Source organism: Hemicordylus capensis, chromosome 3 (assembly GCF_027244095.1).
Source record: "Hemicordylus capensis ecotype Gifberg chromosome 3, rHemCap1.1.pri, whole genome shotgun sequence".
In the NCBI taxonomy this organism is placed as follows: domain Eukaryota; kingdom Metazoa; phylum Chordata; class Lepidosauria; order Squamata; family Cordylidae; genus Hemicordylus; species Hemicordylus capensis.
The window spans coordinates 29,544,954-29,616,815 of NC_069659.1; the positions used below are offsets into that span (position 1 = coordinate 29,544,954).

The window sequence follows — 71,862 nt, forward strand, 5'->3', positions numbered from 1 at the left end:
CAAATAGCAACTGAGAAGGGTTCTTCTTGGGACAGACAACGGGGTTAGCTATCATCAGCCTGTTCTGCTTGTGAGTTTTCTAGAAACATCCCTTTGGCCACAGTGGACAAGCTGGACATTTGGTATCATCCAACAGATGTATGAATAACAGTTCTGAGTCCCAACAAACCAGGCCAGAGCTCTTTATGAAGTGATGGCGCATCCTAGAACACCACCCTAAAGCCTTCCTCAGAATATTCTTCAATGCACAGGGATTCAGAGACAAGTCAATGTGAAAAGGTTTCCCTGAAGGTCAAAATCTTGAAAAGGCACTGCTGCACAGCATAACTCAGGGCATGACAGACTGCAAAAGCAGATGACTGAGGCTACATTCACATGTAACAAGGACCATTGGCCACACGGTTCTGTGCCCCCCCTCCTGCTCTCCTGTCTAGATTTGGACACACAGGAGAGCTCCCTTTCTGCAGTCAGTGAGACTGCAGAGAGGAGGGGGAACTGGCTGTGCAGGTTTCCTTCTTGACTGAACGACAGCCACCACAGCCAATCACGAGGAGGGAGCTCAGCTCCGGTTCTAGATGATGCAGCCTGTGGTTCCTCATTCAGACATACTGCAGGCTATGTGGAACCTTGGGTTGTGGTGACAAAACTCACTACAACCGGAGGGTTCAGGTTGGAGTTCCAAATCTGAACCCTCAGTTTCATCGCTGTGTCAAACCCCATTTGTCTGCATCCAGATGTAATGCCCACAGAAACACTGGCCCATTCAACTGTGGTTCCATGCTATGTGTGAATGCGGCCAATATGTCAGGAGCTGCCTGGGTCAAACCTCTGAGCCATAGTCCCTACATACAGCTGCCCCTTGTGACAGGCTATGAACTGTAATATAACATTAAGCTTCCAGGTCCTAGATTGGTCTGCCCAGTTGGGCTGACCATTGGATACTTCCAGAACAGAACAGATATAGAGGCTTCCTGTTTGGAGTAAGGCTTTGGCTCTGTATCAAGGGCTTCTTGGTTCTTTTCACTCTTGGCCTGCTCCCATTTCTGCTACCTGGTTTGTCTGATCAGCTTCAGCCCCTGTAGCGGCTATGGCTTTGACTCTCAGCTGCTTCCTGATGCTGGTTCCTGCTCTTCTGCTGCCTCTCCCACTCCTGGTTCCCTGTTTGTTCCCCCCAGTGCTGACTTCGGACTCCAGGACTTCAGCAACTTCCACTAACCTGGAAGCTGCCAACAGTTCAGCCATGATATTCAGGAGAGATTTAAAAAAAGGTTTATTAAATTATGCAGAGTATTGAGAAAGTGGGTCGAGAGAAGTATTCTTGTTCTCATAATGAATGCCCTCATAATGAAAAGTGTAACCAAACTGTAAAGAGGTTAAAGTACCTTCTCTCTGAGGAAAGGCTAAAGAGTCTTTATTATATATTTTTCTATGTAAACCACTATGAGAAGTTTTGTTCCATGACTATTCATAGTAATCATAGTATCATTGGGCTTTTCAGTTTAAAAATGGATTGTCAGCAAATTCAAGACTGACAAAAGAAAGTACTTGTTCATGCAATGCATCATTAATGTATGGAATTTGCTGTCACAAGATATCATGATGGCCACTGACGTGCCTTTAAAGGGGAATCAGACAAATTTGAGGAGGGTACTAGATCTATCAATCTCTATTAATCACAGTGGCTATATGAAACCTACAGCTTCATGGGCAACCTGTGTGCTTCTGAATACCAGTTGTTGGCAAGCAACAGCAGGAAATAGTCATTGCCTTTACATTCTGCTTGTGAGCTTTCTGGAAGTATCCGGTTGGCCACCTTGGGAAACAGAATCAGGGGTGGCTATTCCATGAGGCAGAGTAAGGTGGTTGCCTCAGGTGCAGGCATGAGGAGGAATACAGGAGTCGGCAAGTGCTGCCCACCCCACCTCACCACGGATGGGTATATCTGCAGATGGGGTGTGTGTCATATTGGCCTTTGCCTCAGGCAGCAAAATTATTTGGACTTAGGGATGTGCACAAAACTGGTTTGCCCAGTTCAGTTTGAATCCGAACTGGATTCAAACCGGACTGGACATGCTCGGTTCCCTCCTGCCCCCTGCCCCCAAACCCCCCGGTTCGGTTTGAATTTGAACCAGTTCAGGCCCGGTTTGGAGGTGCTGGATGCCATTAAATTTTTTTTTAAAGAAGTTTGACTTACCACTGCTGAGGTTTCTGCGGTCTCAGGGGGTGCTGTTGCAGCTGTGGGGTGATTTCTGGTGTCTCCCCCTTCCCCTGCTGGCCTCCCCCAAGTCTCCACAGGCTGGTTTGTCCCATTATGGGGGCATTTCAGACCATTTGCCCATGTGGTGGCCATTTTTTGGGCCGTTGCGCATGCATGCAGGCAATTTGCTTGACTGGGTCAGGCCACCCTGCATGCAATGGCCACCATGCGTGCAAAATGGCCAAACCAGCCTGTGGAGAAGAAGGGGGAAGTTTGCAGGGGAGGGGGAACTGCTGGAGGTCCGCCCCATAGCCACAGCAGCACCCCCTGAGGCCACCGAAGCCCTCAGTGGCAGTAAGTCAAACCTTTCTTTTTTAAACAAAATTTAATGGCATCTGGAACTGGGCCTGAACCAGCCCGGGGGGTTCAGCTCGACCTCGAGTCCTCAAACCACCTTGAGATCAAACCGGTATGCACATCCCTACTTGGACTACCTCTGAACAGAATTCTGGAATAGGTTGGGCACAACAGCCAGTCCACAGCTTGATCTGAAGTGGGTCACACAAATGGCACTACCATCAAACACATATAGGGTAAAATAATAAAAACTGGGATCCATACTGCACCTCTGAATTAAAAGTGAGTCTGGGGTTTGAAATTTTTGAAGACTAAGTCCTCAATACAGAATCCACCCTAAATATATTATTTGAGAGGGCTTTCTCTTAATAATAAAGAGAGATCTTGTAAAAGAAAACCTCCCAAGTGCCTCAGAAAGGTTGAACATAAAAACGGTGGGAAGAGTAAAAACAAATAAGCATGTTTATTTTTATGCCAGATATTTTGAGAAGTCATTTCGTTTATAAAGCCCCAAGGCTATAAATGGGGGAAAAAAATCCTCTGGAAAGCTGAGGTTTTTATTTGCAACTTGTAAAGCAGTGAAGCAAAACACCAGAGCAATAATAATCTGTGGACACTTCTAATATAGAGCTATTACAATCAGTGATTGCACACAGCAGGAAAGGTTGGCACTTGGTTACACCTGGGAAATTCTAGGTTATTCAATGGTGCATCTGGGATATTAGAGATTTGAGAAAAATCAAGCAGACAGTAATTCTACTTGTTCAAAGTTTAACTCCATGGAACCTGCATTTGTTCAACTGGAGAGTTTGTGCTGAGGTGGAAGGTGGACCTCACTTCAAGAATATGGAAGTTGGGCTAGAGTTAACTAAACTCTCTCTTTCTCTTTTTCATTTCTTTGGAGAATGTGAATGAAATGTTTATAAATCACTAAGTAGAAATAAAAGGTTATTCAAAAACTCTCCATTCCAGAGCTAAGGATTTAAAACGCATAAATATCAGCTCTTCCTGCACATGCAGAGCCACAGAGAGGCCAATTGCACAGGTGCGGCGGCCTCCAAAATGGCCACCGTGCCGGAGGGGGAAGGCCCGAATGGGCTGAAGAGCAGGCTGGCCGGCCGGTATGGACATCAGGGGAGTCCGGCAGGGGGAGGGGAAACCTCCACGGACCCCACTGCCACCTACAACAGCTCCCCCAGTGGGGGTAACTTCATTTTTTTTAATTTAATAAAAAAAAGGTTTGTGAAACGCCCCCCCCCCCCACTGAACCGGGGGGAGGGTTTGAGGGGGTGCTGGACTGAACTGATCCAGTCCAGTTCAGGTCCAGTTGGGACTCAAACTGGACCAGCCAGTTCCGTGCACACCCCTAGGAGAAATCAGGCTAGGCTCCCTTAGCCCAATTTCTCCTGGTCTTGAGAATAGCCCCATTGTGTGTCAGTTTAACCCTCTTTAAGTGTTAAATCAGTGTCAGGTTTTTTAGATTATGCCTTAACTATTTCTCCCCATCTTATTATATCTGCTGTTTGGTTTATGTATTGTCCTTTGTTTATCTGTCTCTTTTCATTTTCTTATGTAGTCCCCTGATGAAGAACACGTAGCTCGAAACACACTGGGATTCTGCAATAAACACATATTTTTTCTTTTTTGGCTTTGTTTTTTGGTAATGCCCTCCCTCCTGCTTTACTTGTCCAGTCGTATTTGGTCTAAGTGTGATTTCATATTTATATAGTATTATCAAAGTTCTAGCACTTAATAAAAAAAGGTAAGCAAAAAAAGCAGGCCTAGTTCTTCCCATTCACTACACTGTCTTCCAATGTGGCATTGCAAGAATGGAGTTGACATCTTGTGCTTCGACATCCCAAAGACAGCGAAAGAGGCTAGGAAAGCTCAGCCTGGCTTAGGCTGTGCATATGAATTGCTGGGATCGGGCCTGAATCTGGTGGGGCAGCACCGCCTAGGCCAGCTTTGAAACCAGCTCTTAGCCAGCGTAAAGGGCTCGAGTGAGCCCTTAACACAGGATCATGTGTTCGCTAGGGCTACTTTCAGCCCCAGCGGACACAGAGACGGACACCTAGAACACCCGTCTCCTGCGGGAATCACTCAATGTATTGTGCCTGTTGCATAGTGCATTGTAGGATATCTGGAGGCAGGGATGCGTCGTCCTGGCCTCTGGAGCTCGGCACTGCGCCACACAGTGTGGATCATCTGGGAGTGTGGTCCATGCTCCCAGAAGTATATAGTTGCTCTTCTGGGTGGAAAGTGAGTTCAACCAGCCTTCTCCCTCGCCCACCCACCACCCCGCCCAACCAGTCATGTACATGACTCATGAGTAACAAGACTGCAGTTCCAATGACAGGCTACATAGTGAAGCTTCCAGTCTAGAGAGGGATTAGGTAAAGTGTGCCGTCAAGTCGATTTTGACTCCTGGCGCCCACAGAGCCCTGTGGTTTTCTTTTGGTAGAATACAGGAGGGGTTTACCATTGCCTCCTCCTGTGCAGTATGAGATGATGACTATCAGCATCTTGCTATATTGCTGCTGCCCGATATAGGTGTTTCCCATAGTCTGGGAAACGTACCCGTGGGGATTCGAAATGGCAACCTTCTGCTTGTTAGTCAAGCATTTCCCCTCTGCCCCACTTAAGGTGGCAGAGAGGGGTTGTTAGATTGCAAAAGCCCAAGAAGAAACCAGGGCCCTTTATCTGCATTGGAAATCAGCCAGGTTCCCTCATTAATCTAATGGGACACACAAATGAACACAGTAATTCACTGCATGTCTAGATGCCCTTTCATTGACCTGTTCTTTCCCAACCTGAGTAATGCTTGCTCTAGGATGTCACCCAATTGAGATTTATAGTGTTGGAGCTGTAATCTGTCTCTGCAGCAATCAATGGACTCCAGAGGCTACTGGGGCATGCTGCCTGCTTAGGTGCATGTGTTTGTCCATAGGAGAAGTTCATGAGAATGAAACAAGTAAATGACTTGTAAATGACTTGTCCTTTCTTGGCCTTGTCTTGGACCAAAGACCATAAGAAGCTCCCCCTAAATCAAACCAAAGGCCCATCCAGCATCTGGCTAGTCCAGCATCTTGTTTCTATGGTGGGCAACCAGATGCTTCTGGGAAGACCACAACCAAGGCATAAAAACAACAGCCTTTCCCCTTTCCTGCTGTTTCTGGCCATCGTGGCCACTCAGTGGCACAATGCTTCCAAATCTGGAGGAGGTTTCATCTGACTAATATCATGATGACTAGCAGTCATCATGACTAGTAGCCATTGATAAACCTCCCCTACATGAATTTGTCTAATCCCTTTTTAAAGCTACCTCAACTAGTGGCTTTCACTGCAACTTATGGCAGTAAGTGCCGTAAATAAATTATGTGCTGTACAAAGAAGTATCACCTGCCAGTCATTTTTCATTGGATGAGTCTTGGGTCTAGTGTGTGTGAGAGAATTTTCCTCCCTATCCACTTTCTCCACCCATGCAACTTATGTCTGTTTCCGAAAGAGCTGGAAATGTCATGAATCTTATGGATGCCTAATTGGAACATCTGCAGGCAGGAGGGAAGTACCAGCAGACTCAAGGTAACCTGCAGATACATCAGTTTCACAAAAATCTGAGGAAAAACCTAAGGCGGCCCCACACACACCCCTGAAACGGTCTTAAAGTCAATGCAGCAAAATGTTTATAGACTCAGAGGGCAATTAACAGACAGCCAGGTGGGTAGAACTAGTTGTACTCAGCTCCAAGGCGTTTTGGGCAAAAAGAGTGGGAAGTTTCTCTGCTTGAAGAATATGCCCTCAAGACAGTCACAATCCCTTCTGTTTCTGAGGAGGAAAGGGGACTTAAATTTTCACTATGCTCAGGCACAGGCTTAGGTAGCACATGAACACTAGGGATGTGCACAAATCTTGATTCATGTAGACTCAAAGCACAGCTTTGGCACCTCTAAAAATGAGGAGAGCTGGCCTGTACCTGCTCCTCTGCCACTCCACACAGCTTCCTGCTGCTGCAGGGCGCCCCCAAGCACCCCTTGCGTGATGGTGGTGCGGCGGCATGCACATGGCCTCCATGCATGCGCAGTGGCCATTTGCATGGTCAGCATAGTTGCTGACCACGCAAATGGCTGCTGCACATGCGCAGAGGCCATGTGCATGCTACTGCCACACGAGGGGTGCTTGGGGTTGTGCCACTGCAGCAGGCAGCTGCATGGAGAAGTGGAGGAGCAGGTACAGACCTGCTCGCCTCACTTTTAAATGTGCCAAAGCTGTGCTTTGAAATCTGTGCACGAATTGAGATTTGTGCACATCCTTAATGCACACCAGGAATATTCTGCAAGATTTTGTTGCAGGTCCATGTTACTAATCTATGCTATAAATCCATTGCTGGCCCATGCTATAAACCTCTATCATGCCTCTTCCCCTGTAGTTTGAAACTTTTTTCTAAACTAGGAAGTCCTCATAATTTGCTCTCATAGCCTTCCCTCCCCACTGATCATTTTAGTTGCATTTTGTTTGTTTGTTTGTTTTAAAAGGTTTATTTATTTTTATCCCATTTCCCTGCACATTGTGGTCTAGATGTATGTGGCTTCATAAAATTGTTGTGGCGAAGCAGCACTGAACATGTGTAAAAGTTGAGGTGCCATAACAAGACAAGACCTTTGGTTCATTACCTGGACCTTGACCTATAACAGTCTAAATAAAGTTGACCTTTCATGAAATATCTTACAGCATAGTCCTTTCTTTTCCTTAATTAGGCATAATACTTCAGTTTCAATGAAACTGGTGATTTGCTAGCAATTTTAATTGCAAATCATCAGATCTAAACTTAGAGTTTGAAAATCTCTGCTAATATCCACCCTATTCTGAATAATTCTTTAAGATTTAAATTAGTTTAAGTTCTGGGGGGACTGTATTTCCCCCCAATATAGTGCAATATAGAAATGGTTTGCACTCACATCTTTGCCTTGGAAGCAAAATGCTCTGGGATGCTACAAACATGTTCAACTCAGTGCTAGTTGAAAGAATTTGAGGAGTAAAGGGGGTGAATGTCCCCTCAAATCACCCTTTCCCCAGTTTCATCACTGCATGTTTCACAGCAACATTGCTCCTGAGAGCATTCCTGGTGGCTGACAGGAGCTCCATAGTTTTTTACCCACAATCCCTCACCATGACACTATATCGACTTGTGGGGAAACTTGTAGTTTAAACAGTGGAAGCTGTCAGCAGCCACCCATGGGCAACAAAGGAGCAGCTGCCAGCAACCACAAGAGGGAGTGTTGCCTGGAGTAGGCTGGTAAGAAGGGAGGCAATCCTCCCAATTTTTAAAAGGATCCTGCCCCCCCCCCCCCAGTTTCTCCATCTGCAAATGGAGAGCTGCAACTGAGGTGACCAATTTGATGTATTTATTCATTTGTCACAGTTATCTACTGCCCCATATAAAATCTCTGGGCAGTTTACAAATTAAAACATAAGAGTCCCAGAGATCCCAGAGTCATTCATTCATTCATTACATTTATATCCCGCTCTTCCTCCAAGGAGCCCAGAGCAGTGTACATGGTTATCTTTATCCTCGCAACAACAACCCTGTGAGGTAGGTTAGGCTGAGAGATACATGACTGGCCCAGAGTCACCCAGTGAGTTTCATGACTGGATGGAGATTCCAACACAGGTCTTCCTGGTCATACACCAACACTCTAACCACTACGCTATGCTGGCTCTCTAATAAATCCTTATTAGCAGCTAAGGATTTTATTAGAGCAAAGTGTTAAACTTTAGAAAATCAATGAGGCTGTTCTCACAAGCCTGCGCTTGGCTGCCCGTGAAAACCACCGGGATCTGCATGGATCACAGCACCGCAGTCCAGCTTTTATCCAAGGTTAAAGGTGTGGCTCCGAAGATTGTGTGTCAACATGAGCTGCTTGCAGCTCATGCTGACACAGAGACAGGCACCTAGAGCATCCGTCTCCTGGGAGAATCCCCCAGGGCACTGCACTCAGCGCATGATGCACTTCGGGATTCTCAGAGGCCGGGACAACAAGTGATCCACGCTGCTACATGATGCACGGAGCAGCAGGGATTGTGTGGGAGTGCACCCTGCACTTCTACCAGCTCAAAAATGATCATCTGGGGGGGAAGGCAAGGTTTGCCTGCCTGGTAGGTCATATAAATGGCCCCCACTGTTTTGCCATGCATGTTACTCGTGTGTACACCTGTCATGTGAGAATGCCCACTTACCCCTTGTTTTCAATTTCCCTTAATACAATTTTACTACTGGACTTTTGCTGTGTCGCTGATTGTCTCTAACACTCCTGCCAGCTTCTGATCCGGGGCTGCGGGGGGCGGGGGCTGGGGCTTGTAACTGCATAATAAAGGATTAGTCCTCCTACAGTAGAAGAGAAATTAGGGGCACAGAGAAACCCTTAGGTGCTCTTTCAGAAATTATGTATGGTATGGCAGGGCAAACTTTTCTAGTTCCACTAGATTATTAACTCTAATTCATCTGAATTTACAGGAAGACAACTGAATCATGCAGAGGAGCCCTCGGGAAATCTTACTGCACCAGCCAAGGCAGGACAAATGGTCCCTTCATACATGAGTTTCCAAGTCCCATATGGAATACTGAAAGTCTCCTTTCTCATTGCCCCCCTCGTAACTCAATTCCTCTCTTCTCTGCCCTCTTCTTCAAGCTTCCTTCTTCTCAATAACTCTTGCCTGACTCCTCTTTTACACTCCACTAATTATTCTGTACCCTTCAGTAACTTAGCATTGAGCCTTCCTGCCACTTAGCTTGCCACTTAGCTCTTCCTAGTTCCCAAATATTATTTCTAGGGCCTGGGTGTAATATCAATCTCAGCCAACTGACAACTTTCCTGTGGAGAAGTGGCACTATAAACATTCTACAATGGATTGAGTTCAATAACATTTGTGGATCCAAGGCTGGCAACGCCTAGTCTAGGCACATCGCCTCTGCCATTTTTTGTACCGTGCTGTGGAATTCCTTACCCAAGGATGTTTGCTTGGCCACCTCCCAGATGATATTCTACCAACACACTGTCAGTGTTCCTGGGGACAGGAATTCTCCAAGGCAAACTTCCAGCACTAAATTCTAGGTGAGGGCATGGCCTCAGAGCTGGAGAGAATTTCATTCACTCCCTTCTTCTCCTATCAGTGGAAGCAAAAAGGTCTGAGTTCCTCTCCGGGAGACAGTCAAACCAACAAGCCTCTCCCAACTGATCTCCTCATCCTCGGCAGCCCCTGGCTTAAATAGAGCCCTACATTTCAGACACTCCTCCCCCTCCCAACCTGCTCTGCCTTCCCTGGCTGGGCAAGTGTTGTGGCCAGCCAACCCCTGGCTCCCAAAAGGGACTTGTTCTCTAACTCCACCCCCTTCCTTAATATCCCGGCACCTGTTTGCTGCTGTGGAGTTAATATTGTTGCTATTCCCTCTCCACCAAGCTGCTGTCTCCTGGGCTGTCCTTGCCCATCCCCCAGCAGCTGTTGCACATCTCTCCAAGCCCTCCTTGACTCCTGAGAGGTAATTACTGGGGTGGCCTTGGTGTTTGGAGCCCCCGGCTTGCCTTGGCACCCTGCCGTTTGGTTGGGTACACACCCTGTCTCGACAGGAAGGGTAGGAACTCCTGACACACATAAAGACATTCTTGTTCTGAAAGGTCTTTGCCAGAGGTGAAAACAGCACTGAAGATAACCATTTTCACTCCGTATGTTGTAATTACCGGCTGACACGGTGCACAGTGCTGATGGGGCTGGAAGACATCCACACAGTGTTTCTGTCCTGTCTGTCAGCCCCACAGTTTTCCCCATTCTCCACAGTTGGAGAAATCATGGAGATGCCACTTGCAAAGCGGCTGGTTGGGTCAGTGGTGCTGTTGCTTCTGTGAATGAACCAGCAACAGCGCCGATGTCTTCTGGCCCCCTAAGCATTGTGCATCAGGTCAGCCAGTGCCTTCATGCTTCTGCTTTTATAGTGTGTCTCTTGAATGTTGTGCTTAAATCGCTTTATTTAGCTTGCTGTTTTGTCATTCTAGATTTTTTTTAAAAAAATTATGTGGGGTTGTACTGCTTGCTGATTATGCTGCTGCTTGTCTATGAATTATTTGTAGGGTGGCAAGGTGTACATCACCCAAATGGAGGACATACATATCCAAAAAAAGAGGTCAAAGGGGGACACAGATGTGCATAAAATGTGCATGTGCTCATTTTATATTAATTAGGTGCCAAAGTAGACAAACAGAACTACAATTCACCACTGCCTTCTTATGAAAAGGTTGGCTCACTTTTTTCACTAGTGCATAACATATAACCCTAATATGTTATACACATGACTAGTGCACAACACATCACCTTCCTTATTCAATCAATCTTCCTCTTTTCCTGACCCCAACGCATGCTAACATGCATGCCACTGAACTACAAACACCCTCTTCTGGACTCCTGCTGCTTATACAGGACCAATTCTTTGGCCAAATTCAGACATAACACAGTACTGAGGGCCCCACGGTTCTTCCCCCCCCCTTTATCTGTCTGAATTTGGACATAAGTGCTGCAAGACTGCAGAGGATAGTCTGCAAGACTGCAGAGAGGAGGGGAAACAGGCTGCTGGGCTTCCTCCTTTGACTGATGGACTGCCATGGCAGCCTATCAGGATGAAGAGAAGGCGGAGCTTCCTTCCCTCAACTCCAATCCCAGGGAAGGCTGCCTCCATTACTGAATTCAGACATAATGGAGGCAGCTGCGAACCGAAGGCCTGAGCAGTGAACCTCACATCAAATTGAAGGTTCAAATTGGAGTTTGGTGAGTGAACGGGTTGAGTTAGGGTCCAAACTGCAGTTTTTCACATTCAGACATTCAGGTTTGGGGAACTCTGGCTGTTCTGCCTCTCATTCCTCATTATCTCTGAATCCAGCCTTTGTTTAAGTGGATATACATTGAAATCAATCCGCTTAGCAGTAGCCAATAGCAAACCAAAACCCAGACAGTCATTCAAACAGAGACCCATGCAGCTCAGAAGAGGACACGTGGCTTCCCTAATTATTAGATTTTAAGGTTTTCCATTTAAGGTTTTCCATAATTCTTTTGAAGAATTATCTTTATTAACTACTATACCCAGATTCTTTGGGCTGAAAGATAACTCTCCCATATTACTATAATTTATTAATTAAAATACATGTTTGATGCTTAGGGAGGTTTTGAATTCAAACTGTTTAACAGGTGACTGTTAATTCACTACTTTTTCTTAATTAAAAAAAAATCTTTTAAAATATTTTAATTAGATTTATATTTTTATATTCTAGCTAATATTTCTAGTCAAGGAGCACAGTGAAAAAATGGGACTATGACTAAACATAAAGAAGACTAAACTAATGACAACAGGTACAGCAACCAGCCTCAGAATTGCTAATGAAGACATTGAAGTGGTGGATAGCTTCTGCGTTTTAGGATCGAACATCTGCAGTAAAGGATCCCGCAGTCAAGAAATACACTGCAGACTAGCACTTGGTAGGGTTGCAATGAAGGCCTTAGAAAGTATATTTAGATGCCATGACGTGTCTATACCTATAAAGATTAGAATCGTTTGGACAATGGTTTTTCCCATGAAACTCTATGGATGTGAAAGCTGGACTTTGAAGAAGCAAGACAGAAAAAGTATTGATGCTTTTGAACTTTGGTACTGGAGACGACTTTTGAGGATACCATGGACAGCCAGGAAAACGAACAAATGGATCATAGAACAAATCAATTCAGGATTTTCAATCGAGGCAAAAATGACCAGGCTCAAACCAACATACTTCGGACACATTATGCAAACACCCAGCTCCCTTGAGAAGTCCATAATGCTGGAAAAAGGAAAGAGAAGAAAAGGATGACCAGCGGCAAGGTGGATGGACTCGATTACGACAGCAATGAATGCACCACTGAGAGACCTTAAAGGCCAAGTTGAAGACAGATCATCCTGGAGAGAATCTATCTTCGTGGTCGCTAAGAGTAGACACCAACTTGACGGCACTTAATCAATCAATCAATCAGCTAATATTTTAATTGTGTAATTTTTGTAGTCTTGTTTTAAGTTTTGTTTGAACTGCCTTGAGATTGCTTTAATGAAGGGCAATATAGAAATTTAACAACAAAATAAACAAATAAATAAACGCACTCTTAATTCACTACTTTTTCTATATATGGGATTAGAGCCTGCTACCAGTAAGACTGATGAGTGTCTCCAAAGTAATAATAATTTTAAAAAACACCCTCTGACTGAAGCTTTAAAAATAATTTTAAAAAACACCCTCTGACTATTTCTGGCTGCAGATATTTTATTCCAATATTTTCCACAATATCAAGCCATTAATATCTCCAGAATGGCTTTCAATAGTCACCTGGAGATTGATGCCAATGGTCAGTCCTGGAGAGTCGGAAAAACTGCTCCAGAGTATAATGCCTGAACATGCCTTGTGAAATTACTGCCAATTTCAATATATTTCAGATCATGGAAGCAGATCCTCTGTGCTAAAACCATCCTTACTCCTGCTTTCCAGATGGCACATTTATACTACAAACTTCTATTGGTTAAATATCAAGGTATCCTGGGAAATAAAGTCTGGCTAGAGTACTATGGGTTATCTTATTGCTCTCTTGTTCCCTAACTAAACAACAATTTAGTCCCCTAACTAAACTACAATTTCCAGCATTCTCTGGGATGAGATAATCTCTTTTAATCTAGGTTACATCTGTAGTATAAAAAAGCTTCCATCAAACCCAGGAGAGTTTCCATAAGGCTGCAATTTTCTTTCTGTCTTCCACTTATTCTTAAACAACGATCGAGGCTATTCCTTTCTCTAAAAGTTCTCCATTCTTGCCGTGCTTTGTAGTACTATAGCAAGGTCTGTTAAAGAGCAAAATTGTGGGAAGTAGCACGGAGGGCTGTACAGTGAGAATGGAGGAACTCAGCAGTGATGCTGTTTTTTTTAAAAAAGCTCTGCTACTCACTGTGGGTCAGAAAGACTGCTGAGAAGGACCTCTTCAGGCATGACTTCTCACACTCTTAACAAATGCTCTCTGTATTTTTTGTATCAGGCAAACTTTTGCACCATTCATTTATGAAACCTTGTAATATCCATAGGTAATGGGGGAAAGAAATTCCTGGAGCTTTTAAAGCAGTGGCAGCCCATGAAAACCAGAGCTGCTGTTACTGCAGAGAGTTGCCATAATGGCATTTAGAATCCTTCCATCATAGGAACATAGGAAGCTGCTTTATACTGAGTCAGATCATTTGTCCATCTAGCTCAGTATTGTCTACACAGAAGGGCAGCAGCTTCTCCAAGGTTGCAGGCAGGATTCTCTCTCAGTCCTATCTGGAGATACCAGGGAGGGAACTTGGAACCTTCTGCATGCAAGCATGCAGGTGCTCTTCTCAGAGCAGCCTCATCCCCTAAGAGGAATATCTTACAGTGCTCACACATGTCTCCCATTCAACTCTTTAACCAGGATCACTGTGATTGTGAGAATGTCTCCTCTGTGAAATAATGTAGACCTCCTCAACCCTTCATCTTTCAACAGAACCTTCTATCATTTTAAAAAACCCACAATATTGTTTTTCTGTTGTCTGCTTTCTAGCAGTAACCTAAGACCTATTTAGACATTACGACCTGGTTCACATAATCATTGGAATCTAGGTTTAATGTGCATTACCAACATTTGCATGATTGTGTGAACCCATGCCAAAGTGCTTTATGGTCTGACATGAATCTGAGATTCCTGCCTTGTCATGGATTCACACAAACATGCTGATGTCAGTAACCCACATTATATTGAGATTCAAATGATTATGTGAACCAGGCCATGATGTTTGAACAGGTCTTAGGTTGTTGAACAATTGTGTGAACCAGGCCTATGCCTAAATATGTGGCCGGGGGCAACAGGATCACTCCTGCTAGTCATGCCCCCACCCTCCCTGGCCACAGCTCTGGGTCTCCACACATTCGGTCTTTGTCTGCAGAATGCACAGGGAGAGGCTCCTTCTTGCAATGTGGAATCCTGAAACCCTCAAGGCTCCATATCACATGCTGTAACTCTCCACATATGCATTGCACACAAGAACCAAAAGTGCAGAGGACCAGTGAGCATGATGGCATGGGGTGTGCAGTGATCTGGCACACTCCCATTTGTCCCCCACACTTTCAGATATAACATCTAAATAAGTGTTATTGAGGTTATTCACATGATGAGCCATACCCAGGCTTGGGCAAGGCTGCTTGTGTGAAGCACCAGGACTGAGGCTGATCCCAGCTCTGCCTCACCCGGTAGCCCAAGTTTTTTATCTGGGCGTTTACCTAGGTTAAAGGGCACAAACGCACCCTTTACTTCAGTTCTGGGGTTGTATGGATGCTCAGACTGCATGTAGCCTGAGCTCACAGAGAGTTCGGTGCCCAGGGGAATCCCCATTTTGGGATTCTTGGAGGCTGGGACTCACTTTCCTGGCCTCCAGTGATCCATGCTGCTCGGAGCCGTGTGGATCGTATGGGCACATGCTGACATGAACATAAGAACAGCCCTGCTGGATCAGGCCCAAGGCCCATCTAGTCCAGCATCCTGTTTCGCACAGTGGCCCACCAGATGCTGCTAGAAGCCACTGGCAGAAGTTGAGAGCATGCCCTCTCTCCTGCTGTTACTCCCCTGCAACTGACACTCCTGCAACTGTTACTCAGAGCCAAACTGCCTTTGAGGCTGGAGGTGGTCTATAGCCCTCCGACTATTAGCCATTGATAGACCTCTCCTCCATGAAGTTATCCAAACCCCTCTTAAAGCCATCCAGGTTGTTGGCTGTCACCACATCTCTGTGTGGCTGTCACCACATCTTGTGGCAGAGAATTCCACATGCCAAAGAGGAGATTGTCTATTGTCTATTGAATGTCTTCTTCATTATGAGCCCAACCGTCCATTGCGGTCATCTGTGGAGGTCCGTCTCCAGTTGCCGCCAGTTTGTCTGGTGGCCACATGGAGACGGGCCTTCTTGGTTGCTGCCCCAGGGCAATGGAAAGCACTCCCTATTGAGATATGATCCAACCCATCTCGGACAATTTTTTAAAAATATTTTAAAACCCATCTTTTTAATCAGGCTTTTTCAGTTTCTTGATAACTTATGGGTTCTAATTCTGTGATTGATTTTTAAACTGTTAGTTTTTATTTGTTTTCATCTGTTTTTATGTGTGTTTTTAACTGTTTTATATCATTGTGAACTGCCCAGAGACCCAAGTTTGGGGCAGTATACAAGTGTGATAAATAAATATCGTCTGGTGGGAAGGTACGTTCATCCTTGCCTTCTTCCCCACCCACCTTCCTTGCCCCTCTCATGGTCATGTTTACGACCTTATAATGTCAGATATATGCATGGACAAACATTTGGAATAAATTCATTTTTGGAGAAAAAGGACAGAGAGAGAGAGAGAGAGAGAGAGAGATGGAAATGAAAACCTTCACAGAAGTTAACCTTTCCAGGTGAGACTGGACATGAAAAGAAGCCTGAAGGAGAGAGTGGGAGTGGGAATAGGGGGTGAGAGAGACTATCTTCAATGAAAATCTGGAAGCGTAGCCATTAGCACAGAACCGTTTCTCTCCCCATTCACCCACTCTCCTCTATTGAACACTGTAAGGATAGAAATGACATCTTGAGCCATTGCATCCCACAGGCAGGAACACACCAGGGATATCTCGACCCAAATGAGGAGCTGCATGAAGAGGCTTCTGCTGCATCAAGAATCTAATTGCTGACAATGGCTCTAGAGATTTGGAGCCTTTATCTATATTAACACCTAGCTGGGTTCTTTCATTATTCCAGTGGCAGGCACACATGGATGGATGCAATCAGTCTCATTCATTGCAAAATCCATGTACCTCTGCACTGACCTGATCTTTACCAAACCAAATAGTCACTGAATGCAATGGAACTGTCACCATAAAGGGATTTGAATGAGTGAAACTCTCCCTGATGGTAATCAATCCAAAGACTGCTATTGCAGAGATGTGTGATTGCATTTATGGGAGGGATGTATAGGAATGCAGAAAAGGATTGAGAATTTGGAGGAAAGGATCATATCTTCTTGCTGCTTTTATTTCACCATTTTAACATGTGCTTTTATCTATTCATTTTGTATAATACTGTTGTGTTTATTGCAGTTCAAAGGCAGTGTGAAAATTTTTAAAATGAATAAAATCTCTTTGGACGTCCGCAGGGTTTCTTGCTGGTTCTCTAGCACTGAAAAAGGCCTTTTAGGATACATGGGAATAAAAATTGGCTTCCCCAATTCAACCTAATCCAGAAAGGTGAATGTCCCTTTCAATATGACAATATGGCATATACAAAGAATATTATTGTATATGAAAAATGACAGCACAGCACTGGAGAAAAGTAAAGAAAGGAGGAATCAAAATAATCAAAGGGTTCCGGCATCTTCTATATGAGGAAAGGTTGAAGCACGTGAGATGGGGCTGTACCTCAGTGGCAGAATATTTGCATGCAGAGGGTTCCAGGTTCAATTTCTGGCAGCATCTTCAGGTAGGGTTAGGAAACTCTCCTGCCTGAGACCCTGAAGAGTTGCTGCCAGTCATTGTAGACCAGGGATTCTCACTGTTGGGTCCCCAGATGTTTTTGGACTTCAACTCCCATAATCCCCAATCAAAGGCCATTGGGGCGGGGATTATGGGAATTGAAATCCAATAAATCTGGGGACCCAACAGTTGTTTTACTTTCCTTCTTCCCAAAGTGGATTGGATCAGTTGAACATTGGACTTTTTAAAGGCAAAAGGTGCATGTGTAGGGGCGCACCTAGGTAATTTTGGAGCCCAGACATGAAAGGCTTTGGAGGGTTCCCCACCCTCACATGAGGGCTGGGGGAGATGGTGGGGGGAAATTATAAAACTTTTTTTCAACCACTGCTGTGCAGCAGGGGCGGTGGCAGCTGGGTGTGTGTGTGGACACTCGAGGGGAGACCAAGGCAGGGGAAGCAGTGGCAAGAACTCCTTCCATGAGCCTATCTGCCTCCCAAATGACAGATCATGCCATTTTGGGCCCATTTCAGGCCTCTGCACATGTCTCTATTACCATCCCCACTGCGCAAGAGTGGTTGAAAAAAAGTTTTGAAAAAAAGATTTAACTAGAACGGCGGCAGACGTGGGATGAGTGCGGTGCAGCGGCAAGGCTCTAGGGAGCTTCCCCCAGAACATTTGGAGCCCTGCTCCCAGAGACAGGAGGCCGCGGACCAAATCCCCAAGGTCTGTGGCTTATGACTATCTGTGTGTGTGTGTGTGTGTGTGTGTGTGTGTGTGTGTGTGTGAGAGAGAGAGAGAGAGAGAGAGAGAGAGAGAGATTTGTGAGAGAACTGTTAAGTTGAATGCCTCTATTCATGAATATTCATATAAATATACTTATCACTTGTTTTACCTTTAATGCTCTGTTGCAAATCCCATTGCTGTTTGGGCCCTTCAGAACCCACAGATTACATTAGCACTGCTTACCTCCATAAATATATCAGTGTATAAGCAACTTCCTTGTACATTCATAGTGTACACAAGACGCTGGTTGATCACCTGTTTCAACACATGCCTTACTCATGAAACCACACACAGTGATCTTAATCAACCTTAAGAAATGTTACAAAGCATTTATAAGAAGTACAAGATGTGACTGTGTGATACCAAAAAAGTACAGCAGAGTGCAAAAGGTCTTGGGATGGCATCAGAATTGCACCAATCAAATGGCTGAAGTGCTCTGTGACATTCTCATCCATGCCAAAAAATTCACCCAGTCCATATTTATAGTAAAGCAAAACTTACCCTTTTGAAAAATGAGCTCTTTCTACCTGGCAAGACAAGCATCTGTTTTCTGTCACAAAGGTTCCAAAGGAACATAGGCTGACATGACTGAAGTCAAATTATGCAGTCCTATCCTGATTTATGCTGGAGGGATAGAGGATATTAACTAAATCCTTTGTGCCTAGTGCAAAGATACTTCAGCACTGGGGTCTATGATGGTGGGACCGTCATGTTACTCCAGTGTAACTCTTGTGGCAGCTCATCTTCACTCGCACAGGGACCCAAAATTGGCAGTTTTGAGGATGTGGAAGGGGAGGGACTTAGTCATCCAATCCTCCCTTAGTCCCACTCTGACAGTGGTGTAAAGTTATGCCAGCAAAACAGGTGGGCTAAAGCACTCCAATTGAACTCAGTTGTAGGGAAGTGCCAGAACCGGCTTGGCCAGACACAGGCAGGATGGGGATCGGGTCATTTAAAAACTAGGTAACAGGTCCTTCCTTGATCCCCACCACTTTTCCGGGCTTGGTGCTTACATTTCAAAAGTCCACACCTGGCGTCAGCGCTGCTTCGAGCAGCCTGTGTGCAGCATTGGCATGCTCATGGCCGCTGTGCCATCATTATATGGTACCATTAAGTATTTAATTTAATTCAGCACCATGTGAAATTTGAGAGCTTCCTGCCTAGCCATTGGGGTGTTATTAATCTTTTTCATTTTCCTGTTGATCCTTATGGGGAAATTATTCAATGGGGCCCAATGCAGCCCATGGGGCCCATTCTTGCATGCAGGTCCCTTCAAAGCTTCTTACGCCACGATCTTCTTTCATCCTGTTTGTGTTAACCAGCAAATATTTCACTACTTCTAAAGTTCAAATGCTTGTAAAGCCAAGCCAAGAGTAACTGCCAAGAGAGACAATCATGTAATAACCGAGAGAGGCAATAACTCCTGTTTCCCTGACCTCCTCTAACGGGAAGCTTATTCATTTTTTTTATTCCCATTGATCCAATTTCTCAATCACCTGAATTAGTTTAAAAAAACAACACCCTGTTTGTCCAGCCAACTGAAAGTTTTTTTATTTGGCCAGGTGGCAAACCCTCCCTCCTTCTTAGCTTTCTTCCCTCCACACACCCTTCTTGTCAAGCCCTGGCTTTTGAAATACCTTAGGGAAGAATGAAGCAGGAAATAAGCACTCAGAATTGGGCCAGTCCATCTGTCGTAAACGTGTCATAAGAAAATGTTCATAAGAACATAAGAACGCCCCTGCTGGATCAAGGCCCATCTAGTCCAGCATCCTGTTTCACACAGTGGCCCACCAGATGCCACTGGAAGCCCACAGGCAGGAACTGAGGGCATGCCCTCTCTCCTGCTCCTGCTCCCCTGCACGTGGTATTCAGAGACATCCAGCCTCTGAGGCTGGAGGTGGTCTATAGCCCTCAGACTAGTAGTGGTTGATGGACCTTTCCTCCATGAAATTATCCAAACCCTTCTTAAAGCCATCCAGGATGCTGGCTGTCACATCTTGTGGCAGAGAATTCCAAAAGCTGATAATGCATTGTATGAAAAAGTACTTTCATTTGTTGGTCCTAAATTTCTTGGCAATCAATTTCATGGAATGAAATTGTGGGAGTGTGAGGGTCTGCACCTTCAAACCTCTCTGCTCTAGGACAGTGGTTCCCAACTTATGGTCCACGTGGGCACTGCAGGTGGTTCATGGGTGGGGGAAAACAATGACAATGTATATAATAATATAACTCTATGTACCTCTTACATATCATATTCGAAGTTACATTATTATTCATAATGTAATTCGCTATGTTTGTGATAATAAATTAGAAATAGCATTTTTAATACCCCTTGATATAGAAGTTTGACTCCTGTCAACCAAAGGCTATGTTAAAGATGTTTAAAATGGCTTGCTTAAGTGGTGGTCCACATAAAGGGAAGGTTTGGGAACTGATGCTCTAGGAGAAGTTTTCTATTTCTGCTTTTCAGAGTGTATTGGAAATTGGAAATTGTTCTAGTTGCAATTGGAACTATGGTCCTACAGCCAAGAAGTAAAAACCTCCTAGCCAGACTGTTGAGGGTTATTATTATTATTTATTATTATTTATTTGATTTATATACCGCCCTTCCAAAATGGCTCAGGGCGGTTCACAATTAAAACAACTTATAAAACAGTAAAAAGCTAAAACAAATTAAAACAATAAAACAACAGCTAACAATTTAAAACATTTTAAAACAAAAATAAAACATTATCCCCAGACCCCAGCTCAAGAAAACGTAGACTCAGTATAGAGGAAAAGGGCCACAACTTTGTTAACTATTACACACAGCATGGCAGACTGGAACACCAGGTGATTAATCACCCTTAAAGAACAGTGCGGGCCAATAGAAGCAGGTCAGAACTCTGAAATCCTACCCAGCACCCTACTGGGGGGGACACACCCTGGCTCGGGAATGGGCAGGTACATCCCACCCAATTCCTTCAAAGCCAACCCCCCCTTCTGTAAGAGAGGGTCTGGATACTTCTAGGCATTTGTCCACCCCGGACCGCACAGCCCAAAGGTTAGAGAAGTCCTGAAGCAGGGTTCATGGCAATCATTCTCCCCGTGCCGCACAGGCTACAAAGGAGCGATTAACCAATCACCCCTTTTACATATCCAAGGGTGCTCACCGATGTTCTAACCCTCAAATTGCCACCCCGCCTGCACTGTTCCTGCCATTGTGGTTGACCTAACTCTAAATACGCACCCAGGACACAGAACGGAGTAGGCGAAAGAAACCCCGACAGTGGCCAATGCGTTGGGAGCAAAAAATTCCTACTCGGCCTCCTCAGGCGGCCAGTCGCTAGACCCGCTCTGCACCGGGGAGGGAGGGAGGGGAAAGCCGCTTCTCCTGTGATTGCCTGACCCCAACTGAAGAGAGAATGGAAAATGGAGGATGGGGCCGGGATCGGTCAATCCTGGCCGAAACCCCGCCCCTTGACCAAAGAGGTCAAACGGAACCCTTCCTGGGCTTCGCACAGGACAGGCTGTGACAAACTCCCTCCCATCTGCACAAGGCGGGGGGGGGGGGGTTATTAAGTCATTAAAACACTAAATCAAGTTAAAAATTAAAAAATTAAAAGATATATATATATATATATATATATATATATATATATATATATACACATACAAACACACATACACATATATATACATACACACACATATATATATACATATATATATACATATACACACATATATATTTTAAAAGCCCTGAAAGGCCAGGCCAAACAAATATGTTTTAAGGGCCCTCCTGAAGGCCAACAGAGAACTCGAATTACGGATTTCCGCAGGGAGCGCATTCCACAGCTCTGGAGCAGCCACAGAGAAGGCCCGCCTCCGAGTCGCCACCAGACGAGCCGGTGGCAACTGGAGACGAACCTCCCCAGATGACCTTAATGTGCGGTGGGAATCGTGCAGAAGAAGGTGCTCTCCAAGGTAACTTGGACCTAAGCCGTTCAGAGCTTTAAAGGTAATCACCAGCACTTTGTATTTTGCCCGGAAACATATCGGCAGCCAGTGTAATTGTTTCAAAATAGGCGTAATATGGTCTCTCCGGGTTACCCCAGAGACCAATCTGGCTGCCGCATTCTGAACTAACTGAAGTTTCCGAACAACGTACAAAGGCAGCCCCACGTAGAGCGCATTGCAATAGTCAAGCCGGGAGGTTACCAGCTGGTGCACCACTGTTTTGAGGTCACCCTCCTCAAGGAATGGACGCAGCTGTCGAATCAGCCGAAGCTGATAGAAAGCACTCCTGGCCACGGCCTCCACCTGAGAGACCAGGGTGAGGCCTGGGTCCAGGAGTACTCCCAAGCTGCGCACCTGCTCCCTCCGGGGGAGTGTAACCCCATCCAGCACAGGGAGATCTAACTCACTCCTCAGATTCTGAGCCCCCACAATGAGCACCTCCGTCTTGCTTGGATTCAGCTTCAATTTGTTCTCCCTCATCCAGCCCATTACTGCCTGTAGGCAGGCATTTAAAGACTGAGTGCCATTTCCTGAAGATGAAAAGGAGAAGTAGATTTGGGTGTCATCAGCATACTGATAACACCCAGCACCAAATCCCCTGATGACTTCACCCAGCGGTTTCATGTAGATATTAAAAAGCATTGGTGACAGAATGGAGCCCTGAGGGACTCCATATAACAGCTCCTGCTTTGAGGAGCGACTGTCACCAAGCTCCACCATCTGGGATCTGCCCGAGAGATAGGAACGGAACCACTGCAAAGCGGTGCCCCCTATTCCCAACCCCTCCAGGCGACCCAGAAGGATACCATGGTCGATGGTATCGAACGCCGCCGAAAGATCCAGGAGGACCAACAGAGTCACACTCCCTCTGTCGATTCCCCGGTAAAGGTCATCCATCAGGCCGACCAAGGCTGACTCAACCCCATAGCCCGTTCTAAAGCCAGTTTGAAATGGGTCCAGACAATCAGATTCCTCCAAAACCACCTGGAGCTGGTTAGCCACCACCCTCTCGATTACCTTGCCCAGCCAGGGGAGATTGGAGATTGGCCTATAACTATCCATCACTGAGGGATCCAGGGTAGGCTTCTTAAGAAGAGGTCTAACTATTGCCTCCTTCAAACAAGAAGGCACCCTACCCTCCCCCAGAGATGCATTTATGATATTAACCAGGCCATCTCCAACAATCTCTCCGCTAGATCGAAGCAGCCAGGTCGGGCAAGGATCCAGAGAACAAGTAGTAGGCCGCACCGCTCCAAGCAGTCTGTCCACGTCATCAAGAGTCACAGATTGAAACTGATCCATCCTAACACTGCAAGAGGGATTGCTAGATACCTCCCTCCCGGACCCTGCAGAAATAGTGGAGTCCAAGTCGGCCCGAATACAGGAGATTTTATTTGCAAAGAACCCACTAAAGGCGTCACAGCAGAGTGTCTCCGGGAACTGATTTGAGGCAGAAGGAGCAGAAATTATACTCCTCACCACCCGGGATAATTCTGCCGTACGTGAGCCCGCAGACGCAATTCGCGCCGACCAAAATTGTTTTTTGTAATTTTTACCCCCAGATTAATTAGTAAAGCACTAAAGAAGCTACCCACTCCAGTTAGAGAGTAGTAGAATGCAGAGTTTAGTTGTTGCAGCTGCTTAGAGAAGACACATGGAGATTCTTGTACAACTAAATACTAAGTATTTATTGGTGAAGTACACTTTGGATAGGAAAGACCTAATCCTAATCTATAGAAATACATAATGAATAGGTAGGGAGAGAGAAAGATGTTTCCATCTGCTCTCTAAAAGGAAAGGAAGGAAATCTGACTCTCACAGCAAATACCTAAAGAGTCGTATCAGGGGTCATAGAGCAGAGACAGGTAGAACAGCTAGGGAGACTCTTACTCAGTATCTCCACTCCCAGTGCCCCTAGTGGTCATTAGGAAAGGTGGTGCAAAAGGTCAATGCATTGGAACTCCAACATAGACCACCCTCACTAACACAGGAAATGTATATTTTCTGCCTTCTCATATTTTTACTTTTTAAATGGTGGCAAATTCAGATTTCCTTAAATAAACTTAGTTCAACTTTTTAATAATATAAGCTTGTTCTTGGAGGGTTAGTTCTGCACTTAGTCCTGCATTATCAAGGGGTGTGAATCCTTCCTCAATAAGGTAATTATTTTGCAAGGTACTGTGGACTCCCAATACTTAATTGGGGTCACATTTGGTGGTTTTATGAAAGATTGCCCAACAGATTTGATAAAAGTGGGGTGGTGGCAGCAGGTTCTTAATTGTCTACCCTTTTAAGACTCCTTTGGACCCTCAAGTCTGCATCCCAACCCACAGATGCGTCATGGATGCATCTAGGGTACCTGGCACGGGGCTACCTTCTCTTCTTGTGAAGGAAACTTAGAGCACCAAAAGAGGAATTTTCATAGAATGTTAGAGTGGGAAGAGGCCTTGGATATCTTCTAGTAAACCTCCTTCTTAGTAAAAGAATGCTACAGTATCCCTTGCAGATGGCTGCCCAGACTCTGTTTGACAGCAAAGGAGAGCCATTGCATGAGTCAGACTGTTCCATTGTCAAACAGCACTTATTGTTAGGAAATTCTTCCTAATGCCTAGACTGAATTTGCTTCCTTGTGATTTCAAACCGTTGGTTCTAGTACTTCCCTCAGAAACAACAGAAAACAAGTCTGTTCCTTCCTCTACGTAACAGTCCTTCAGGTATCTGAAGGTAGTGACCATAATATCTCCCCTTAGTCTTCTCTTTCCAGGCTAAATATACCCAACTCCTTCAACTATACGCCATAGAACTAGGTTCCCAGGCCCCTCGCGTTCTTTGTTGACCTCCACTGAACCCATTACATTTTATCAATGTCCTTCTTATGTAGTGCCAAATCTTAAAGTGTGGGGTTAGTCTGCAATACTGGATGTTTTTGCTTTTCTGCTACTTCCCTCCTTTGGCATTTGGCTTTTCCTTCTTCTGATGCTTTCTAGTCTTCCCTGGGAATGTACTCACTGACTTGTTTCCTGAGCTCAACTCTAGCTACTGACCCCACAAATTTGCCTTCTGATTATATTACATTAACAGATGTTCAATCCAAAGTGTGTTTACTCAGTAGTAAATCCCAGTAACTCCAAAGAGACTTGCTCCCTAGAAATTGTGCTTGGACTGTTGCCATAAATGCACAAATGTTTCTTGATTTAAAACCAGCCACCTAATGGCACAGTGGGGAAATGACTTGAACAGCAAGCCAGAGGTTGCCAGTTCGAATCCCCACTGGTATGTTTCCCAGACTATGGGAAACACCTATGTCGGGCAGCAGCGATACAGGAAGACGCTGAAAGGCATACAACACGGAAGATGGCAATGGTAAACCCCACCTGTATTCTACCAAAGAAAAAACACAGGGATCTGTGGTCGCCTGGAGTCGACATCAACTCAACGGCACACTTTACCTTTACCTTCAATATCAGAAATCATTGCAACCACACTGTAGGCTACCATTATGTAAAAATATTACTCCTCCTTGACACAGTAAGATGCAACTCCTCTATCCATCTTTATAGATAATACTTTTAATCTGGAATTCAGGAGAGGGGCCATGGCAAAGCAGTAGAGCACAAGATTTGCATAAATAAAGCCTCAGGTTCATTCTTTAGTGTTACTTGTCATAGGCAGCAAAACTGGGAAAGACCTCTGCCTTAAACCTGAGAGCTGCTGAATAGACAATATTTGGTTAGATGAGCCAACGGTTTGGCTGAATATATAAAGTACAGGAAACCTAGGTATTTATGGGGGTTTCGTTCTGAACTAGTACCACGGATGCCAAAACCACAAATACCGAAGCATTGGGGCAATAGAAATTCAGGGTTTAGGTTCCCAGTGCCTTGGGGAAAACCCCAAATGTCAAAAAGCACCCCAGACAGCAAATAAAGGACCCTAGCTCCATGTGCCTTCTGTAGTCCAGGGATGCCCCCCCCCCAGGCCCAAAGTCCCAATTTTTCCATGAAAAAATTCAGGGGGGCTATGCCCTTTTAAAGTTAAAATGAGCCACAAAAAGGGTCCTCATCACAAAATGACCACTCGGAGGTCATTTCTGGCCAACTCTGGCCCGTAGAAACACGGATCTAACCCTTTAAAAACCATTTTTTAACCCGCGAATACCAAGGTCAGGTGTCTATTACCTGACCACTGAATCCACAGATATCGAGATTCTACTGTACCCCCATATTCTCTGTATAGGGAGATGGGGTTGTAGTTCCATGGCAGAGCATTTGCTATCATGTAGAGTCCCAAGTTCAGTCCTTGGGATTTCCAAGTAGGGCTGGGAAAGACTTCTGCCTGCAACCTAGGGAGCAACTTAGGGACAAGAGCTGCAACTTAGGGAGCAGAGCTGGTCCTGTGGTAGCGAAAATGACTTGTCCCCTTAGCTAAGCAGGATCTGCCCTGGTTGCATATGAATAGAAGACTAGAAGCGTGAGCACTGTAAGATATTCCCCTCAGGGGATGGAGCCACACTGGGAAGAGCAGAAGGTTCCAAGTTCCCTGGCATCTCCAAGATAGGGCTGAGAGTGATTCCTGCCTGCAACCTTGGAGAAGCCACTGCCAGTCTGTGAAGACAATACTAAGCGAGATGGACCTATGGTCTGACTCGGTATATGGCAGCTCCCTATGTTCCTAACCTTGGAGAAGCCGCTGCCAGTCAATGCAGACAATACTGAGCTAGATGGACTGATGGTCTGGCTTGCTATGAGGCAGCTTCCTAGCATTCCCATCCTTTTCTATACAATTCCTTTAGGGCTCACCCTGTATATAGCCTGCAAGGCAATAAGAGCTCTTTGTGTATATAATACATTGTTCCTCGAATAAAAATGATCTCCACAGACCAAAGCCTTCAACTAATGGAGAATCATGAAATGCAGCAGATCCCAGCCACTGGGCTGTCCCCCGCCCCCCAAAACTCCCCCTCCATATCCACGCATCATCTCTCTGTGTCTTTCATGAGTTTTTCCTCTCAATAGCTGCCTTCCCTAAAATTGCCAGACAGACAACTAAGAGGGGACATCTCAGAGTTTTATAGAATTATGCATGATGTGGAGAAAGTGGATAGATATTTCTCCTTCTCTCATAATAATCCAACTCAATTTCATTCAATTGAATTGATGGGCAGTAGATTATGGACAGAAAAATGAAAGCACTTCACACAATGCATAATTCATGTTTGAAATGTGCTGTCATTAACATAGATCTAAGCTAGATGATATATTTCATGTGATCTCTGCTCTCATGCTTGTTTTAAATTTAGAAATAGCAGCTGAGCAGGTATCCAAATCAGGACTATGGTGTGGACCAAGGGGAGCTTTAACCCTTTACTCCACCATGATCCCAATTCAGATCCCCCTACAGCTGCTGTTCACCCCAGAAAGAAAGTTGTCATCGGCGCCAATCTGAATCTTTGCCCTGCTACTATGGCCACAACCAGGATCCGCCCCCGCCCCTCCCCCCACGTTCTACTAAAATAAAAACACGCATGGGAGCAGATCACTGAGCCATTTTTGGAAGGGCGGTATAGAAATTGAATTGTTATTATTATTATTATTAATAATAATACATGATAACTGCATCGTCTAGCTTAGATCATAGAAGGCTAACATAAGAACAGCCCTGCTGGATCAGGCCCAAGCCAAGAAGTGTCAAGCCCAGCATCTTGTTTCACACGGTGGCCCACCAGATGCTCCTGGGGAGCCCACAGGAAAAGAGGTGAGGGCATGCCATTTCTCCTGCTGTTCCTGCAACTGGTATTTAGAGGCATCTTGCCTCTCTCTCTCATAGGAGGAGAGCTGGTCTTGTGGTAGGAAGCATATATTGTCCCATTTGCTAAGCAGGGTCTGCCCTAGTTTACATCTGAATGACAGACACTAAGCACTGTAAAATATTCTCCTTAGGGTGTGGGACCACTCTGGGGAGAGCACCTGCATGCTTCCATGCAGAAGGTTCCAAGGAGACGAGAGCTGGTCTTGTGGTAGCAAGCATGACTTGTCCCCATAGCTAAGCAGGGTCTGCCCTGGTCGCACATGAAAGGGAGACTAGAAGTGTGAGCACTGTAAGATATTCTTCTCAGAGGATGGAGCCACTCTGGGAAGAGCAGAAGGTTTCAAGTTCCCTCCCAGTTTCCTCTGTTCCTATGTTCCTAAGTTCCCTCCCCTGCATCTCCAAAACAGGGCTGAGAAAGGCTCCTGCCTGTAACCTTGGAGAAGCCACTGCCAGTCTGTGTAGACAATACTGAGCTAGATGGACCAATGGTCCATAAGGCAGTATAAGGCAGCTTCCTATGTACAGCCCTCAGACTAGCAGCCATTGATAAGACCATAGGTGGACCTATGGTCTGATCTAGCAGCCTTAGCCTTTTGAGCAGGCAGAGTGTGGGATAGTGTGGGGGAGAGGAAGAGAGAAGGCCAAGGGTGGCAGGTGGCACATCAGAAGAAAAAAAGGTTTGGGAGGTGACAACAGGACTTGGTCGGGTGAGGTGACTGGAGGCTGTAGCAGGTCTGCGAAGGCAGCCAACCCGTCGCTTGAGGTGACTGCTTCACTTCACCACATTAGTGGGTCACTCCTGTGTGAATATGCAGATGGTGGCTGTACAAGGAATATCTTTATCCAGCTTAGACTGATATGCCAAGTGCCAACAAGTATTATCATTCCAGTTGCACTGGCTCCCAATTTGTTTCCCGGCTCAATTCAAAATGCCAGCTATATGCCTATGGTGCCTAAAGGACTGCCTCCACCCATCTGTACGTGTGCTTTTTAAAAAGATAACTTGGAGGGGCACTCTTGCATGTCCCGCTACTCTCTGAAGTGTAATTTGTGGACATGTAGGAGAGAACATTCTGTTTGGCAGCACCCACTATGCCTTTTGAGGTTTGTCTGCTCCCTCTCTAGGCAGCGCCAGCTTCTGTCCTGAAGACACACTCATTTAAGATCACCTTTAACCTTGGCTGATGGCTCCAGTTTGGGTGTTGACTGCCTCTGGTTCTTGATGTCTCTGTTTTTAGTGCTCTTGCTTGGCTGCAATTTTGATTGTTTTATTGTATTTTAATGTTCTGATGGTGTAAAAAACCACTTTAGAACATACGGTAGCTGAAAAAGTAGGGGGTAACTATTTCAAACAAGTAATATGGGAACAGAGGTGGTCTCGGTGATCAACAGTAGGCTTTTTTTAAAGGGCTCTGAGCTTTTGGCAGCTGTCGTACTGTACAAACCCCTGGTGGTGGCCCTACCTGTTGGAATGCTCAGCTTCCAATTTGATGGATGCTATCATTTGCCAGCAGCCTTTTGCCACTGTCATAGAGGAAACAGAAGTCCACCCAGGGACTTCTGTATGGGGTGGTATAGAAATGTCCTAAATGAATAAATAATTAAAAATAACACATTCTATTACCATTTCCTACATCTGTGAATTGCCATTATGCTTATCTTATTTACATAGAATTGTCGCAGGCTTTATCTCTTCCCCTTTGTCCATTTGACCTCACTGTTTACTTTCTCTCTATACCCTTCTGTGAGGGCTTGGCCACAGCTAGGACTCAAGCTAACTCTCCACTGCCACCAAAATAAGATCTTTAGCTTGTGTGACTGGTTCCATTCCCAGTCACTGAACCCTCTGTCTTTCAAAAACAGTATCAAAACTCAGTACTTGTTAAGTTAAATGGGCAGGTAGGCGTGAAGTGGGACTAAAATAACAGATAGAGAGACACCATTAAAATAATATAAAAACAAGAACAGATTTACTATTATAAAAGGTTGCAAAAATTTACAAAAAACACAGTACAGGAACAAGATGTTGGCAAGAGTACATAGTTCAAAATACAAGGCAAACAAGCTTGCTAGCCGCATCTCCAACCCATGGTCTAGCAGGTTCCATTAGGATCAGCTCTCTCACTGCTACATTCCCTAGCAGTTTCAGCCCAACCTTATCCTGCTAGTGTTCCAGCCTTCCAGCTCACACAACACTCAGCAGCACTGTCTCACAGATAATTCTTCTCTCCCACAGCTCTCCTCCTCCTGGCTCTTAAACCCTCCCTTTTATCCAGTTCCAAAGGGATATATTAACCAATCAGGAAGTTTCTTCCCCCAAGCAGAACCTTCTGTCTCTGCCTAGAGACAACCAATCATCATAACACTATGTAACTTTCCCTCCAAAACTATGCAGCAGACAAAGGTTTACCTCAGACCTGGCTGTAAGAGGTTGCTACCTTTTAACCCCTGCAGAAGGGATGTGCATGGAACCAGCCAGACCGCTTCAGTTCGAATGTGAACCAGTGGGGACATTGGTGGGGGGATATCAGCTGTGGCAGATACATCAGCAGCAGTGGGGGCTCCAACCCCCACCCCCGTCCCTGCTGGCCAAATAACAGCCCAGGCTGGTTAGGGTTGGTGACCCAAATCGTTTGGTGACACAAATGGCTTCTGCACATGCATGGAAGTCACGAAAATGGCCTTTCCACATGCGCAGAGGCCCGAAAGGGGTGACCTCAAAAATATATTTTAAAATGTCTCAAAGCCTCTTCAGTAACCTTGGGCCTGAGTAGGGCCAGCTGCGGTCAATTTTGGGCCTTTGTGCTGAGTGCCAAAATCAATTAAGGGGCGCCCCTTCATTAGGAACAGAAAAGCCATTGTGATATATTTTATGTATTATTTATTTATTTATCAAATTTTTACACCGCCCCAAACTTTTGTCTCTGGGCAGTTAGCAATAGCATAAAACAAGTTAAAAACATTTACAAAAACTTAAAACAATTTAACAATTTAAAAATAAACCAGAGAGTAAAACCAAAAAAATTTAGGAAGTTAAGCAAGCTTGGGTGAAAAGATGGGTTTTCAGGTGTTTTTTGAAAATTGCCAGAGATGGGGTGGATCGTATCTCAACACGGAGCGCATTCTGTAATCTTGGGTCAGTGACCAAGAAGGCTGGTCTCTGTGTAGCCACCAAACGAGTTGGCAGTAACTGGAGACGGACCTCCTCAGATGACCTCAATGGGCAGTGGGGCTCATAGTGAAGAAGACACTCTCTTAGATATCCAGGGCCTAAGCCATTTAGGGCTTTATAAGTTATAACTAGCACTTTGCATTTTGTCCGGAAACCTATTGGCAGCCAGTGTAGCTCCATCAGTAAAGGAGTAATGTGGTCTCTCTGAGATGACTTCTGAACCAACTGAAGTTTCCAGACTATGTACAAAGGCAGCCCCACATAGAGCGCATTACAAAAGTCAAGTCTGGAGGCTACCAATAGATGTACTACTGTTTGGAGGTCATTGATCTCGAGAAACAGGCTCAGCTGGTGTATCAGCTGGAGCTGATAGAAACCCCTGGGTACTGCCTCAACCTGCCGAAAGCAGGGAGAGTTGTGAATCTAGAAAAATTCTTTAAGCACATCACAGCGGGTAACTGATGACTCCAAATTCTGGTACAAGGGAGCGGAGGCAGATACTAATCCTCTCACAACCCTGAACAACTCCTCTTGACGTGAACTCGCAGAGGCAATATGGGCAGAAAAGAACTGTTTCTTTGCCCCACGTATTGCCTGAGCATAGATGTTTAAATGTTGTATGTCATAATCTGTCATAATCTGTCGGATTCGATTAGAGTCTTTCTCCACTTGCACTTCATTCCCCTACCTTGCCGCTTCTGCCCCTGTAGATCTTCTGTATACCAAGGGGCCAGTTTTGAAGCGGGTCAGAAGGGACGCTTAGGAGCAATCGTGTCTACTGCCCTGGTGAGCATGTTATTCCAGTTTTGCACCAGTGCATCAACAGGATCACCAGCAAAGCCAACATTAAATCCCTCCAAAGCTTCTTGGAATCCTATTGGATCCAATAACCTCTTTGGGAGGACAATTCTAATAGGCCCCTCACCCCTGCGGAGGTGTGAAGTGGTTGTAAGTCCAACCTTAACCAGATGGTGGTCCGTCCATGACAATGGGAAAATCACAGGAGTCTCCACCCACAGAACACCACCCTGATCAGAGTGAAAGACCAAATCAAGTGCGTGACCTGCAATATGCGTCAGTCCAGAGACCGCTTGGGATAGGCCCATAGTTGTCATGGCCACTATGAACTCCTGAGCTACCCCGGACAGATTGGTCCCAAAATGAACATTGAAGTCCTGCAGCACCAAGAGTCTGGGAGACTCCAACGCAGGTTCCGTGACCAAGTCCATGAATCCAGTAAAGGATTCTGTTGGGCAGCAGGGCGATCAGTACACCAACAGAAGTCCCAATCTATCCCTGGTCCCCAAACTCAAGTAAACACATTCAATATGGCCTGATACCCTAACAGGGACCCTGGTAAAGGAGATGTTATCCTTATAGACCACAGGCACTCCACCTCCCCGCCCACATCCCCTCACATGCTCCTCTACAGAATATCCTGAAGGGAGAAGCTGGGACCAAACTGGACCACTAGCCTCCCCCAACCAGGTCTCGGTAATACATACCAGGTCAGCCCCTTCATCCATGATCAAATCATGGATGAGTTCAGGTTTATTTTGGACTGACCTGGCATTACAGAGGAGCAAGGTAAGGTTATGTGGGTTGTTGGCAGTGCTCCCTGAGGTCAAAGAGCTGGCAGGACAGCCAGAAGGGGAGAAATCTATTAAATTTCTGACTACCCTTCCCCTGGAATGGCCTGCTGACCTGTCAATGTTACTTCTTCTATTCCTCACCACCATCGGGATAGCTGCCCAAAGTCTACAAAGGCACCCCCTGTCCCCCCATCTCCAGACGAACCCAAACACATTACAACAACTTCAACCCAAGTCCCAAACAGCTTAAAACTGATTAAACAGAAGCCCTCTAGCCCTCGCCCTTGTTCTCGGTGGCGACCCCTCCAGTGGCAGGCCTGCTGCCACAAGGAGCCTTCCTATAAAGCCCAAAGCTGACCAGGTGACCCGAGGAATTGCTGAGTCACTCAGGAGCTGATCCCAATCCTGCCCACACTTCCCAAGTTAACCTGAGGCTGCAGCCCCACAGGGGAAGCAGAAGCAGGCAGGCAACAGCAGAAGGAACCCCAGCACCCACCTGGTCTCTCACTCCAGGCAGCATGGGGTGGGAAGTGGATGGACTATAATGCTTAAGGTGTATTAGGAGCAGGGAGAGTCAGGTTTAAATCCTCTCTCATCCATGAAACTCAGTCGACCAGTGAGTCACCTAGACTGTTCTTAAGTACAGCCTAACCCAGGCTGGAAGCCCAGCCTGTGTTAGGCAGCGTGTTAGAACCACCAGGATTGGGACCAATCCCGGTGGGGCATTGCTGCCTAGCCCAGCTTTTTAACCCAGCTTTTAGCTGGGATTAAAGGCACAAGCATGCCCTTAACTCTGGCTCAGGGATCATGTGTTTGCTTGGACTGCGTTCAGCCAGGAGCACTTATCTCTTGGGGGAGTCCCCCAATGCACAGTGCATGTCATGCAGTGCATTGTGGGATATCCGGAGGACAGGGCACGTGGACCTGGCCACTGGAAATCTATACAGTGTGGCACAGCACGGATCATCTGGGAGTGCAGTCCGTGCTCCCAGCAACATTTAGTCACTCATTTGGGGAGAAGGTGGATTAGCCAAGCTTTTTCCCCCGCCCACACCATGCGGTCATGTGAATAGCCCCACCATCTCTTAGCCTAACCTACATCACAGGGTTGTTGTGAGGAGAAAATGGAGGGCGAGAACCTTGCCCACCATGCTCTCTGGAGGAAAGCTGGGATATAGTTAGGTCAGAATCCCTAAAAAGGCAAAGATCCTCTTTTTAAACTGGCAGTTTTCTTATATTTGAAAAGGAGGAGATGAATTCTCTCTATTTAGCCCCAGGCGATTAGGGAGACACCAGCTTTTGCTGGTGTCTCCCTTGTTTTTCTTTTTATAATGTGAGCCCTTTGGAGACAGGGAAGCATTGTGTTCCTTTTTCTATATAAACCGCTTTGAGAATTGCTTTGTTAAAAAGCAGTATATAAATATTCTTAATAATCATCATAATATAAATATTAATGATGTGTTCTGGTCAACCTAAGCTTGGCCAAAAGGCTTCTGGCAGAGATGCCAACCGGCTTTCCAGGAGCAAAGCCAGGTCAAAGAGTACTCCCAAAGTATATACTGTACCTGGTCCTTCCAGGGGAGGGCTAGTCTGTACAGGACAGACTGTGCAGAACAGGCTCTGCACAAAACAGAAATGGTTAATCATCTACAGACTAAACTCCCTTTGGCTTTTGCACTGATCTCAGGTGCAAAACAAGCTACTTTTGCAAATATTTTCAAAGCACAACTGAAACAAACAAATAATGCAAACATGAATTCAAAAGACCCAAACGCACAATATTGTATGCTTATCAAAAGCAAAGCTGCACATGGTCATCAGAGCAACCCTAGAACTGGTTTGAGGGAGCAAAGGTGTGGCAAAGAACTTAATTAGAGGAGTGAGGATTTTGCTATACATTAATTACTTATAGAGGTAAGGTAATCAATGTTGTTAGTTGGTTTACCTTATTAATGACGCTTGATTGGCTTTTTCAAACTTATTCAGAAAATAGGCCAGATTCATATTAGAAAATACTAGGTTCATTCACACAATGATTCAAACAGGACTGGGTAAGACTCTTGTCCTATCCAGTTTCAGGAGCTACGTGCACTCCCGATTTTTGATCATCCATGAGAGGAAAATAACATAGGAACATAGGAAGCTGCCATATACAAAATCAGGCCATTGGTCCACCTAGATCAGTATTGTCTGCACAGACTTGCAGTGGCTTCTCCAAGGCTACAGGCAGGAGTCTCTCTCAGCCCTATCTTGGAGATGCCAGGGACAGAATTTGGAATGTTCTTCGTGGAAGCATGCAAGTGCTCTTCCCAGAGCAGCCCATCCCCTTGGGAAAATCTTACATTGCACATATGTAGTCTCCCATTCAAATACAAACCAGGGCAGATCCTGCTTAGCAAAGGGGGCAATCCATGCTTGCTACCACAAGGTAGGAGGCACAAACAGGGACTGTCAGATAACTTCCCAGTGGAAAGGAGGGCTCTGTCCTACTCAACAGCTGTATCCAGCTGCCAAATGAGATAGGAGTAAAAGTCTTCCTACTCACCAGGAGGCTAGCTGACTAACTTATTTCAGTCCAAAACCTTTCTAAAAAATATTATCACAGTCCTACCACACATGCAAGCATGACCCCATATATTTTCAACCTCTCCAACAAAGAGAAGTTGTTTTCCACAAGAAGTGAAAGATTCAGAAATAATAAATATCATCTATCCAACTTCCAGGCCAATAACTGGACAAAGAGGCAACTTTTTAATGGCAGGGGAGTGAGTGAATTTCAATAGTCTCAAGAGTTTTTTCTCGGAGGCCATCTTTGGGCGTCACATGGAACCCGAGGTAAAATCACCTCATGTTGTCCCCATGTAATGTCCGAATTATTGGAGTTGCAGGACCAAACCGCAGTTCCGTTTCCTCCCTCCAAACGCTGGATGAACCCTCGGTTTGAAGTACTGTAAGGTACACTTATCAAACTGAGGGTCTAGAGGCTGCAGTGTATTGTCTGGTTTGGGAAACTTGCCCAAACCGGAGTCAAGGGAGGAAGCTCCTCCCACCACTTGAACTCAATTGTCTGTTACAGCTTTCCATCATGAGTCAAAGGAAGGCTGTGCAGCCAGTTCCACCCCTGCACAACCAGTTCGTGCAGATAGTTATAATCTGGGAGTAGACGGGGCAGGGGGTGTCTCGAATGGAAACTGAGAGTCCATTGAACCCAGAGTTAAAAGGTACATCACAAGGAGCCCTGAGACTAAGCTTGGGGAAATTGATCAGTTTCCAAACCTTTACATACAATTTCCAGCAGCAGCAGCAGCAGGAGCAACAAGAGTAGGTAGCAAAGTGGTTTTCTCTCCCTTTCCACTCGCCGCAGTCACTCTGGTATGCACACCATCCAAAATGTATTGCTAACACGGCTTCATTAGGACCGAAACGGTTGTTTTCCTCCCCACTTTGTTGCTCTAATTTCCTGTTCCACAGCATAGCAGAGCAAACATGCCCAGGCCCTTAGCATATATAGTCTCCTCAGTGCAAATACATTACAGCAGCACTTGAGAAGACTCCACTTCCCAAGGGCCACCATGCCTTTTCTCTGGCAAAGGACCTTTTGCTCTGATGCGGGAACACTGCATCAGAGTGACAATGGGGAGAGGAAAAAACCATTTCTGAGCCCCACATAGCAGTGCCACAACTGCTATTCTCATGGCACACTACTAAGGAATGTGCCAGGATGACTTTTCTCCTCCTTGGGGATGGCAGAGTGCCTGTTGGGGAGGGGCAGTTTGTTTTCTGAGCCAGCTCCAATTAGTTTGTCAAATGGACAGGCCTTCTCCATTGCTGCTGCCCCAAGGCTTTGGAATGCACTACTTGCTGAAATAAGAGCCTCCCGCTCTCTTATAACTTTTTAAAAGGCCGTCAAGATGCATTTGTTCACCCAGGCTTTTAATTAGATACTGAAGCTCTTCTCACGATCAGTACCTACCTGTTCCAGGAGAAGAACGGCAGGGGCATTTATTTCCGTGAGAAGAGCTTCAGGTGAGTCTGCAGGGAGACTGGGTTAACTTACCGCTCCCCACAGACAATCACCGAGCTGTCCATGGGTGGCCAGATCAGCTGCCCACATGATTACTGGCTCCATCATGGAGCTGGTTGGGGTGGTGGAGATCACGGGCCACCCAGCCACTGGAAGTTCCAGAATGCCCCGTGCAAGTGCTTGTTGTAGCCTCCCGGTCCAGGGTCTCCTTGTTAGTCGCCGCATCATGGAGCTGTGCTGCAGCAACTCAGGATCAAAAAATGCCACTCACCTGGCTTCCACTGAGCTGAGCCCCTGCCAGCGGCCAGGTGAGTGGCAGAGGCACTTCCCCACTGTAGAGGCTGCTGGGCGGCACATTGTGGTTCAGGAAAGCTTTCAGGTGCCGCCAAGGTGGGTGTGAGCACCGAATTAATTTACTCTTTAAGGTGCCTCCTGCTGCCGTCCCAGAGATGCGTTCACAGGCCACCACTGCTTCTGGGATATATTTTGGGGTGGTCCAGGTTCTTTCCTTGAAAAATAACCACTACAGAGCTCTAGAAGCTCTCTGTAGTGAGGACACTTCTTCCCAGCACATGGGCACACTGTTAGTGAGGATATCAGACTCTGAGACTACTCAAAGGGACCACAGCCCAGTTTTGCATGGTGGCAAACCTGTCTAAATAGCTACCCATTAAAATGAGGTTAAGGGAGCAAGCGCTCCCTTAACCTTGTTTTTTTCTAATCAACTGGCAGCTGCAGCTGCTTCCAACCATGGCTGCCAGACTGTGGGGAGCCCGGGGGGGACCCCATGATGCACCATGCACTCACACAGTGCACTGTGGTATTTCTGGGGGCCGGGAAGACATATCCTGGCCCCCCACCCTCCCCATTGCCTGGGCACATGGAGAATCGTCTGGGCACGTGGGGAGCATGCCCAGCAACGCTGCAACGCTGCATGGATTGTCTGTGGGGAAGGTATGTATAACCCTCCTTCCCCACAGCCCTCTCTGAAGCCCTTCTCAGTAATCATGAGAAGAGGCTATCTATCTATCTATCTATCTATCTATCTATCTATCTATCTATCTATCTATCCGAAAGATTCTTATCCTAACTCTCAGTTACAAAAGCTTCCCAAGTTGGTTTACAGAGATGAGCATGAAAAAGTAAAAACACAGCTGAAGTATCCTATCAGGCTCCAACAGTAAAACATAAAATGCCTTTTTGGGTGCCATCTGGGAGGGGGAAAGGATGTGCATTCTTTTGGCAGGTGTGCATGTGGTTGGCTGGATGATCAGAAGATCATCCCAATAGGCCTAAAGGTCAAATTGTTTTCAGTAGCCGTTAAAAACTGTCAATAAAATGGATCAATTAAAAAGGAAGGTGCTTGGTGGAGTTATACTCCTCCCTCGCCAAAGACAGCAGTGACTCTCTCAATAGGAACTTTCCTCCTGGGGCAAACAGCAGCTGTGGAAAACTAAATTTGGGGTGGGGATGTGAAGGGGGAAAGGTTAGCCTGAGTGTCACTCTGGAGGGTTTTACTTCTCTGCTTTTTGTGCTGAGTTCTAAAAGCATTTCCTGTTTGCCTGACAAGCAGTGGTGGATTAATGGAGAGGCAGAGGAGGCATTCGCCTACGGTGGCAAAATTTGAGGAGCAGCAAATTTTGCCCGTCCTCAAATTTTGCCTCCCCTCTCTGTGAGCAGTGGCAACTGCAGCAGCAAGGGTGGAGTGGGCGAGGAGAAAGTCCCAACTTTTACCTTATTTTTAAAAAATGCAAACCTTTTTTGTTTAATGTAAAAGGGTAGCAAAAGCCTTTATGCCTATGGGCGGCAAAAAGCTTAATCTGCCCCTGCTGAGAAGTGCCTTTTCATGGGTTCTGGGAAGCATTCAATCAAATGACCTGTCAGTCCAATTCTTTGATGTTCTGGATCAGGGATTCTCAACGCTGAGTCCTCAGATGTTATTGGACATCAACTCCCATAATTCCCAACCAAAGGCAACTGGAGCAGAGGATTATGGTAGTTGAAGTCCAATACTATCTGGAGACCCAACGTTGAGAACCCCTGTTCTGGATCACCCCACACTCCACTTTGGTTGCTTTTTAGAGGGGAAACCTCTAAAAAGCATTCTATACTGACAAGCACCTCTGTCATTCTATACTGACAATCACTTGCTGATTGTAATGTGTAGTTTGGCCCTCAGTCAATCAGTTGATTAAATCAGCAAAGATCATTGCACTATCCAAGAAGGGCAAAGTTCTGGGGCAATTTGCCCAGAGGAGACCCTGTCACAACTCGAAGGCTATAAATTCACAAGCTGCTGCTGCTGCTTCAGGCAGTTCTAGAGCGGACTTGCGGCCATGGACTATTCCATCAGCACCACAGTGCTCATCCTCTCCTCCTGCCTCTGGGGTGTAGTCGCTCGAGAATATAATTCTGTTCTCACCGTGCCAAATGGAGGATCATGGGGTACCTGGGGGCGCAAACAGTTTTGCCGCAGCGGTTATGCCCATGGTTTCACAGTGAAGGTAAAACTTATTCTCCCTGAAGCCAAGTACGTTTTACAGTTCGCTGTCTTTGAAGTGTCATCTCTTTTTTTCTTTAAGAATGCTGAAAGTAATAATTCTAGAATGCAGAGAGAAAGGTCGGGGAAGAGCAGGGCATAAACGCAGCCTTTCGGTGTACAGGTGAAACTCGGAAAATTAGAATATCGTGCAAAAGTCCATTAATTTCAGTAATGCAAATTAAAAGGTGAAACTGATATATGAGACAGACGCATTACATGCAAAGCGAGATAAGTCAAGCCTTAATTTGTTATAATTGTGATCATCATGACGTACAGCTCATGAGAACCCCAAATCCACAATCTCAGAAAATTAGAATATTACATGGAACCAAGAAGACAAGGATTGAAGAATAGAACAATATCAGACCTCTGAAAAGTATACAGTGTACTGTGCTTGATTGGCCAGCAAACTCGCCTGACCTGACCCCATAGAGAATCTATGGGGCATTGCCAAGAGAAGGATGAGAGACATGAGACCAAACAATGCAGAATTGCTGAAGGCCGCTAATGAAGCATCCTGGTCTTCCATAATACCTCATCAGTGCCACAGGCTGATAGCATCCATGCCACGCCGCATTGAGGCAGTAATTGCTGCAAAAGGGGCCCAAACCAAGTACTGAATACATATGCATGCTTATACTTTTCAGAGGTCCGATATTGTTCTATTATTCAACCCTTGTCTTCTTGATTCCATGTAATATTCTAATTTTCTGAGATTGTGGATTTGGGGTTTTCATGAGCTGTACGCCATGATCATCACAATTATAACAAACTAAGGCTTGACTTATCTCGCTTTGCATGTAATGCGTCTGTCTCATATATCAGTTTCACCTTTTAATTTGCATTACTGAAATTAATGGACTTTTGCACGATATTCTAAGTTTCCGAGTTTCACCTGTATTACTAACAAATGGATAAGAGTAAGGCAACCAAGGGATAGCAGTTTAATACTCTGCTAACTAGGCAAAAAGGCAGCTTTTAAGGTGGTGACTCTTATGCTTAGCAGCGGGAAAGAAACTGTCCCTACTATGCACAGCATCCTTCCAGGGGCTGTTCCTGGTACAGTATGTTACTTTTAAGATTGTGAGCCCCTCACCCTCTTCAGATTTTTTTTTTAATGACGGAGAGGAGAGGTGGTCTTGTGGTCGCAAGCATGACTTGTCCCCATAGCTAAGCAGGGTCTGCCCTGGTTGCATATGAATGGGAGACTTGATGTGTGAGCACTGCAAGATATTCCCCTCAGGGGATTAAGCTGCTCTGGGAAGAGCAGAAGGTTTCAAGTTCCCTCCCTGGCTTCTCCAAGAAAGGGCTGAGAGAGATTCCTGCCTGCAACCTTGGAGAAGCCGCTGCCAGTCTGTGAAGACAATACTGAGCTAGATAGACCAATGGTCTGACTCAGTATATGGCAGCTTCCTATGTTCCTTCCTATGTATGTTATGGCGCAGCAGGCAAATAACTTGCCTAGTGAGCAAGAGACTGCTGGTTCGAATCCCCACTGGTATGTTTCCCAGACTAGGGGAAACCCCTATATCGGGCAGCAGCGATATAAGAAGATGCTGAAAGGCATCATCACATATTGTGCAGGAGATGGCAATGGTAAACCCCTTCTTGTTACGTGCGAATGCGGCCTTGAGCTCAAGCTCCAGAAATCTGGAAAATTTAAACCTAAGGCTGATCTTAGCGAGCATGCTATGTGATCAGCAATGATTTTGCCCAATGTCACAAATTGTGTTTGCTTACAATTTGCGCTCCAGGTATCCACACCTTTCCTTGGTCTTTGAGGCCCAAGATGGGGAGGACGGAGTGCCTGGCATCAGCAAAGATGTCCCATATTGTCTATGTGGATTCATTGAAGGCAATTTTTGACATTGCACAATGCATTTACTAACTTACCTTCAACATCATTACTGATCACATGGCACTCTCTTCTCCACCAGGTAGAGAAATACCAAGGGGATGGACCAAAGGATGGTGGTACATATGTGAATGGCATCCGCTTGTACTGCACTGATGGCACAGTAATTTATTCTAGAACTGGACCGTGAGTAGCTTTTAGATTTCTCTTCTTCTTGGCTTTGTAGCTTGCAATGTGGTGTGGAAGGTGCTTGCCTGAAGTTTATTGTGTTTGATTAAATCAGAACCAGCAAAAAGGAATTTCTGAGGCTGGCATACTACATAAAGTTCTCTCTGTCTAGCAGCAAAACATGTGCACAGTTGTGCAAGAGTGCTTTTATGCAGAATGCAAGCATTGCACAGTTGTGTGATGGGTGGCAAGTATTTCCAGTGGCTGTCTATTGCACAACTGCATTTGTGAAATTCTTCGATTTTCCACAAGCGTGCCCCTGCACAGCTGCATGCACATTCCATTTCAAGGCAGGTGGAATATTGTGCAGTGGTTCAGCCACTTCAGGGGAAAAGAGGCTTTGGATCAAGAAGGGTGGTGGGCACGCAGGGGAAGGAGGAATCGATGGGGGGTTGTGGGAAGGATCAGATCAGGCCCCTTCACTCTCCCAGTGACATGACTGGGGGCATGACAGGATCCAAACAGATCTGGTGCGTGAAAGCAGCACAGTATTTTCCATTTTCTAAAACCAGATTCAAGTTGGACTGGGCAGCAATTGCCCATCACTGAAGATAGCCATGGAGAGGGTGACATATTCCAGTGGGGAGGGACTGACATGGAAACTATTTTCAATGGCCTGGCTCACACAGTCATTGGAATCTAGGTTTAATGTGGGTTACCAACATTAGCATGATTGTGTGAACCTATGCCAAGGTGGAAATCTCAGATTTATCTTGGGCCCTAAGCTACCTTGACATGGGTTCACATGATCACAATAATGTCAGTAACCCACATAAAATCTAGATTCCAATTACTGTAGGCCCATTCACACACTGCGGTCATTCACACAATCAAAAACTGTGTTCTACCCGGGTTTGGGAGTTCTGTGTGCTCCCAGTTTCCGGTTGTGTGGAATCAAGATAGGAGGAAGTCCTGGGTAGAAGTGGTTGTGTGGAAGCAAGGTAGGAGGAAAACTTGGGTAGCTTTTCCTTCTACCTTGCTTCCACACAATCACTTCTACCAGGCTTTCCTCCTACCTTGCTTCCACACAAATGAAAACTGGGAGCACACACAGCTCCGAAACCCGGGGAGAACACAGTTTTTGATTGTGTGAATGACCTCATTATGTTCAACACTCGTACGATGAATGTATAGTATACAGAGGTACAGATCTATACACCGGTACAGTCATTCATGTGTTCAGTTGAATGCAGGTATAGAAGTACACTTCCTATCTGTACCATGCATTTGAAGGACTTGTATTCTGATTCACTTTTAAAATGAACACAGGTACAGTCATTCACACAAACATATGTATGAGTGTACAGACATCTGTACACTTTTACAACATAATGTCTGAATCGGGCTTGTGTGAACCAGGCCAGTGTGAGATTAAGTAATAGGAAGGGATAAGCAACACTTTTAGTTTTGAGTTCATAGCTAACTCCTTGGATCAACAGCTGTTATTTTAGTTCATGCAGCCGTCAGGGACATGTTTTTGGGAGGCATAGTGGTTTCAGAGGGAAGGGGAGCTCAGTGAGCATCTCCCCTCCTGCAAAACACCACTGCAATGTTGGTGCACTAGCACTAGCCTAGAAGTCAGTCATGAAGATAATGATGATGAACTACTCATACTAGCAACAATGAAAGTATGGTTTGCAAAATAAAGGGAAGACAGAACTATCTGAAGCTAGTGGGCATCAAAGTCAAAAAGAGTCTAATCTTTTTTGCACCAACACACTTCTAACTAGGGATGTGCGAAACGTTTCGGATACAAAACGTTTTGTACCCAAAACAGCCTGTTTCGGGTGTTTTGTAGACAAAACAAAACACCCATTTTCCAGATCCAAAAGTTCTGTATACAAAACAAAACGTCCCTGTTTTGGCTACAAAACGTTTTGTTGTTTCGGACCTCCATTTTGTGGTGATCTCTGAGTCAGTCTCCATTTTGTGTTTGACATCTCTTTGAATTTCCCACCCAGCCTTCTGATCGGTGACCTAAATCATGGGCTGACCTGCTGACAATTCACTCCTTGTTCCGCATTGGCTCTTTTGCTTCTTGCCACTCTTTACTGACTCCACATTGGCCAGGGGAAGGATTGCTAACCCATGGGGTGCTGGGTTCTGTTGATTCTGTGGAGTTCTGAGTGTAGATTTTCTGGTAGCATATGAGAGTGGATTCTTGTTTTTCACTGAAAATCTCATATGCTACCAGAGGATCTACAATGAACACCTCAGAAACAACAAAACCCAGTACCCCACGGGCTTGTGGGTATGGGGGTGGTTGGCACCCTATGTGCACTACACAACCCCTCACTCTGGGCAACCACAGTGCCCCCCAAGTGGAATTATGGGGCTGCTGAAACCTAAACCTCCATTATTCCCTATGGGAGAAAGCTTAGACACGTAAACTTCATCAAATCACAAAAGATCAGCTGTTTGCCCAATTTCTTTGAAATAATTCTGGAAGTTTCCTTGCCCCCATTGGGCACTACCACCCACCACACTCCATTCTGGGTCATCCCTTTCCCCTTGATTTGAAGCGATACATTTGCTGGAATCTCCATTATTCCTTATGGGAAAATTCTTAAAGATGTGTAAACTTTAAAAATTCACAAAAAATCAGCCCGTTGACTAATTCCTTTGAAATCTGGCTGCTAGCTTCCACCCTTTGGACACTACCACCACCACCCACTCTTTTTGCCCTGGGACCCTTTTTAAAAATCCAAATTGATTCGGATTCGGATTTGGAAAATTTGGCTACAAAACAAAACAGGGCAGATTCAGATTCAGAAAATCTGGGTACAAAACAAAATGGGCGTGTTTTGATTCGGATACAAATTGAAACAAGAAAATTCCAAAATGCACACCCCTACTTCTAACAGAAATTAGGGAATGCTAGTGGGAGATTTCTGGCACTCAGCACAATTGTACTTCCCTCCCTTTGCAAGCAAATAGAAAGGGGAAGGGACAGAGAGTGGAGGAGGCAACGAAGAGAAAGCACTGATTTCTCCCTCATCTTTTCCTCTCCTGTCTGTGAACCTCCCTGAGGTTGGCCACATCTCTGTTAAAACACCCAAGTATTTAGTCTCCCATAGCACAATCGGGGTGTCCTTATTGCTAATGCCCTGTGAAGTGAAGGGGTTATGACTACAACGTATACCTGCATGCTATGTGTATGTGTATATTTCTCAGTACATTGCAATCCTTATCTTCTTTGACAGGTGGGGAACTTGGTCAAAACCTCAGTTTTGCCCCAGTGGCAACCTGATTTCCTATGTTATGGAAGTGGAACTCCCTCAAAGGGATAAAAATAATGTAGCAGTCACCAACATTCAATTCACCTGTAGCGATGGGAACAGACTGGTGGGCAGTGGAACTAACAAGAGTTATCCTGGCCCATGGAGTCATCACTGCACCTCTGGCTACATATGTGGGCTTCAAACAAAGCTGGGAGGTTGGCAAGGTGAGGATGATGACATAGCATTTAATGATATGAAGTTCTTCTGCTGTACTGAACCAGAAGTGTTTCCCTCTCCTACAGTACAGTATCCCCATGGACTTGTTAGACATGACTGTGAATAATAATTAAATCTGGAAGCGAAAACTGTGTGTTTCTTTAAAAAAAAAATATGGATTACTAAATTATGTTTGTATTATTTTGAGATGGGAGGTTAATAAAAGATTAAAGGAAGAACAATGGTGCTTCACTTCATTTATTGTTCCATTTCCATACCACCATTCATAAAAACTCATCCCTATCTTATGTTTCTTTTTTAGATTGTGAGCCCTTTGGGGACAGAGGGCCATTTTATTTATTTATTTATTTATTTATTTATTTATTTATTTATATCTATGTAAGCCGCTTTGGGAATTTTTGTTAAAAAGCAGTATATAAATATTTGTTGTATTCGTATTTGTATTATGCTGAGTCATGTCCTCAGTTGTTTACACTGACCTGAGATTTCATCTAGTGTCATCACCGATATCTCCCATCTGGAGCTCAAATAAAAAATGGGGGGAAACTTAAATTCTGACACTTTCAAACCTAGGAATTAAAATGTTGATGGTGGAATTCAGATATTTTAGTTCAGGCAGTAGGTTTGCCCATTCAGATCAGTGCATCATGTTAGACTGTCTTCTGGAACAGGGGTATTGCTAGGATCTTAGAAGACCCAGGGCCCGGGCCCACGGGGTCTATCTGCCCCAATATTGATAATTAGACCTTTTCATGCTCTCTAACAAAAATCCAACAATCTCTTCTAGTTTGTAAAGCCATTAATCATCCATTTTATAGGAACATAGGAAACTGCCATATAGTGAGTCAGACCATAGGTCCATCTAGCTCACTATGGCAGAGGCTTCTCCAAGGTTGCAGGCAGGAATCTCTCTCAGCCCTAACTTGGAGATGCCAGGGAGGGAACTTGGAACCTTCTGCTCTTCCCAGAGCAGCGGGCCCATCCCCTAAAGGAAATATCTTACAGTGCTCACACATCAAGTCTCCCATTCATATGAAACCACGGTGGACCCTGCTTAGTTAAGGAGACAAGTCATGCTTGCTACCACAAGACCAGCTCTCCTTTTCCAATATATGATGTGATTTTGCCAGGGGCACTGCTGGGGTCTGATTTGAATCAGGCCCCTGATCAGTGTGGGAATCCCAGATGTGGTTGATACAACTCCTATAATTCCCAGTCAAAGGCCATTGCACCTGATGATGCTGGGAGTTGTATTCAACAACACCTGGAATTCCTTGTTGGAGGGAATGCTGCCCCTGATCCTCACTACTTCCCCTCCCCTCTACAATCACCTCTTGTGGCAGCCTTACCACCACATGAAACTGAAGGTGGTTATTGTGGTTTAATATCTCACCCCTCAATCCTCTCTCTCTCTCTCTCTCTCTCTGGCTTTACTGCTATGCAATTTTTCAAAACAAGCTTTGCGGGGACTGGCAGTACTTTTTGTGGGGGGTTACCTACCACTTACTCCTGGATCATTGTTACCACCCCCTTAATTAAGCCCAGCAGCTAGACTGCATGAGACAGACAGCCCCAAATGCTAAAAGAGCTGCCCTCAGCACAATTGTCGTTCCCTCCCCTTTGCAAGCAAATAGAAAGGGGAAGGGACAGAGGGTGGAAGAGGCAATGGAGAGAAAGTGCTCTGTTCACTCCCTCCTCTTTTCCATTCCAAGCCCAGGGAGTGGAGAGGACATAGTGATGGAAGAGGTTGATGGAGGAGCACCTTCTTGGTTGGAATTGAAATTCCAGGGTGTGTCCCCTCACCAGCATCTCCTCCTTCATCCAAACAAGATTGGTGGAGGTGTAGCTATAACTGAGCGGATAGGTTCAAAGAACCCAGGCCCCCCCAGCTCTACTCCTCCCTATTTTCTTCATCATCTCCCTCACTCCAAGGGGCCACTGAGAAGAGGGGTGAACACGGGCCCACTCTTGCCTAGTTACGCCCCTGGGTAGAGGAGAGCATGGGGGAGGAGCAGGCAGGCAAGAGGTCCAGGGCACCCAGCCAAACATTTGGGGCATGTCCCCCTTGTGTCCTGTACTAGCAATGATGATGAGGGTATATCAGGCCTCTTCAGTGACATCACCAAGTCCCTCCTTGAGACATCACAGGTCCCACCTTTGAGCCTCAGGAAATGGATACTGTACTGTCCTGGAGACCATGGTGCTGCCCTTGAAAAGACTCTTCATCGCCATCAATCTGGCTTCAAATACAGAGTACACAGCAAGGTCTCTTCTTTCTTTATTATTATTTTTCTCTGTAAACGGCTTTGGAAACTTTTATTGGAAAATGGTATATAAATATTTGTTGGTGGTGATGATTGTAGTGCCCTGGGAGATACAATAAAGGAGTGCTGTGTCTTTAGCAGGCAATTTCCTTTCTGTTAGATCTATACAAAGAGGGTTGTGTGTGTGTGTACATCTCCAAAATAGATTAGTTGAGATCTTGTAATGTGTAGGGTTACCAGCTTATACTGGTCTGTTCTGGAACCTCCAGGAAATGGTAAAATGGTATCTATCTCTTGATGACTTTTGAAAACAACCCTAGAAAATGTAATGCCTTTGTATTGTGAAAAATATTGTGGGGGACTTTCCAGAAATAGCTTCAGTCATAGTACGCAATCTTAGATATCTCTAGTGTGAAGCATCCTATACACTTATACCAATTCTGTTTGCAACAGATGGTTTTATTTGAACTTAATTTTCTTGAGGTTCTTCAACTGCTGGAAAAAGGTAATGAAATTCTGCACCACAAATTGAATCTGGGGAAGATCTGTCATCATTGCCTAAACATGTAGGAAATGGCTGGAAGTTTTGACTTGATAGATATTTGGAGATAGAGGAATTCTGCAGATAGGGGTGGCTTCTTCTATTCCTGCCCACACAAATCTTTGCAGAGCAATTTCTTCTTCATTTCAAATGGGTCAGTTCATTGAACATTTCAGGTATGAAGTGGGTACAGACTCTGATCTGATCACACACACTACTCCTTAGTTTGGTCTCCTGAAAAGTAAGTGTGGCATGGAGGAGTGGAAATGGTCAATTAAACATTTTCTTATTCTGGAGAAGACAATGAGGTCATTCACACAATCAAAAACTCAGTTCTAACTGGGTTTGGGAGCTGTGTGTGTTCCCAGTTTTTGGTTGTGTGGAAGCAAGGTAAGAATAAAACCTGGGTAGAGGAAAACCCGAGTAGCTTTCCCTCCTACCTTGCTTCCACACAATCATTTCTACCCAGGTTTTCCTCTTATCTTGCTTCCACACAACCAAAAATTGGGAGCACATACAGCTCCCAAACCCAGGTAGAACTGAGTTCTTGATTGTGTGAATGACCTCGATAATTGGTTAAAAAATGAATTCAGATGTTATTTTCAGGCCTAAGAAACCAGGGATATTGGCTCTTGAGTCATATGGAACTTCAATAAACCTTGTGTTAGGGGACATCCTAATTAATAATAATGAAAAAAGTTGCAACCATACGAATGGTTAAATGAAAGCAAGCTCTGCCTGAAATCTTGCAGTTCAACTGTACACACTGCTATAAATCATTCTTCACAATTGAAAGAAAAGAAGGCCTGGGAACTCAACAAAATAAGTAATCAAAACAATGTTTGTGGGGTGTGGGGTGCGGAATGAAGTTGCTATGCAGGAGAATGAGCCGATTAAATTGCACTCATATATGAAACAAAGCTTGAATTAATGGAACCCTTCCAGGTGGGGGGAAAGTTTGAGATTTTCAAAACATGCCTTTAAAAAAAGGCTTTTAAAATCTTATATCACCAACCAAAACTAGGTGGGGTATCCTCTCTACCACAGTAGCAGCTCCTGCATGCAGAGGGATCAGCATAGAGCATAATGGCAGCCTGCTGCTTCCCTATCAGGCTTTGTGCCTGACCATTGCTTGGAACAGGAGGTCTGTGCAACATGCCTCCTGTATCCAGTCATTCACACTGCCATGAGCACATGAAGCTGCTTTGTTCTAAAGATGCCAGTGGACTATTCTAAGCTTTCTTTTTATGCATTCCAAACATTTGCATGAAAACATGATGCATATACATGCGTAGTTTGAAACACCTTATTGGCACAGTTCTTTGGGGAGAAAATTAGGGGTGTGCATGGAACCGCCAATTGTGGTCCGGCACTGGAGTGGGGGGGTCCCTTTAAGAGCAGCGGGAGGGTTTACTTACCCCTCCCGCCGCTTTCCCGATCTTTCGCCGTAATCCGTAGAGTAATTGGGGCGGCAGGACACCTCCCTGCCACCCCTTCCCCGATGTTGCTTCAAAAGACTCCCAGGAGTCCTTTGCGCGCATGCGCACGTCACAGAGATGAGCGCGCACGTCACAGAGTTCTACCTGGGTTTGGGAGCTGTATGTGCTCCCAATTTTTGGTTGTGTGGAAGCAAGATAAGAGGAAAACCTGGGTAGAAATGATTGTGTGGAAGCAAGGTAGGAGGGAAAGCTACTCGGGTTTTCCTCTACCCAGGTTTTATTCTTACCTTGCTTCCACACAACCAAAAACTGGGAACACACACAGCTCCCAAACCCAGTTAGAACTGAGTTTTTGATTGTGTGAATGACCTCATTGTCTTCTCCAGAATAAGAAAATGTTTAATTGACCATTTCCACTCCTCCATGCCACACTTACTTTTCAGGAGACCAAACTAAGGAGTAGTGTGTGTGATCAGATCAGAGTCTGTACCCACTTCATACCTGAAATGTTCAATGAACTGACCCATTTGAAATGAAGAAGAAATTGCTCTGCAAAGATTTGTGTGGGCAGGAATAGAAGAAGCCACCCCTATCTGCAGAATTCCTCCATCTCCAAATATCTATCAACCCTCCCGCCGCTCTTAAAGGGACTCCCCACCCGAACCGGACCGCCCAGGTCCGGTCCGGAGGCTATTTTAATGGCCTCCGGACCGGTCCGGGCCCATCCCTAGAGAACATATAAGAAAATACTTGAATACTGTAGGTATGTCATTTAACAATACATAAATAAAATGTGTATATGTATATGTATACAGTGGCGGCGGGGGATCAAATTCTTTCCAGCCAAAGGTGGTGGAAAGCAAATTTTAAAAGAGTGACATTCTGAGGGAATGGGAGCAGAGGGAACACCCATCCCTAATCTAAGTTAAAATCATACCAAGAATGGGCTACAGTTCCAGCACTTATTCATTTGCGCCAAACTAAGCCCAGGAAAATTCCCATTGACACCCATCACATACAATAGAGACTTCAGTACCAGTGGGCCTTGGTCACTGGTTGATAACCTACACAAGGAACTGGGCAGGGAAAGTGCATCCTCATTGGTTCTGCTAGACCTCTCCATGGCATTCAATTATCTATGATATTCTTCTGGCCAGACTCTCCAGTGTGGGACTGGGCACTACTGTGATTTGCTAGTTTCAGGCTTGCATAGAGGTGGGAGAGCAGAAGGTATCACTGGGGGACTTTGGCCTTGGCTTTTGAGGCCCTACAGGGTTCATACGATCATAAGAACAGCTTTGTAGCCCTCTATGTTGTTTAACATCTACATGCAAGAGTGGCCAAAGTATGGGGTAGGCATATGCAAAATGTTTCGGGCACAGAACGATCTGTGCCCAAAACGACCAATTTCGGGTGATTCGGAGCCGAACCGAATCACCCATGATGAGACCCGATAATTTTCGGACCCGAAATGAATCACCCATTTTGGGTCCAAATTTTTCGGGTATTTTGGGTCTCCATTTTGTGCCCTAGAAAAGTGCCAGCCTTGTCTTCTTCTTCTCCCTACGTTTTCAGTTTGACGTCTCTGAATTTCCCGCCTTTTTGCCTCCATTGATTTCAATGCAGAAATTGCTTTCCTTTTACTTTAATTGAAAAGGTCCTGGGGCCAGAAGAGTGGGGTGGGGTGGTAGTGCCTAATGGGTGGAGGTTACCACCCCAATTGAAGAGGGATTGGGCAAAGGGCTGATTTTTGGTGAATTTCTTAAGTTTTAGTGTCTTTGGGGCAGATAGGAGGCATAACGTGGTATCTGGGCCAGAAGAGTGGGGTGGGGTTGTAGTGCCTAATGGGTGGAGGCTACCACCCCAATTTCAGAGTGATTGGGCAGAGGGCTGATTTTTGGTTAATTGTTGAAGTTTAAGGTTTTTCTTCATAAGTTATTATAGAATGGAGCTTTCAGCAGCCCCATAAGTGCACTTGGGGGGTGCTGGGGTGGCCCAGAGTGAGTGGTGGTGTAGTGCACGTAGGGTGCCAACCACCCCCATGGGTTTCTAACCCATGGCGTACAGGGTTCTGTTGTTTCTGAGGTGTTCTGAGTGTGGATTCGATGATAGCAAATGAGATTTTCAATGACACACCATGAATCCACTCTAATTTGCTATCATAGTATCTAAACCTTAAAGACATGAACTTCAACAATTAACCAAAAATCAGCCCTCTGCCCAGATCCTTTGAAAAAATTCAGGTAGCTTCCTTGCCCCTACCCGGCACTACCACCAACCCCACACCACTCTAGGCCACCCCTTTCCCCCCGACGTGAAGCGATACACCCCCAATTCTACCAAATAGGGGAAAACCTTAAAAACGCGTAAACTTCAGAAATTCACCAAATATCAGCTCTCTGCCAAATCCCTCTGCAATTAGGGTGGTAGCCTCCACCCATTAGGAACTACCACCCCACCCCACTCTTCTGGCCCAGATCCCACTTTCTGCCCCCGATCTGCCCCAAAGACACTAAAACTTCAAAAAATCACCCAAAATCAGCCCTTTGCCCAATCCCCCTGAAATTTGGGTGGTAGCGTCCACCCATTGGGCACTACCACCCCACCCTACTCTTTTGCCCCCAGGACCCATTTTTCTTACTCGAATCGATTCGGATTCAGGTAAATCCAAATCCGAAATGAATCGGGGTGATTCAGGTGAGCAAGATTCGGGCACAGAACAGGGGGTGTTTCGGTTCGGGTTTGAACTGAAACACCGAAAATACCGAATTGCACACCCCTAGTATGGGGTGCCAAAGAAAGGCACCAAATGCCACCTAGCCTGGAGCCCCTGCTAGGTTCAAAGGGGGCACATACTAGAGTTGCCAACTAGGGACTTTCATAGAGGACATGTGACTATTTTGGGGAGCAAACTACTTCTTTTGCATGTCTTGTGGTGTCCAAAGTTCTGCGGAGCAGCTGGAACATTTTCTTCACTCAGAGCACTTTGCTCTCATGAGCAGGGTTTTTCTTCTTCTCTCTCCTTCCCCTTCCTATTGACGATCCATCCAATGGGGAAGCCAGAGGGGAGGTTCTGCTTCAGTGGCAGGTTGCAGAGCCATGTGATGCAGGAGCACAGACAGGTGAGCCCAACAGGTGCAGCTTGCTTCCTTCATGTGGTGGTGGCAGCGGGAAATTAGGAGTTAGCTAACTTCACTCTGTTAGCAGTTACCCCTGTTAACTGAGTAAAAAGGCACCTTTTAAAGTGGTGAGCCTCTTCTATTTATCATGGGAAGAGCAACTGGCCCAATTGAACCCCAGCACAGCATTCCTTCAGTGGCTGATGCTGGTGTTACCTCGCGTTTATTTTGAGATTGTGAACCCTTTAGGAACAGGGAAGCACCATATTATTTGTTTTTCTTTGAAAACCACCGTGAAACCTTCTGCTGAAAAGCAGTCTATGAGGCGAGTCTCATGATCACTGAGACCCGCTGTCATGGGGTTTGCGAGGAGAGCGGGCTTAGCCCAATTCCCCACAGATGATCAAGGTTGCAGCCCTGGGCAGCCGGATCGGTCACCCACACGACGGCCGGCTCCAACACGGAGCTGGTGGGTGCTGCGGGGATCGAGGGCCATGCGGCCCTCAGAAGTTCCAGGATGCCCCGTGTGAGCGTGTGGGGCATGCTGGAGGGACACCCGAGCCCAGGAGGCTGCTTGCAGCCTCCTGACATGAGTCTGCTCATGTGTTGCTGTGGCACGGAGCCGCGCAGCAGCCATACACAATCGAAAACTTGGGTTAGCAGAGCGCTTGCTTCACTAACTCGCTTCACTAAGAGGAGGGGTATTTCAGCGGGTTATCCGCTTTGGGGAAACTGGGCTTGCCTGCCAGCCCGGTGGTTCCCACGATCTGTGGAAAGCGGGCTAAGCTCCCTTAGCCTACTTTCCACTGATCGTGAGAATCGCCTCTATAAATGTTTGTAGTCCTAGAGAACAGCAAGAGAGTGGGAGACTGCCAGCATGCAAAGAGGCTGCCTCAGTAGCTGGCTGGCTCCTCTGCCTCAAGCCAAGAGGTGAAATTGGTGGCCTGGCTGTGGAGAGCAGGCTGGGTGACTGGTGGGGAGGAGGACAGAGGACTGTGTGTGTGGTAAACCTAACCAGGCAAGGCATTTACATTTAAGAAGCAGGGGCCTTGAGAACTCTGCACTTAGACAGCAGTCTTACAGCTCACCTGGTCATCAGCTTCACAGTGGTGAGTTGTATTTATTCTACAATTATCCAATTTTCATGAAAATATGCATATATAAAACCAATAAACATATGCAAATTTCATGCAAAGTGAATAGTTTTCTTATGAAAAGCATCGGGGGGAAATAATTTTCTATGAAAAAATTCTGCTTTTTTGGTGATGGATATCTATTTTTTCCACCACCTGGACCTGACAACCCTAGCACAAACTGAAGAGAGGAGGCAGCATGCTAACAGTGGGGCTATTCTTATGATCACGAAAATCAGGCCAGGAAAATCCTAGCCTGATTTTTCTGATTGTCAGAACCACTGGGCTCACAGCCGAGCCCGGTGGTTCTGGAGCGGCTAACCCGCTCCTGTATCCCGCCCCTTAGCTCGGGTTTGCGGAGCGAGCGCTCCGCAAACCCAGGCTATCTGCTCATGAGTAGCCATGGCACGGCTCTGCACCGCAGCTACTTGTGAGTAGACCCCCGGCCGGGAGGCTTAAAAGCAGCCTCCCGGCTCGGGGGTCTCCCCAGTATGCCCTGCGTGCTCGTGCAGGGCATACTGGGGCTTCCGGGGGCCACGCGGCCCCCGAGCTCCCCAGCCCCCGCCGGCTCCGTCTCAGCGCCGGCCATTGTGTGGGTGGCCTATCTAGCCGCCCAAGGCTCCCTGCCCGCTCGTGAGTGGGGAGAGCAGGTTTAGCCTGCTCTTCCTGCTCACCGCTAGGAACCAGGTCTCACTGATCGTGAGACCCGGTCCAGTCTCTTCTTGTTATCTGAAGCCCCCTTGTAAAGGCTTGCAAGGGTAGAATCAAGAGCTCCCAATCTGACTCTTTCATGCAAGTAATGTGGGAAAGAAGAAGGATTGCTGTCAGCATCCCATCATCACCCAATGTTCTGTTCAAAGACTTGCAAGGCTTGGTTTGCAAGCTGCTAGTCCAACCCTTGCAGCCCTTTTGAAAGAGTGCTGGGCAGAGAGATCTGGGCTACAGTGTCACCAATTTACAGATGACACCCAGCTCAGTCTCAGTTTTCCATTGGATCTCAGGGATTCAATGAGTGTTTTCGATCAGTTCTTGGAGACAATGATGGGCTGGATGTGGCCCAGTCAGCTGAAACCTAAATCAGAAGGGCTGATCAGCGGCAGGGGTGGGGGCAGTTAGTATTCAACCTGTTTTGGAGGGGGCTGCACTCCAGATATGCAGACTGAGGGTGCTGCATGAACCTGCTTTGCTCCTGCATATTCAGAAGGTGGCAGGAGTGCTTTTGCCTAGCTTCATTTGGTATACAACCTGCAACCCTTCCTTCAGAAAGCAGATCTGTCCACTGCCAGCCATGCCTTGGTCATATCCCGCTTAGAACTACTATACTGTCAGGTTGCTGATGTGGGCTTCTTAATTGGAGCATATCATTCCAATCTTATTTGAGCCATGTTTGCTTCCCATCTGTTTCTGAGTCCATTTTGAGGTGCTGATCATTCCCGTTAAAGCCCTTTATAGAGTAGGTGCTGGATATCTCAAGTATGGTATTCTCCTGTTTCTGCCCACCTATTGAAATCCATTGAAATGGCTCTGCTCTGTGTGTCATCACTTGCTGAAGCTCGTGTGATTGGTACAGGGGCATAGCGAGGTTTCTGGGAGGCTGAGGGACAAAGTTTAGCCAAGGGGCCTCCTCACACGCATGCCCCAGAGCCCCAAGCCATGCCCCCTGTATCTGTCTTCAGATGCAAGGGCGTGGGGCAACCTCCCCTCCCACGCCAAACCCTTCCCCTCCCCATCTCTTGAACTCAGTCTTTTGGGAGGGTGGCCACAGCAGCATCGGCTCAATAGTGCAGATCGGGGCCGGATGACGCTGTCCTCTGTCCAGGGGTGGCGACGGATAGGGGCAGGCTCCACTGGCCGCTCCTACATGGCATCCAGGCTAGGGGGTGGAGCAGCAGTGAGGGGCTGGGAGGAGGACGCTCAGGGGAAGCGCGGGGGAAGGTGCTGCATGCCCCAACAGCGCCCAGTGGCAGCTTTGTGGGTCCCTTGTGGGGGCCCTGGCCCTCCGGGCTGGGGAAAATTTGTCCCCCTTGTCCAATGGATGCTACGCCCATTGGCAGCATGTCTTCTCTGTGGTGGCCTCATTTCCCCTTGAGAACTGCTCAACTGCTCCCTCCCTCCTCATTTTCAGAAAATGCTCAAGGCTCACTGATTCCACCAGATCACCGGGACATCTTGAAAGCTATTTATCAATTAGAGGCCTATATAGTTATGTCCTATTGCTCTTCTTCCCCCCCTCCCCCCCCCCAACATCCAGAGGTGATAAATGTACAGCTCAGTAAATTTTTTAAAAGCACACGCAAATCAGCATTCAAAGGTAAGACTTAATTCAATTGCGGGCCAAATTCATGTATAACCAATCCATGGGAATGCTACCAGGCACTTAGGTTATCAAGAGAGGGGAAAGCTTATGGCCTAAATACAACAAAAGAACCTCACATCATTCAGTGCTGTGTCATCATAAAACCCTTGCGGAGGTTCCACTTTTGTCTGCATCCCGCATATGCCTAGTTTACACTTGGTGCTCCATTTGCCGAAACGTCCCCATTCATGTGAATTGCCTTCCAGTTGAGTCTCTTGCATATCATCACAGGAAAACCTGATGTTGTTGGCTGCCGTATCATCCCCAAGCAACTGAGGTGTTTCCACTTGCAGAGAGAAGGACATCAATCTATGCCTGGCGGGACAAGTCTGGCTCTCACCCCAAAAACCCCACCTGCCAAAGGACACAAGAGAACTAACCTGAGAAATCAGCTGTTCTTCTGTCAGCAGGACATACAGTATAATTCCTAAAAGTATTGCTCTATTAGGGGTGTGCATAATTGGTTCAGTAAAATCAGAAATGGTAGGGCGGGGGTGGTGGTGGATCAGGTCGGAAAAATCGGAAATGATTTTACCCAGATCAACGGGGTTTGGAAAGAGTATGAAACCAAACTTGCAGAGCCCAGTTTAGATTGGACTTTTCTGACCACATTTGAAAACATCAGAACTTTATGGAGCTCCAAATGGCAGTGAGATCTGCGCGCTCTCTCTGTTTCTCTCTCTCCGCCCCCACCTTGCACCAACATCTGTGGGGTTGGATTAGATCGGGTCAAACCCAGGAGGGTTGTTGCAAATTTGGAAGTGCAGGCTTTCTCCATGATAGTCCCCATGGCCATAGTCATGCCCACCCTGACACCCAGAGAAGCCGAGAAGTACCAGCACTCTGTTCCTGCATGCCCCCCCCTCCACTAACCCCTTGATCAGACCCAAACCCAACATATGTGTTGGTGCACAGGCCTAATTACTATTACTATTGGTCTACAACTCACATCATCCCCATATACAGGTGAAACTCGAAAAATTAGAATATCGTGCAAAGTTCATTAATTTCAGTAATGCAAATTAAAAGGTGAAACTGATATATGAGATAGACGCATTACATGCAAAGCGAGATAAGTCAAGCCTTAATTTGTTATAATTGTGGTGATCATGGCGTACAGCTAATGAGAACCCCAAATCCACAATCCCAGAAAATTAGAATATTGTGAAAAGGTTCAACAGTCTAGGCTCCAGGTGTCCCACTCCAATCAGCTAATCAATCCATAACACCTGCAAAGGGTTTCTGAGCCTTTAAATGGTCTCTCAGTCTGGTTCATTAGGAATCACAATCATGGGAAAGACTGCTGACTTGACAGTTGTGCAGAAAACCATCATTGACACCCTCCATAAGGAGGGAAAGCCTCAAAAGGTAATTGCAAAAGAAGTTGGATGTTCCCAAAGTGCTGTATCAAAGCACATTAATAGAAAGTTATGTGGAAGGGAAAAGTGTGGAAGAAAAAGGTGCACAAGCAGCAGGGATGACCGCAGCCTGGAGAGGATTGTCAGGAAAAGGCCATTCAAAAGTGTTGGGGACTTTCACAAGGAGTGGACTGAGGCTGGAGTTAGTGCATCAAGAGCCACCACACACAGACGGATCCTGGACATGGGCTTCAAATGTCGTATTCCTCTTGTCAAGCCGCTCCTGAACAACAAACAACGTCAGAAGCATCTTACCTGGGCTCAAGAAAAAAAGAACTGGTCTGTTGCTCAGTGGTCCAAAGTCCTCTTTTCTGATGAGAGCAACTTTTGCATCTCATTTGGAAACCAAGGACCCAGAGTTTGGAGGAAGAATGGAGAGGCACACAATGCAAGATGCTTGAGGTCCAGTGTGAAGTTTCCACAGTCTGTGTTGATTTGGGGAGCCATGTCATCTGCTGGTGTTGGTCCACTGTGCTTCATTAAGTCCAGGGTCAACGCAGCCGTCTATCAGGAGATTTTGGAGCACTTCATGCTTCCTTCCGCAGATGAGCTGTATGGGGATGCTGACTTCATTTTCCAGCAGGACTTGGCACCTGCCCACACTGCCAAAAGTACCAAAACCTGGTTCAATGACCATGGGATTACTGTGCTTGATTGGCCAGCAAACTCGCCTGACCTGAACCCCATACAGAATCTATGGGGCATTGCCAAGAGAAGGATGAGAGACATGAGACCAAACAATGCAGAAGAGCTGAAGGCCGCTATTGAAGCATCCTGGTCTTCCATAACACCTCAGCAGTGCCACAGGCTGATAGCATCCATGCCACGCCGCACTGAGGCAGTAATTGCTGCAAAAGGGGCCCAAACCAAGTACTGAATACATATGCATGCTTATACTTTTCAGAGGTCCGATATTGTTCTATTTACAATCCTTGTTTTATTGGTTTCATGTAATATTCTAATTTTCTGGGATTGTGGATTTGGGGTTCTCATGAGCTGTACGCCATGATCATCACAATTATAACAAATTAAGGCTTGACTTATCTCGCTTTGCATGTAATGCGTCTGTCTCATATATCAATTTCACCGTTTAATTTGCATTACTGAAATTAATGAACTTTTGCACGATATTCTAATTTTTCGAGTTTCACCTGTATCACTTGATATATCACCTTTCAACAAAAAATGTTTTCAAAGCAGTTTACATTAAAAAAGAATAATAAGGGCTCAAAGACTAAAAGAAAGAGTGGAGACACCAGCAACAGCCACAGGAGGGATGCTGTCCTGAAGGGATATTGTCTTCGAAACAAGCCAGTTGCTCTCCCTTTGCTTAATATAAAGATTATCACCACTTTGAAAGGTGCCTCATTGCCCAGTTAGCAGGGTTACTCTCAAAGGGTTTAATTCAAGTGCTGGATGAAAGTCAATGCTTCCATTCATTGAGCATCTTTTCTTTTTAAGTAAAGAGTGGCTGACATGTAAACTAAGGAAACAGCAGTGCTGCCAGAGAGGTTCCAGAGTTCCAGACTAACACTGCATTGGTGCATGCACAGGGGAGGCAAATTTCGACATAAGAACAGCCATGCTGGGTCAGGAACAAAGCCTATCTAGTCCAGCATCCTGATTCACACAGTGGCCCACCAGATGCCTCTGGGGAGCCCACAGGCAAGAGGCATGTGCATGCCCTTTCTCCTGCTGTTGCTCTCCTGCAACTGGTATTGAGAGGCATTGTGCCTCTGAGGCTGGAGATGGCCCACAGCCATCAGACTAGTAGCCATTGATAGACCTGTCGACCATGAATCTTTCTAGGCCCTTTTAAAGCCATCCAAGCTGGTGGCCATCACCACATCCCATGGCAAAGAGTTCAGTAGAGAGCCAGTGTGGTGTAGTGGTTAGAGTGTTCGACTAGGACCAGAGACGACTGAGTTCAAATCCCCACTCAGCCAAGAAACTCACTGGGTGACTCTGGTCCAGTCACACATCTCTCAGCCTAACCTACCTCACAGGGTTGTTGTGAGAATAAACAACCATTTACACCACTCTGGGCTCCTTGGAGGAAGAGCGGGATATAAATGTAATAAAACAAACAAATATGTGCTGTGTGAAAAAGTATTTCCTCTTGTTGGTCCTAAATTTCACGACCTTGAGTTTCATGGGATGACCCCTGGTTCTAGTGTTATGAGAGGGAGAAAAAATTCTCGCTGTCCACTCTCTACTCCATGCATAATTTTATACATCTCAGTCATGTCTCCCCTTAGTTGCCTCTTTTCCAAAGTAAAGAGCCACAGATGCTGTAGCCTAACATCATAAAGAAGGTGCTCCAGGCCCCTGATCATTTTGATTGCCCTCTTCTGCACCTTTGGTGGCTGCCTGAAAGCGGTCCACAGCTGCCCTGTCAGCTATGCCTCCGGAGTGTCTTCTTCCAATTTATGCTCCCAAGGGCTCCAGAAATCTCCCCTCTCATGAGAGATCTCTGGTCTTCAGGGACAGGTGGAATTAGTCAAGCATTCAGGTAGAAGGCACAGGTAGAGCAGGAGAGCAATCAACCTGCAAGCAAGCTTGTCTTCAGAAGCTCCGGGCTGCAGACACAAACCTCCTCGGCTGGATCAGGAATGTGCAGGCAGGGCAAGATGGCTGCTGTTTGTCAAGCGAGGTCAGGGAAGCTGACAGAAACTACCCCCCTTCCTCTCCTCACCCTCTCCGACCTCCCAAGTGGCTACTAATAAACACGAAGTAACAGAATCAGCCCAGGAGACAGCACTTTGGTTGCACCCAAGTAGTAGTCGTAGTTCAAAAGCAAAGAGCAACTCACTCTCCAACGGAGGATGAAATGAATGTATTATCAGAGCATTGTAGACGGATGCCGTTCAGGGATGTGTCATCATACTGTCTTCCACTACCTTGGTATGGCTCTACCTGGTATAGAAGAGATAGAGAGGCTCTGATAAACCTGTGGTTCAGAACAAGATGTGCCCTACAGGGAATTTTCTGAAGGCTACACAGTACCACCCACAGTGACACTTACTTACTTACTTGTTTATTACATTTCTATACTGCCCTAACCTTCCAAAGGTTCTGAGCGGTATATGCTGAAATATGTTACTGAAACACAATTTGGAAGTCAAATCTGATAGTTCCAGCATCATTCATCAATCATCATCATCATCATCATGTTAGCCAATCCATAAGAAGGAGTTCCATCATGTTCTCATCCAATGCAAGAAAAGCATGACAATATAAAAAATTCTCCCCCAACTCAGATTTTGATCTGAGCTGGGGAGGAACTTAAGCCCTGCCTGCCTGCCTGCCTGCCTGCCACCTCCTGATTCTGAGGACCTTCTTCCCCCACTAATCCTTCCCATGGCTCCAGTGGCAGCAGACTGGAAAGACATCTTTCTCTATCCCCCCGCCTTGCCTGATGCAGTCAACACAGCATGCCAGAATCATAGTTTGCACTGGGAAAACTACTAGGAATAGTAGTTTCTGCAGCACTACTAACCTAAGATAGAACTGCTGGGAATACTACAGTCCCCTGACACCCGACTCCTTGCACACTGTGATGCCTGTGCACAAGATGTCAGAAAGGGAAGCAGGGAGAGAGGTGTGTCTCTCCATTCTCCTGCTACCACTGCCACAACAATAAAGGAAAAGATCTTGCAGGGGCTGAGGGAGGCAGGCAGAAAAGGAAGGCAGGCTGGAAATTTATAGGAGCCTGTGGGAGGAATTAGACTGAGCCTCGCCATGTTCCTAGTGACATCACTGGTGACATGTCAGGGTCAAAACAGACCTGAAACTGGGGGTCAAAACAATGTCCTGTTTTCCACATTGGGGGGAATCGTTCCTTTTTTCTGACCCAACCAATGAATCTGACTGGATGGGATTTGCCTAACACTTAAACTTACCCATTCACATAGGAATGCAATCTGCTCTGGGCAGTATTTCAGGAACCACTCTTGATCATGAATGAACCACTCTTGATTCATGAACCACTCATGAATAGAGTGGAAAATCCATTCTTTTGCTAGTTGAATTCTGGGACTTTGCTCTGGTGGTTATACTTCCAGGGTTAGTTGTTGCTACTTCCCTGCTGCTCCTTCTAAGTGAACACATTTTCACAAAGGACAACATAAGATTCCAGTGCATCCCACCACCATCACCATTAAGGTTAACAAAATGACCCCAGATTCTCCTGAACATCCCACTGCTGAAAGAAGAGGGAAGCAAAACAGCATATCCAATAGGACAATAGAGGCAAAAGATTGGCTAACATCCAGACCAATGAAGTGCTGGTGCAGTTAATGATTATCCACTACTAGGGAGAGATTTTCATCAGTCTCCCCTTCCCCCTGAAACTAACGGTGACTCCCAAAAATATGTCCCTGGAGGCTGTGTGATGTAATTCCCAGGATGCTTTGGAGGAAGCCATAATAGTTAGTGGTAGAACACCAATATCAACTTCTAGTGACTGACCTGGAAAGGGATCTTGGGGTCGTGGTGGACAGCTCATTGAAAGTGTCAACTCAATGTGCGGCAGCTGTGAAAAAGGCCAATTCCATGCTAGAGATCATTAGGAAGGGGATTGAAAATGAAACTCCTAATATTATAATACCCTCATACAAAACTATGTTGTGGCCACACCTGGAGTACTGTGTGCAGTTCTGGTCAACACATCTAAAAAAGGACATTGTAGAACTGGAAAAGGTGCAGAAGAGGGCAACCAAAATGAACAGGGGCCTAGAACACCTTTCTTATCAAGCAAGGCTACAACACCTGGGGCTATTTAGTTTAGGAAAAAGACGACTGTGGGGAGACATGATAGAAATCTATAAAATCATGCATGGTGTGGAGAAAGTGGATAGAGAGAAATTCTTCTCCCTCTCACCTAACACTAGAACCAGGGGTCATTCCATGAAATTGATTGGCAGGAAATCTAGGACCAGCAAACAGAAGTATTTTTTCACACAATGCATAATCAACTTGTGGAATTTTCTGCCACAAGATGTGGTGACAGCCAACAACCTGGATGGCTTTAAGAGGGGTTTGGATAATTTCATGGAGGAGAGGTCTATCAATGGCTACTAGTCGGAGGGCTCTGGGCCACCTCTAGCCTCAAAGGCAAGATGCCTCTGAGTACCAGTTGCAAGGGAGTAACAGCAGGAGAGAGGGCATGCCCTCAACTCCTGCCTGTAAGGTTCCAGTGGCATCTGGTGGGCCACTGTGTGAAACAGGATACTGGGACTAGATGGGCCTTGGGCCTAATCCAGCAGGGCTGTTCTTATGTTCTTAATCTGGGCCAGTCTTAGGAGTCAGCATTGCTGGGCAACAACTGAGAGCCCAGAATCTTCAGAAGGGGCCACACCGCTAACCCCTTAGATAACCTCTCACCAACACTATAGCCTTTGTGTGGTGGTGATGTTGGTGGTAGTATTGTGACTCTTTCAGGAGACCACCTAGTGCAAGGGGGCCCAGGGATCGCAGCTTTCCAAGGCCCCTAAATCTGGAAATCAGTCCTATTTGTAAACTACATCTGTGTTCTTTGAGTTCTGGAATGATTTTCTCATCCACATGCCACATGGTATGTAGGATCACGGAATGTTGGAAGGGAACTTGGAGGTCTTCTGTTTGGACCAGCACCCTGTGTCCATGCAGGGAACTGCTATAGCATTCCTGATAGGTGATCATCCAGTCTTTGTCTGAAAACCTCCGGTGAAGGACAGCCCACTACTGCACAAGGCAGACTATTCCAATGTTGAACAGCTCTTACAGTTAGGGGATTTTTTGAACAATGCTCTGATGGGGAGACAAAAAGAAAGAAGGGTGGAGCATTCAGAAGTAACCAATGGCACACAAGTCTGCCTGAAAAGCAGGGTACAGGGTGAGTTTTACCTTCAGCATGAAACCAACAGCATATCCATGGTCACAATATTCTTCTTTTCCCCAATAGCCCCAAAGTCCTCCATTTATCACCTCAAGGTAGGGAAGGAACTCCATAACATGGACACAGCAAGAAAGGGTCAAAAAGAGCACCAGGCAGATGGAACGCTCCATTATAGACAGCTCTTCCTAGCTCTAGCTGTGGAAACATGGTTGAAGAATAATAGCCATGGGCTAGTTTGGAGGATACCCATCTCACTGGAACATCACACGGAGGGGCAGTGGAGCACAGAACCCTCCCCTCCCACCCTGAACACCAGCCCTGGATGTCCATGTGTAAACCTCTCCTATTTCTTCCAGAATCTACACTTGAGGGACAAACACAACACTGCAAGGGATTTAGAGGCATATCATATGTTGTTAATAATATTTATAAATCAATGCATATCTCACTACTACTACTTCTACTACTACTACTACATTTATATACTGCTCGTCAACCCAATTCCTCAAAGTGGTTTACATGGAAAAATAAATAATACATAAATAAGATGGTCCCCTGTCCCCAAAGGGTCATAAGGCAGATACCAGCAACAGCCACTGAAGGGATGCTGTTCTGGGGTTGGATAGGGCCAGTTGCTCTCCCCTTGCTAAATAAAGAGAATCACCACTTTGAAAGATGCCTCTTAGTTAGCAGAGGTGACTCTCTCTCTCTCTCTCTCTCTCTCTCTCTCTCTCTCTCTCTCTCTCTCTCTCTCTCTCCCTCTCCCTCCCTCTCTCTCACACACACACACACCCTCAATTCCCTCAGAAGGTTGCTATTCAAGACACTGAAAACAAGATGGATCAGAAACAGGTTTTGTATTCCACAAAGTAGATAATGAAGCAGATTTTCAGGCTTGCCTCAGTTTCGGGTTTCAGTCTCCTCGTGCTGGCCTATAGCTGTTGACAGTAGAAAGCTGCTGCTCTCCCCCAGACTCGCAGTCCCTGCCCTTCTCAACATCCCCTTATTGAACACCTCATGAACTCCTCCAGAATCTAACTTCTTCTCAAGAGCTTCTTTCTCTCCCTCAGAATAGGGGTGGAGAGCTGGTCCTGAAGTAGTGAGCATGAATTGTCCCCTTTGCTGAGCAGAATCTGCCCTGGTTTGCACTTGGATGGGTGACTACATGTGCAAGCTGCCTGTTGTAAGATATTCCCAGGGGGAGGCATAACTCAGTGCAAGAGCATCTGCTTTTGTGCAGAACATCCCAGATGCATCCCCTGGCAGCATCTAAGGGTGTGCACAAAACCGGTTTGCCCAGTTTGGTTTGAGTCCAGACCAGACTTGAACCAGACCAGGCATGATCGGTTTTGTGCACCGCTGACACCCCCCCCCCCGCCCCCCAGTTCAGCTCAAGTTCAAGTTGGTCCAGAGTTCAACAAGTTAAAAAAAATTAACTCACCACCGGGCCCGGGGTAACTTTGCTGCCTCCAGGGGGTGTTGCCACAGCCACGGGGGATCTCTGAAGCTTCCCCCTACCCCACCAGCCTCCCCTCGGTCTTTATGGGGCCCTCTGCCTGCTTGTGGTGGCCATTTTGAAGGCCACCGTGCATGCGTATGGGCTATTTGCATGCCCAGGTTAGCACATCCCTAGCAGCATCTCTAGGTAGGGCTGGGAGAGACTCCTACTTGAAACCTTGGAGAGTTACTGCCAGTTAGTGTAGACAGTACTGAGCTGGATGAATGAAGGGTCTGACTCACTACAAGGCAACTTCCTAATTTGGCAGAATTTTCTTTCTCTCAGGGCTGGTTCAGACGAACACCTGCTGCAACATGTGAGAAGGACGGAATTATGCCAAGCAGTAGTGGCTGGTATAGGCAGGGCTGGGGGCATGGAAAGTGAGCCCCGGGTGTGGCTTGTTCTCACTCTTCTTCTCAGCCCTGGCTGCCCCACTCAGGGACATAGGAAGCTTAGCGGAGAAGGGGGCAGGTGTTCCTTCATGCGTGTGAAGTGTGTGCCCCAAGCCATGCCCCCTGTGTCAGACACAAGGAGGCAGCTCCAATGCCAAGAATGAGGTTGTAACAGCCCCAGCAGAGTTTCATTTCCTGGAGATACCACCAACTGCTGACGGGGAAAATGGAACCATCCCAGGGCTGAGACAGCCTCATTCTCAGCACTGGACTCACCCCCTTGTATCTGATGCCAGATGTCAGGCGGGGGGGGCAATACCTTGGGGGGGGATTTTATCCCTCCCCAGCCAGCGTGAGGGGCGTGCCTCATGCTCCCAGCCCACGAGTGCTTTGCTTGCTGGCTGTGAGGGAAGAGGCAAGCGGGCGCCCTGGCCAAGGGTGAGGAGGGAGCCTTGGGCCCACTCAGACCCTTGGGGCCTGGTGACAATTGTCCCCCCTTGCTCAATAGTCACTAGGCCCCTGGCCCCACTCTCTGCTGTCTCATCCTCTTGCAGAATTAACCTGAGGCACATGGGCTGGTATTCGCCAGGCTGGGAATTGCAATGCCCTGGTGGGGTGAGGCAGGAAAGAGTGAGGCACTAAGAGCACACCTGCCCTGACATCACAGGAGGATGCCCGGACACAGAGAGGAAGGAAGAAGCAGCCACTATTGAGGACAGAGCGTCTGAACTTTAGATTGCCATTTATTTTAAAAGATGTATAGATATCCGGTCAATGAGCCAAAGAGGGATCTTATGCCAGTTAGCAAGTACAATAATTTTAAATCTATCTCACACTGTGGGAAACAACTTGCTGCAACTACAATTTGAAAATTACACCTTGACTCAAAAGCTGAAGTCAAGATGTAGTTTTTAAAAGTAATTGCAACAGGTCATCATTGTAGTAGTTCCTACATTCCAAGATAGAACAAATTCAATGCTGGTTCAGCTATCAGTCTTACCCAGAGGCGTAACTATAGGGGGGGCAGGGGGGGCATGTGCCCCGGGCGCCATCTTTTTTGGTCACATGGGGGGCGCCGCCATGACAAAAAATTATTTTTAATTTTTTTTTTAATTTTTTGTTAATACAAATGTTTCCTGCTCAGTGCAGCAGCGCTGCAGCAGTCAAGGGAGCGCGTCGGCACCCCCTCCCCCACGAGCGGTCCCTTCCGCGCCGCCCGCACCCCCCCCCCATTGCTTTGCTGGCGCCTGGCGGCCAGTCAGTGGCCTGGCTTGGCGGCGGCGGCGGCGGGCGCTTGTGAGGAAAAACCTAAGTATAATGTAGCATGTTGGGGGCGCGGGGGGCGCCATTCCAATGCTTGCCCTGGGCGCCGTTTTCCCTAGTTACGCCTCTGGTCTTACCACCTCTTCCTGGTTTCAGATAGGTGGTGGTGGTGACTATTTGGACTGCTCAGCCCTCAGGGACATATTTTCAGGTAGATTTTCTAGGGAAGGGGAGATCATCCAAATCACCATCATCAAAATCACACTATATGGGCATAAGAAGGAGGGCTATCATATTGGCATAGTCCAGAAGTGCTGTAGTCTGCTCTGCTTGCTGCATTGGTGCTTCCTTGCTTGGGATGTCAGTCATTATTGTTTACATACTGCTTCTCAAATAAATCTACATAGGGAGAGTGATGAGAAAATGGTTCCCTGTCCAAAAAGGGCTCACATTCTGAAACAAACAACTTGCTGCAATTACGGAGACACCAGCAATAGTCAAATACAAAGAAGACACCAGCAATAGTCACTGGAGCAGGCCTGCTCAATTGTGGCCCTCCTGCAGATGTTGGCCTACAGCTCCCACCATTCCTGGCTATTGGCCACTGTTGCTGGGGTTTAGAGGGGTTGTTGTCCAAAAACAGCTGGGGAGCCAAAGTTGAGCAGGCCTGCACTGGAGAGACACTATGCTGAGCTAAGCTGGACAGTTGCTCTCCCTGCTAAATCTAAGGAAGTCACCACTGTTGGTGGCGGGGGGTGGGGGGCTCAATCATAAGAACATGGAACATAGGAAGCTGCCACATACTGAGTCAGAACATTGGTATATCTAGCCCAGTATTGTCTTCACAGACTGGCAGCAGCTTCTCCAAGGTTGCAGGCAGGAATCTCTCTCAGCCCTATCTTGGAGAAGCCAGGGAGGGATCTTGAAACCTTCTGCTCTTCCCAGAGCAGCTCCATCCTCTGAGGGGAATATCTTACAGTGATCACACTTCCAGTCTCCCATTCATATGCAACCAGGGTGGACCCTGCTTAGCTAAGGGGACAACTCATGCTTGCTACCACAAGACCAGCTCTCCTCATGTGAGGGGGTATCATCTGAATCACCTTCTACAACCCTGTTTAAACAGGGTACTGACCAGTGTTTCCCAGGTGTTGTTAACTACAGCTCCCAGCATCCCCAGATACAATTGCCTTTGGCTGGGGATTGTGGGAGTTGTAGTCAACAACAGCTGCATTCACACGTAGTGGGAAACTGGAGTTATATTGGGTAGAGGTTGGATTTCGTGTACATCTGGATGCATGCAACTTCTGTTGGGAATTCTCTCTGGTAAGAGAAACCCTTTTTCATTATAGCAAAGTAGACAGAGGCACAACACAGCAGAATTTGGCTAGGCATGCGTGTATGCTGAGAGTAAAATAACTTGGAGCCAGTTCATAGTTTCAAATCAATATAAGGAGTATTTATTATAAAACTCCATTCTAGATAGTAAAGTGAAGAGATAGGATCTCTAATCTAGCTAGCTAGCTAACTGGATAGAGATGGAGTCTGCATCTCTGCACACATGGTGCAGGGAGAGAGGATCTTCCATGTTGCAAGGGAGAAAGAAGTGAAGAGGAAGGAAGTGGCTGGAAGGAAGGAAGTCCCTAAGAATAGCACTCTGCATATCAAGGGATAGTGTTAGAGCAGTAGAGAAGGGATGTTCAATGTCTTGACCCTCTATCCCTCTGACTGACTAGTCTGTCCTCCTATGTCATTGAGACAAGAGACAGCATATAGTCCTTCACTTCCAACAACCTCAGCCCCATTGAACAAGTAACACAAGGTTTCCCTCCCCAAACTCCAATTTGAACCCTCATTATGTAGTGAGTTTTGCTGTTCCTACCTGAGGTTTGCAGCCAGCTGCAGTACATCTGAATTGCAGTCTGCAGTTGCTGTAACTGGAATTGAGGAGGAAGCTCCTCCCTCTCTCCAACTGTGATTGGCTGCCAGGGCTGTCCTTCATGCAACCAGTTCCCCCTCTTCTTTGCAGTGTTACAGGCTGCTGTTTGGATCCTACCCTTTACATCTGAAGGTGAACAGGTAAGCGCACCAGGGTGGGGGAGAATCGTGGGTCCAATAGACCCACTGTCTTGCATTACATGTGAATATGACCAATATCTGGGAATCCTTGTTTTGGGGAACACTGGTCCTCACATTCTCCTGTCACTTTCAGTGCAACCCTGCCCTCATCGCTTGCTGCAGTCAGTGTCTCATCTGAACCAGCTTCTTGTAAGACAGGTGGGTATTATTAGCCTCAGATTGCATATTTATGTAATTATTAAACTTTTATACTGCCTTTCTTCCAAGGAACATAAGGTAGTGGACATGGTGCTCTCCTATTTTATTCTCACAACTGTCACAGATAAATTACTTATCTTACAGGAAGCCAATTTTAACTGAGAAACAAGAGTTTGATATTTATTACTTACTAAAACATAGGCTAAGAAAACAATAAACAGTCTCTTATGAAGAGAGAAGGAGAACCTCTCAGTTTGAATTTAAGTCAGCAAGAACCGAAGAGCAGACAAACAAATTTTGTTTGTCTATCCACAAGCCAGTACATATAGACAAGCAAGCATCATATAAAGAACTGAGATAATGTCCATGGCAAAATCCCAGCAACAACCCTGTAAGGTAGGTAAGGCTGAGAGAGAGTAACTGGACCAAGGTCACTCAGTGGAGAGGAGGAGAGAGAGGGAGGGAGGCTTGCCTAAAGCTTCTCAGTGAATTCATGGCAGAGGTAAGAGTCATACCTCAGACTCTTAGCTGCAATGCTATACCAGCTTCCATATATCACATTAATAGCTTTTTAAACACACACACACACCCCTACCCCTGTATGAATCTAAGCTCTCAATAGATAGATAGATAGACACAGTATTATATAAGGAGAGATACTTTCAATGCTTTATCCCTTTACAAGTAATAGATAAGTCAAAATTCGCCACAACTATCAGTTTATTTATCAGTTTTCCACCACCACACCATTTCCACAAATGCACTGTCACAGCCCAGCTGTGCTCATTCCAGATTTTTGAGTAGGTGTTCAAACACTGAAAATATGTGGGTTTTAGAAGAACATGGCAGATATTTTGGTTTACCTATTTTTATTGTGAACCAAACAAGGAAAACATGCAAAGTGTCTCTGAATTTACCTTTTCTAAGTATTCAGATGTTTGTTTCTCCTTTCACTATAGCATCTCACAGGTTCCTAACCCTAACTAACCTAAGGATCTAATCCACCCTTATCCCAAGTCTCAATCACACAATAACTGCCCCTAACCCCAATGGTCATTTCCCAGATATTCCACCCTCCAAGCATTCTATCTCTCCTTCTTATGCCAATATTCCATGCTCCAAACTAGTCCACCCCATCCAGACAAGATTCAGGCCAGAGTTCACAACAGATTCCTGTCCTATCCTCTTAGGGCCACACCAGTGAAGACCCAATCTACAGCTATCTATCCCAGAGACTGCCATCCTTGGGTCCTCAGATATTATTGGACTGCAACTTCCATCATTCCCAGGGGATGTCCCTTACAAATGGGACCTTATGCAGCTCTCTCCTGGGTGAGTCATTTCTACCAAACTCTCTCTGTACAATGAAGAGCAATGCTGTAGCCCATTCCTCCCCACCATCACCATTTGGGGAGCCATAAAAGAAGACCCACAGCATTCTCCTGACTGCTCCAAAGCATCTGTCCAAAAAAAAGGTTGGTTGTGAAGTTGTCACACTGGATAACACTTGGCTGTGATGATGCATTTCACTGATGTTGTCCAGGCCTCCTTTTCTCTCTTTCTCAATATATTTGCAGTGTGGAGGCCCCAATCCCCATGGGCCATGATGCTTGCTTACTAAAGGTTAGGGTTGGTGGGAAACGGGGCTCGAGAGGAAGGGAATGTCATTTATACTGCCCTCTCTTTTCATTTATCAAACTTCTAATGCTTTATTCTCTGTGCCTCCAACACATATTTTCTAGAGATCATCATTGCCTTTATTCAGAGCAGAAAATGGTTTTTTTCACTCTCTTTTGAAGGAAACTTGCCACAAATTCCCAAAAAGGAATAGGTGCTTTTTGATGCTGCTGAAAATTTAAAGAAATGCCCCCTCTACTACAACTGCAACACACTTTTCTAGAGAAAAAGAACACTCGCTTTGACTTGTTGTTGTTTTCCTGGTTTTCCCTTATCATGCAAGCTCAGCTGATGGTCAGGCTTATATAATTCTCACTGGATCTAAAATCTTGCCCTCCCTTCTCCCCTTTCTAAGCTGCTGAGAGCAGAGCAGGTAAATTCTACTTACAGTCTCATGGCAGTCAAGTCTCTGACAGCCAGCCTGGAAGTCTCACAGAGCAGAGGAGTCAAATAGCTATGTGGGCAGGACAGAAAAATGGGACATGGCAGTCCTGAGAAGTAGCTTTGATGACTACTGCTCCATTACTGAGCAGAGGAGATGGAGGACCTACTTTGTTCTATAACTTTTCCAGTCCCACATCTTAAGAGCCTCCAAGATTAAAAAGCAAAAACAAAACCCACTAGATTTTGTGGGGTGGAGGCTGCTTTAAGACCAAGGGCATTGCTTCAGCTTTTTTCTTTTTTTTTTTAACTTCAGGTGTCCAAATGTATAAGACCAGCACTGTGCACTTTGGTTTAGAGCAGATCTACACCATAGACTTAAGTAATTAAGTAAATGTCTTTATTGTTACAAACATAGGTCATAAATAAAGCAGCAAAGGACACAACACACACAGACACGGATTGCCAACTAGGGATTTTTATAGAGGACATGCAACTATTATGGGGATCAAATGACTTTCTTTTTCTTTTTTGTTTGCATTAGAAGGAGTAGAGACTATTTTGGGGACCAAACAACTTTTTAGCATACTTTCCAGTAGGCTTATGAGATCACCTGGCATTGTGTGTGTGCCCCCCACATCAACTTCGCAATGTCTAAACCAATATGAACCAAATCAGGTATAATTTTAGGGACACATAGGGACACCTCAACAGAGTAGTTTGTGATGATGTCATCCATCCCAAATTCAAGATGGTGGATGTGTGAACATTTGAGCGGTGCAAGTGGGCTAACCTGTGAACTCTGTGGTCACACAGAATTCATTAGGTCACACACTGTTCTATATTTTTGAATGGGTTGAAATTCCTATTCATTGCATTGAGACAGGCTAAAATCTTTAAATATATATTTATAAAACAAAAACCATGAGCCTCACCAGCTTGGGGCTGCTAGTGAGGGTCCCCTTACCTTTCCCTGCATTGCCTCTCCTCTATGACCCCTTCCTTGACTCCTCAGGTATTTCCTAGGAGTGTGCACGAATCAATGTTTTCATTTCAATTTGTACCTGAATTGAAACACCCCCAATGTGTTTTGGGTCCAAATCAGACCCACCCACCCACTCCAAATCACCCCTGATTCAATTTGTACCCAAATTTTCTGAATCTCAATTCGAATTGATTCAGATTTTTTAAAGGGTCACGGGGCCAAAGAGTGGAAGCTACCACCCAAATTTCAAGGAAATTGGGCAAAGGGGTGATATTTAAAGAATTTTTGAAGTTTATGCATCTTTAAGATTTTCCCCATAGGGAATGATGGGGATTCCAGCAAACTTATAGCTCCACGTGGGGGGCACCAGGGTGGCCCGGAGTGGGGTGTGGTGGGTGGTAGATCCCAATGGGATCAAGGAAGATTCCATCCATATTTCAAAGGAATTGGGCAACGGGGTGATTTTTAAATGATTTTTGAAGTTTACACATCTTTAAGATTTTTCCCATAGGGAATAATGGGGATTTCAGCAGTCTTAGAACTCCCCAGGGGATGGGGGTGGCCCAGGGTGGGTTGTGGTGAGTGATAGTGCCCAATGGGTGCAAAGAAGCTACCACCCAGATTTCAAAAGAATTGAGCAAAGGGCTGAATTTTTAAGAATTTCTGA

At 46.0% G+C, this 71,862-nt stretch overlaps 2 protein-coding genes across 2 annotated transcripts; one reads left to right on the forward strand and one right to left on the reverse strand.

Annotated features, from left to right (window-relative positions):
* Positions 1 to 38,816: 38,816 nt before the first annotated feature.
* On the forward strand, positions 38,817 to 44,795 carry LOC128350947 (vitelline membrane outer layer protein 1-like). The gene is made up of 3 exons (XM_053309879.1): positions 38,817 to 38,995; positions 40,971 to 41,074; positions 44,320 to 44,795. Exons 1-3 carry the CDS (start codon positions 38,828 to 38,830, stop codon positions 44,678 to 44,680), a joined length of 633 nt encoding a protein of 210 aa, XP_053165854.1. The 5' UTR covers positions 38,817 to 38,827; the 3' UTR covers positions 44,681 to 44,795.
* Positions 44,796 to 55,374: 10,579 nt separating this feature from the next.
* On the reverse strand, positions 55,375 to 67,890 carry LOC128350948 (vitelline membrane outer layer protein 1-like). The gene is made up of 4 exons (XM_053309880.1): positions 67,758 to 67,890; positions 62,731 to 62,917; positions 59,657 to 59,760; positions 55,375 to 55,780 (listed from the first exon to the last, which is right to left on the reverse strand). Exons 2-4 carry the CDS (start codon positions 62,890 to 62,892, stop codon positions 55,480 to 55,482), a joined length of 567 nt encoding a protein of 188 aa, XP_053165855.1. The 5' UTR covers positions 62,893 to 62,917; positions 67,758 to 67,890; the 3' UTR covers positions 55,375 to 55,479.
* Between the last annotated feature and the right edge of the window lie 3,972 nt (positions 67,891 to 71,862).

Coding starts and splice junctions, on each gene's coding strand:
- LOC128350948 (XM_053309880.1), bottom strand. CDS start 62,892: ATGGAGCGTTCCATCTGCCTGGTGCTCTTTTTGACCCTTTCTTGCTGT. Junction 59,761..62,730: donor CTGTTGGTTTCATGCTGAAG/GTAAAACTCACC, acceptor CTTCTATACCAG/GTAGAGCCATACCAAGGTAG. Junction 55,781..59,656: donor ATTTCATCCTCCGTTGGAGA/GTGAGTTGCTCT, acceptor GTCCTTTGGCAG/GTGGGGTTTTTGGGGTGAGA.
- LOC128350947 (XM_053309879.1), top strand. CDS start 38,828: ATGGACTATTCCATCAGCACCACAGTGCTCATCCTCTCCTCCTGCCTC. Junction 38,996..40,970: donor CCCATGGTTTCACAGTGAAG/GTAAAACTTATT, acceptor CTTCTCCACCAG/GTAGAGAAATACCAAGGGGA. Junction 41,075..44,319: donor ATTTATTCTAGAACTGGACC/GTGAGTAGCTTT, acceptor CTTCTTTGACAG/GTGGGGAACTTGGTCAAAAC.